At 36.1% G+C, this 72,089-nt stretch overlaps 2 protein-coding genes across 4 annotated transcripts in view; one reads left to right on the top strand and one right to left on the bottom strand.

Moving 5' to 3' along the window:
- The window catches only part of LOC145676185 (uncharacterized), a 15,384-nt gene extending 4,319 nt beyond the window's left edge, over positions 1 to 11,065 (top strand). Inside the window, exons 2-4 of the mRNA XM_081747093.1 lie at positions 1 to 139; positions 8,295 to 8,434; positions 10,979 to 11,065. The exon at positions 1 to 139 is cut by the window's left edge and continues 34 nt beyond it. Coding sequence (XP_081603219.1) covers positions 1 to 139; positions 8,295 to 8,393 — 238 coding nt within the window. The 3' untranslated portion in view covers positions 8,394 to 8,434; positions 10,979 to 11,065. The remainder of the gene's footprint in view (positions 140 to 8,294; positions 8,435 to 10,978) is intronic.
- Positions 11,066 to 19,616: 8,551 nt separating this feature from the next.
- Positions 19,617 to 54,488, bottom strand: LOC145675814 (uncharacterized). 3 transcript variants are annotated; one of them, XM_081746533.1, is made up of 3 exons: positions 54,166 to 54,488; positions 30,030 to 30,505; positions 19,617 to 21,828 (listed from the first exon to the last, which is right to left on the bottom strand). In XM_081746533.1, exons 2-3 carry the CDS (start codon positions 30,398 to 30,400, stop codon positions 19,728 to 19,730), a joined length of 2,472 nt encoding a protein of 823 aa, XP_081602659.1. In that variant the 5' UTR covers positions 30,401 to 30,505; positions 54,166 to 54,488; the 3' UTR covers positions 19,617 to 19,727. The 3 variants fall into 3 exon arrangements, with proteins under 3 accessions (XP_081602659.1, XP_081602661.1, XP_081602660.1); XM_081746535.1 differs by lacking the exon at positions 54,166 to 54,488 and adding an exon at positions 53,889 to 54,016; XM_081746534.1 differs by lacking the exon at positions 54,166 to 54,488 and adding an exon at positions 53,467 to 53,591.
- Positions 54,489 to 72,089: the final 17,601 nt, after the last annotated feature.

Genomic DNA, 72,089 nt, shown 5'->3' with positions numbered 1-72,089 from the left:
ACTAGCTAGTTGTCATGCCAGGAACAAAGTGCTGGAATGCAACATTAGGGATCTTAAGACGTCGAAAGAAGAAATGGAATGTAAGCTGAAGCAAGAAAGACAAGCTCTAAAAATAGAAAGGGATCATAATAAAGAAAAGGTGAGTGAACTATGTATGTTCAGATAACGTTCCATAGTTATACTCTTTATGCTAAACAAGATGGATGAACAATGAACTTAAATAATTAAGAAATTACATTTTGTACTCTCCCGCAGGGAATCGAACGTGAGACTACGTGCCCGAAATGCACACACACTAGTAACTAGATCAGCGGGCAGTACTATGTATTTTCAGATTACGATATTCATTTCTTCTTTTTGTATTAGAACAAGTTTAAGTTGCCAGTTAATTACGTTACACAGACACAGTTTATTCAACTGAGTGTGAAATTCGGGGGTGGAGGGACTGTAGGCACGGTATTAAATAGTAGATCTCTCAATGCACCTAGTTCGATCCTAGAGTATGTGAGTTCATGATGGACAACGTGATAAGCGTGAATTTTCTTTTCCCCTTCACAGATTCTTTTCACCAATTCTTTCATCAGTATCCCTAGTTCGATCCTAGAGTATGTGAGTTTATGATGGACAACCTGATGAGCGTGAGTTTTCTTTTCACCAATTCTTTCATCAATATCCCTAGTTCGATCCTAGGCTGTGTGAGTTTATGATGGACAACCTGATGAGCGTGAGTTTTCTTTTTCCCTTCACATTTTCTTTTCACCGATTCCTTCATCAATATCCCTTGTTCGATCCTAGGCTGTGTGAGTTTATGATGGACAACGTGATGAGCGTGAGTTTTCTTTTTCCCTCCACATTTTCTTTTCACCAATTCTTTCATCAGCATCCCTAGTTCGATCCTAGGCTGTGCGAGTTTGTGATGAACAACGTGATGAGCGTGAGCCGCAGCTTGAGGCGTGAGCGTGAGCTTTGGCTAAAAGTGTAATAATTGGTTTCTTTCTTTACCAAAGTTTTACATTTAATTCACATAATAATGCCGAATGAGCGTTAGCGAGTGGAGACGGGTTAGTGCCCCGCAGGGCACGTTGTTTTCTGTTTTTATTACAGCTAAATGGGAAAACGTTCCTGTGTTCTAGAAGATTGCTGCCTTCTTGGTTATCTCACTAACCGTTACAGTAAACAATATAACTTTCTCCACGTTTCTTTATATTAGTATATATCAGGGTTGGCAAAAACCATGGTTTTTATTGAAAAAAAAAACCGGTTTTTTGGTTTAAACCAGGTTTGTTTGGTTTAAATAATTTGCTCTATATATTCATATCATATATGGACAGAAATAAGTTTGTTTCATCTTGATGTTATTATGCAACAACCGGGTTATGCTGGAAGGGGTCGCATAAACTTAAAGCGGAATAAAAACCGCTTCTCGAATACATCCGAGAGAAATTGTCCTCCATTTGAACTCGGAACCAGGACTAATTGGCCACAAATGCGATACGTCTGCCGACTCACTCACGAAGGAATCCTGATAAAAATACGTTGAACTGATCTTTACATGCTTCTTGATATAATTGTCAAGAGTAATTTCGGAAGAGCAAAAAGATAAACAGTTGCACAAGTAAAACTATTATAGAGAATTACATATGGACAATTTCTAAGTACTACGGAGTACAGAACTAACTTAGTTCAAGTTAGTTGACGATGACTTTTATTGGTCCAAATTAAAGAAATACAACGACTTAATTTGCATATCAGTAAGAAAAGTGAATAAAAATACGAATTATTTGAGTCCACTTTGGCTCAGACTCATTTATATATAAATAGATACCAAAAATAGTTCTCATTTCACTAAATGCCTCTCGTGGGGTCTGTATGACCCCCCCCCACACACACACACACAAAGTACGGCATTTCGAAGAATTTTATCAATAGTAAACATTGAAACGAAACAATATTTAGAATTTTTCTTTGATTGCAATTACATAACAATAATAACAACTACAAAAAAATCACAAACATTTATAAACTTAAAAAAAAAAAAAGTTGCTTTTGTAGTATAATCTTTTTGAGTAATGAATGGGGAATTCAGGTCTGAATATAACACGAATAATATATGGGAGTGAAACGTGATAACCCACAAATGTGTGTTCATCAAGATTTTACAAACACTTACACTTTTACGAACATTTTTCGTTTTTTGGTTTAAACCAGTTGTTTTTTTGAAAAAACCAGCTGGTTTAAACCACCTTGGTTTAAACCAGCCAACCCTGGTATATATATAGGGTGTAAAAAAATTTAAAGCATCATACCTACAGAGGTGATTTGTCACATCAGAGCAAAGTAATAGTTCATATGGACCTGTGGTAAAAAGTCCATACTTTCGAAGCTATAGACTGTCGAAGACATAAGAAAATAAACTTTAAAAATCTATAGCTTCAGTGTGGGACCGTGCGCAGTCAAGGAAGACATCACTTAAGAACTAGTATGTGCCCTATTCAAATACCCATTTTTCAGAATTCTGCGGTGCTTGCGTATCAATGGACAATTTATGAGCACTTCAACTTTTCTGAGTATTCCTCAACTGGCTCTATAAAAATTAATGTGTAAGTGCCGCAAGATTCTGAAATACGAATATTTAGATAGGGCACGTACTAGCTCTTAAGTAATGTGTTGATTCGACTGGGATCGGTCTCACAGTAGTAGAACTCTGGACCTCTAAATTTCCTTTTCGCACGTTTTCGGCAGCCTGTAACTATAGACGTTTGACCACGGGTCCATATGAACTTTTTTTTTTCTTTTCGTGTGCAGAGTAAGAATTAAATGATAACTTAGCTGCTGATGGTCGAATTTCGGTTAAAACTACGCTAGAAGTCGTGTAGCGGAATAGTAACCGAGTAGTACTCAGTGATACTACACTTTGCCTTTTCCTGGATACTATAGTACGGAAGGTATAACGTCGTTGCTTTCCCGTGAAAAGTTGTAGTGACGTTTATGGGGAGTTGCCAGCTTGGTTACTCGTGGCTCGCTGAGCGCAGTGAATGGTGGCTGGTGATTTGCTATCCTCTTACCACACCCCCAGTGACGAGCAGGTCCAAGTGCGGGAAGCCAATGACGCTATACCTTCTGACCTTTAGTTACCAAGAAAATTGTCAAAAGGTGTTAACCAACTTACTTTGTTACATTAAGCAAAAGGAATAACAGCTGTACAGTTTTGCGGTAAAAATAACCGTCTCGTCTTTGTAATTGCTCATTGCACTTAATTATTGCCGGTACTTGGGCTGTTATAGACAATTAGTTATTTTAACCCCTCTTCCTTGGTTGCAGGACTCAGTTATTCAGGATAAATTAACACGTCTCATTTGATCTTTCTTTTCGAGTATCGAAATTCTTATATAATATTAAATTAGCTGCAGTATGGGATATTTCGATGTAAATTTTTCTGGTCACAGTATGAAACATCCTCAGGTATGCTAGTTGTCATTGTCGTGTATGCGATGCACTAACCAATTAAAGTAGTGTATACTAATTACGGCTCTCGATTAATTTAATCGTGTAATTGGCGTAATCATAAATATATTCATCTTTATTGAAAATTAGTTGCTATATAGATGTATATGTAGTATATAAGCGAATTTTAAAGAGAAATGTAGACATAGTAACTCCCACAGGATTTTTTACAGGGGGGAGTGGGCAAAATGACCGACATATAAGCAAAGACGCGGATACAAATACCTAGTACCACATAATATTTAATGTAAAAAACAATTATTACAACTCACTGCTAACTTCACTAACTGTTGTGTGTGAATAAAAAAATTTAGCATATTTTAATACTAATTAGGAAAATCCATTGTTAAAGCAAGTGCTCCCTGCAGCGGGCGGCTATGGTTACAGAATACAGTTTTAGTGTTATTGATACTTCGTAAGTGAAATCCTCATTTAGTTGGGCGAGGAATCTAGAATACAATAGAGCTATGATAAAGAAAAGAGTAAGTTTTTATATTTTAGGTATGTTTTGTATTTGTAACTTGTTCTTCTTTCCGAAAGTATATTCTCCTTTAGAAGAACTTAACTCTGTGCTTCAGAAGTGCAAAAGTACAACTCTTATGTAAATCAGGCGCAAATATATATGTATTGAAAATTGAAAGTAAAGATTACCATGAAAAGAAAGCAATGATAGAACGACAGTGCGAAAAATACGAACCAACCAGTGCTAGATAGCCACTGAAAAGCACGAATATTATTAACAGAATGAGCACAAGGGCGTAGCAGGATGAGCTTGGTGTGCTTCCGTATGGAGCGGGCATATCAGCGACGGTGGATATGCACGTAACCGAGGGTAGTGTAAAAATTTTATATCCCATACAACTATGCCTTACATCTAATAGAGCTTTACTTCACTCCTGTGATTCTGCATCATCACTTTACATAATGCCTTGAGTTCATAATAGCTTCCTTACGGAGTACTATGCATTACGTATTTCTACCTATGATAAATATTATAATAGATATAAGGTTCCGATATATAGTTACATGTAGATTGCTATTGCAAAATGAATCAACATATAAATAACATAAATAATGGTTTGCGCCTTCCATTTCAACTCAGCCAAAAAAAAGTACCATCACCATCTCAGATATTGTTGAAACTTTTTTTTATAGCAACTAGACATGTTTTTTAAATGACCCGTATTTTTTGTTGTCGGAAAAGATTTTCCCGCCAAGTAATGGGCCATCAAAACGGGAAGTACAATTTACGAATTTTAGAGGACGTGGAAAATGGTAAACTTCGTAGCCTCACCATTCAGCTATGGAGACAGATAGTTATAATTCTTGTTGTGGTATGTACACTTATGACAAAAATTATTGTCGCATGTCTATAAATATGTTGTAGGAATTTGATAACGAATTCGTCCGGTATTTCTTATAATGTTAGTATGTGTATAATCGGGAAAGACGATGAATGTGGCAAATTTCATGTCAAAAGAGCAGTAAATAAGAACAATAAAACGAAAATAAAACTTTCTTGTCCATTTAGCAACATTTTGTTTTACTCATTCTAATTTTCGTGTTTGTAATTCTTTTCTTCTGAAATTTATTACGAATATACATTTCCCGATTATACATGTAGTATCAGTATCAATAGTACCCTGCAAAATCATTATCAAATTATATTCTTACAAGAAGACAGTTATAGATATGCGACAATCATTTTGGACATGAGTGTACATAGGGATATAAATAAAATATATTTTATTATAGTTTGGTTTGCGCATGCGTATCTTTTGGTACATAAATTAACAAATGAACGTAAGTTTATCTCTAAAGTCGAAGTTTGCGTCGAGCACTTCCGGTTCGAATTTTAAAATTCTATTTTACGGTTGGTAAGACCTAGTTACGCGCTTCTCGAAAAAAAAATTGTATTGCTTGTGTGTGCAACCGTTTTGTCGCAAAAAAATTCGAGAAACCGTCAAATTTTCAAAAATCACCTTTCTCGAAATCACCATAATTTAAAATCCTGAAATGTTGTCAAATTGTTCAACTTTACATGAATAATAAACACCCCAAATAGCATTGTCGACCAATGCTTCATGAATGAACTACAGCCTCTTGAAGTTAGCGAAGTTTCATTAACTTCAATATCACCGTTGGCAACACTGAAAACAATGAAAGTGCAACAATTTGATGATGTTTGTGGTTCACATTCATTAAATAAAAAAAATGAAATGAAATCTTTGAGTTTTACGTCCCACGGTTATGCCGGTTAGGCTAAAGGAGACGGTGATTATGAGGGATGAGTGAAATGGTCGAATGAAGAAAGTGGGAGGAAACGGGAGAACCCCGAGAAAACCTACGAGCACGGTGTTTGTCCACCACAAAGCTCACTTGGCGGGGGCTGGGATCGAACCCGGGACCCCAGGCACCAGAGGTGAGCGCTCTACCACTGAGCGACCGCGCCCTCCTCATTAAATAAAGAACAAAGGATTTTCCTGGCTCCTTTTTATTATTTTGATCAAAAAGGCTCTCTCAAATAATAAGATGAGCCTCCCCCTACTCCGTTTTCTTAAACCGATGTAACCTGAGGTGTAAATTACGATTACGAAACAAAGTTTCACTGATTTTTTCCACTCTGAAGTAATTATTTGCTTACTTAGTGTCTTCTTCGCTAACAGCATGTAACCATGGCAGATGCTCCAATAGGTGTAGGTGCACTCACAACTCGTAGCACGTTGTCGATAGTCACAAAACACTTATATTCTCTTCTCTTATTCTCTTCTGGAAACCTGTACCCTGTTGAAGGTCCATGTGGAAACAAAGAAAAAATAATGAAATGAAATTTTGGGAGTTTTACGTCTTACGTTTATGCCGGTTAGGCTAAAGGAGACAGTGATTATGAGAAATGAGTGAAATGGTGGAATGAAGAAAGTGTGAGGAAACGGGAGAACCCCGAAAAACCCACCAGCACGGTGTTTGTCCACCAAAAAGTCCACACGACGCGAGCTGGGATCGAACCAAGGACCCCAAGCACCGGAGGTGAACGCTCTACCGCTGAGCCACCGCGCCTCCTGGAAACACAAAGAACACTGCAATTTCATGTAATATTTGATTTATTGATAATATTTCTGCTATCCATCACTGGTTATTATATATGTATGTAACAAAAGTTAATTTTTGCAAATTTCTTAAATCTACACTTTGAATTGCAGAAGCTCGATTTTTGGGAAAGCATGAAGTTAGTCCATGGTGACCCGTTACTGCCATAAAAGCCAAAGATGACTTCGGTAAATACCAGTTACCGGTCGCACACTTTCCCACTTTTTTTTTTTTAATTGTCGAATTCGGTTTTTGGCAACAAGACGAGAGTAACACCCGGAGTTGGTACTTGCACTATATTCTTGAATTTTTCTGCTGGTTTAATACTGTGAATCTGTTTTTCGTTTTCCCATGTTGCCACATTCTTATCCCCCCTCTCCCCAATACGTCGCAGAGACCCTTACCACGGCCGGTTTCACTGAAAAGCCACTGCTTTATCGGACCTGTCTGCGTCTTGGACATCTGAAAGCAATTTTTAAAGTGGAATGCAGCATTATCAGAAATCACTGAAACGGTTTATAAAATTGTAGACTCTTATTTTCACGTACTCGAACCTTTTTCTATAACGCATATTTTCGCTTTTCTTCGAGTATTTTTAGAATCTTATTCATGGCTATGAGTACGAGCCGAATCGTGTGTTTTGTCATCGCTTATTACGGCAAAACTGTCAGTTGTTTCATAATAATATATCACTCCCGTAAAGAAGGAGATTTGCTCGTTTCTCCAGTGATCACTCTGAACTTCCCTTTGCAGAATAACAGTCCAATTTAAGCGAAGTCCACATTCAGTAAAATAGAATTTTTATCTTGAAATTTTACACGGTGCTTTGCGGTAGCATTTTTATCACTTTCATTGTTTCAAACTGTGACTTCAAAGTTAACGAAAGTTCGCTAACTTAAAAAGGCTGTAGTTCATTCATGAAGCATTGGTCGAGAATGCTATTTGGTGTGTTTATTATTCATGTACAGTTGAACCATCTGGCAAAATTTAAGAATTTGAAATTTTGATGTTTTCGAGAAAATGACGATTTTTGAAAATTTGACGATTTCTCGAATTTTTTGCGATAAAACGGTTGCACACAGAAGCGATACTTTTTTTGGGGGGGGAGGGGAACCGGGTAACTATGTCTTACCAACCGTGAAAACAGAATTTAAAATTCGAACCGGAAGTGCTCGAAAAAAAGCATAAACTTCGACTTTTCACATAAACTTACGTTCATTTGTTAATTTATGTACTTAAAGATACGCATGCGCAAACCAAACTATAATAAAATATAGTTTATTCATATCCCTATGTGCATACCACAACAAGAATTATAACTCTACATGTCTCCATTGCTGAATTGTGAGGCTCCAAATTTGACCATTTTCCATGTTTTCTACAATTCATGAATTGTACTCCCAGTCCTTGATGGCCCATTACTTGGTGGGATTTTTTTTCGACAAAAAAAAAAACAAAAAAAAGGGGGACCTTAAAAACATGTCTAGTTCCTATTAAAAAAAAGTTTGAACAATATCTGAGATGGCGATGGTACAATTTTATTATTTATTTATTTATTTTTGCCTCAATTGGAACTCAGATATCTAATTTAAGTTAAAAACAATGTACGTTTCTCATTAATTTTTAGTTACAATAAAGATGTGACAAAATTTGTAAAATACTGTACATATTTTAATTTTTTGCATTTTCTTTTTCTATAATAGATTATTAAAACACATGGTACAAAACGTAAGAAATGTTTATTAAGTACTGACCTGTTCCGAGAGATCAGAAAAAATGATTACGAGCTGGTTTTGGAATGAACATAGCTGTTCTTTATGCTATGTATTGGGTAGTTCAGGAAGTGAGTATTTATTGAATGTTTTATTATTATTATTCGATGTGCCCATTAAACCATATAGTTGAGACTATTGTATTGATAGAAAGTTGAGACACTATAATATTAATAAATTTTCATAGAAATAGACACTAACTATACATTTAAATAGGAAGAATGGGTCAAATAGAATTTACTGTAGGCAGCCAGTGACCCCAAAATAAACAAACTTCTGTTCTTTATAATATATCGAACTTAAAGGAACGACATTGGTTGATTTGGCGCTTTTTTGATGCATTTCGAAGGAAAAAAGAGAAGCAGGACACGAGACAATGCTTCAAGAAGACGATCCGCCCAAGAAAAGAAGAAAATTCCCGACGAGAGCTCACATCGTCGTTCGGATTCCACGTTAATCAGCAGGTTCACGTTTTGTATAGCCTCGCTGTTCACGGGACGTTAAACTCAAAATCAACTGAACTGAAAGAAGAAAATATATTCAAGCTAATAAAAGAATTCGCCGTACAGAATTTTGAAACTGTTGACATTGCAGAATAATGCTGGATTTGGCCCATAATTCCGTCATGGAATGTTAATGTCATGGTAATTGTAACATAAGACAAAGCAAATTATTCAATAGGTATATTAGATTTCACTGTTGTTTCCTTTCCAATTATCTGTGTTGCAAATACGTAGTAATAAGCAGTAATGCAGTGTAATGAATTGGTATGAAGTTATGAATATCCTTTACGTTAGAGATATTGTAAAGATAACTTCACAGAAGTTTACTTTGGGGTGTTGTAGGATGCCTACAGCAAATTTTATTTTAGCCCAATATAGATTCATGCTGAAAAAAATTTCTGCAGGTCATTGTCTCCGATTTTCCTGAAATTAGGATATATCATTCTAAAAACAAAATAATTAGACCCATTTTGCTCTGCACTATACAATATATATATATATATATATATATTAGAATTAAATTAAGCATTTGTTGCAACTGAGACTTTCAGTGACTGTTTGCCATGGCATTTTAAAGAAAATGTGGATTCTTCTTAATTTTAGGTTGTGCAGTTATTTTTTTGAGTTTTAGTGATATTAATGCCTATTTTTAAGGCTTTTAGTACGTAATCATCCGGTTTCTATTTTTGAAGTACATTATAACCCATTTAAGTAGATTAACCTATTTAGATATACGGCTTTGCGTCCAAACGTCTCGCGCCCAAACGTCCTGCTCCGGTATCACAGGGTGGTATAGGAGCAGAGGGCTGGTGTTATTTATCACTAGCCTTTAAGATATATCTATAAGTGAGCATAGTGAGAAGGACCACATATACTTCTACCTTATTAATTTATACCGTATGGCGCTAAATTCGGTGTACAAAAGCAGAGGGGTGATTCCTGAGAGTAAAAAAAAACAATAAACATAGGGCGAAAACTCCATCGTTTATGTGTTATAGGCTGCTGAAATCATGAAAAAATGAACTTTAAAGGTTCATAGCTCCAAAACTATGGGACCTACCTTGGTCCGGTCAAGACTTCCCTATCCAAAAATGCGTGTTTCAAAATCCTGAGGTGCTTCAACAACAATGTTTATAGACGGAGTTTGACTACGGGCCTATGATATAAAGTACTCTCCAACTACCTCCATAAAAATTGTTGCGTGAGTAACTTAGGATTCTAAAACATGTATTTTTGGATAGAGCACGTATTATTCCTAAGTGAAGTTTTGACCCGACTTTGGTAGGTCCCATAGTTTTGGAGCTATGGACCTTTAGAATTGATTTTTTTATGTTTTCGGCAGCCTATAACACGTGAACGATGGGCTTCTCGCCCTAAGTTTATTGGAACTTTTTTGTTTGTTTTACTCCCAGGAAACACTCCTCTGCTTTTGTACGACGAATTTAGCGCCATACTGTAGGTATCGTTAAAAAAATGTAAATATTAAGCTAGGCTTAATCTGCACTTTTTAAAAAAAGTTTATATCTCTATTACTTTATGGCAGTCCAGCGGGCAAGCTCTGTGTCGGTTTTCTACATTATTTATTTACAAATACTGAACAAAAATTCAGAATAAATTAAATCTTTTAAAAGTTTTTTTCTTTTTAACTCTTTTTAAAGCGAGCTAATCTTCTTTAAGTCGAAGCAGGAAATATAAACCACCGAACGATTTCTGTGTATGAACTCTGTCAAACTCGTAACCCAGCTGAGTTACTTTCCTTCCTTCGCTCAGTAATACTCATGCATCTACAGTTTCCTTTTTCATCCTAAGTTAAGTTTATTGTGTTCTGTAATATCATTATTTTAAGTTTGGATCATAGTTTCAATTCTATATTGACACTATAACTTTATTCAGCGTACCAAATTTGAGTGATAGTTATTAAGATATTTAGTATATAACTTCCAAAAGTATAGGAAACAATGTTTTAGTATTTTGGATAGCCTGAGGTAAGATAAAAAAAAAACCGCATAAAACGCTTCGTTTGACTTAACCTTGACTCTAAGATATCTTTCGTTTTTAAATTTTGTCACACATGCTACAAATAGTAATTTTACAACAATTGGTTTATTTTAGGAGTCCACTGTGTTTGGAGGCTATCAACCGAGATGATTTCAAGGTACGCCGCACACAGGTACTACATAGACGGTACCAAATTTGACCGTAAGTAAGGATGAATCCCAAAAAAAGGAAGAAAGTGTTGTGACTCACTATCATCAGCCTCCCATCATTAGCGCGCGGCTTGCTCAATTTGCAGATTCGACGAAAAACGTTTTATATATAGAGAGTTTGGCATAGAGGCATTTAGTATAGGAAGCCCAAAGTTCATAGCGTCAACATAACACCAATTTAAAAATATAGACTGAAGATCTGATTAATTCTTATTGACTGTGATTTTATTTTTATTGGCGTAGCTCGTTTCGTGTGATGTGTATGGTACTCATTTAAGCTAATTTGCGGGTATATTATGCTTAGTTTTAATTTATGGCAGTTAAATCACACTTCAGATTCTAAAGTAATGTATAATATACCTATTTCGTATCGCTAAATACATTCTTAGATGAAGGTGACAGAGAACTTTTCAAGAAATAGTTTAACGTATTTTGTGTGTGTTGAGGGGAGGGGGGACGTAAGTAAACGCATGATTCTGCTGCTTGGTTTTCGGTGATTGGTACAGTCATCTTCTGAACAACAATACTAGGGTGTGGGGAAGAGTTTGTAAGGTGCAACTCTGTTCAAACTTTTCTTACAAAGTAAGTGTTTTTTTATGTTAAATAAAACTTGTTAAAATTGATACACTGATGAGGTGTATATACATTTCAAACAATTATAATGTATGGTATGCAATTAGTAGACTTAAATTAATATAGACTTTTTGTTTATGTATTCACATTAAATATATTGTGTACTACAAATGTATACTTAATGTAAAATTTAATAAATTATTACTGTAATTATTCTCAATAAATCTACAGGATTTTATTTTATGTATTGTCTTTTAAAGGTTCATTCCTTTATTTGGCTTTCGGTTTATGTAATTATAAGTAATGTAGGATGGTGGAATTTTGATCATTTTAAGGATAATTTCTCTATTATATACGATAACTCAAAGAAATAATCGATTGTATATCGCATTAAATATTTACATGATATAAAATAAGTTATTTTCCCCATTTACCATGTATAAATCTTACCACCAGTGGGGTTCTGTAGTATAGACACTGGTTGCCCAAGTACTTCAAAAGTTGTGGTATAGTCAATGCGGTCTGGTTGCCTGAGCACTGACTTCAGGAGTGGTAGAATGAATGACTATTCGGAAACAGTGAGTAGCCTACTGGTTAATGCATCGACAAGGTAAGTTGAAGTTACAGGTTCAAATCTTAGTCCAGTCTTGCATTTTCTTTCCATTTGTAATTAAGTACTTTAGCTTAGTAGACCTGATTTCTTTATACTCGAGTTATTTCATCATGACTTTCAACACAAGGACGACATGAACCACTCACATGTTGATAACTGGGATGTCTTCCTTGTGCTCTGTCATTTATTCTACGCACTACAATAGCTGTTTTAGTGTTGTGTAAAACATACAACAAAGAGCACAATTAAGACACCTCGACTGTGGACATCTGAGTGGTCCACGTCGTCATTGTGTTAAGATTCATGGTGCAATAAAATGGTTTCATGGTGATATGATCACGTTTTATAGTTTATTCTTTTTAAGAAAAACTCATTATATACACGTGTTTGTAAGTTTCGTATATTTTTAATACTTCTGTAAGAAACTGTACTATAGCATTTTTTTTTAGTTCTATCAAGAATATTTTTCACAAAATGCATGTGATTTGTTCCGATTGTTATTGTTCCTCCATATCATTTTTCAATGAATATTGGCATAGATATAGAATGTGTATCCGAGATAATTTAGTTTTCTCCACTTGTACTGCACAGTGCCCCCTGTGGTGTCGCCTTGTAATATTAAGGGATCCCGGGTACATGACAAAATATTTAGAAAATATTTTCTGTACATGATAGAAAATATTCAGAGAATATAAGTTAGACAAATCAAAAACATTTTCAAATTACTTTTCTTGGTGTTTTGTAGCAGTAGCAAAGGTTAAGAAAATATTAAACTAGTGTCAGACGAATTTGTGCTAACAAAGAAAATATTTACGATTTATTTTTCAAATAGCAATTGATATGTTATTGATTTGTTATTGTATGTAGTTTCAGAACGTACTTAAAGTATTTTCTATCATTTTCTGGTTTTCGCAGAGAAATATTTTAAATTCTTTCTGAATATTTTTCCGTCATTACTACCATAACACCGACAGTTCGAAATACATTTCTTTCTTCAACCTATAAGTTAGAATACTACAATTTATTTCAACAAATTTATGTGATGATAGAAGTTTCCGTGTGTTCTAAACCGGTTCCAACATACACAGACTTCTACCACTCCATCAATTTGTACAAATGAAATCCAGATATTTTAACTTACAAGAGTTGGAAAACTGTTCAGTATTGAAGAAAGAAATCTATTTCAAACTGTAGGTGTTATCGTGGTAATGACGAAAAAATATTCAGAAAGAATTTAAAATATTCTATGTGAAAACCAGAATTCGTTAGAAAGTATTTTAAGTACGTTCTGAAACTAAATACAATAACAAATCAAAAACATATCAATTGCTATTTGAAAAATGAATCGTAAATATTTTCTTTCTTAGCACAAATTCATATCTGAAACTAGTTTAATATTTTCTAAACATTTTTTACTGTTACAAAACACCAAGGAAAATAATTTGAAAATGTTTTTGATATGTCTACCTTATATTCTCTGAATATTTTCTGTCTTGTACAGAAAATATTCTCTAAATATTTTGTCATGTACAGAAAATATTCTCTAAATATTTTCTGTCATGCACAGAAAATGTTCAGTAAATATTTTCTGTGATGTACGGAAATTATTCACTAAATATTTTTTGTCATGTATAGAAAATATTTTTTGGTATGAGTGGAAAATATTTTAAAATTATTATTTTACAGAACATTAATTTTTGTTAAAAATGGATTAGAAATCTTCAGAAAACATTTCAACTAAGTACCCAATACATTGTAAAAATATTTAGAAAAAAATTTCTTTATTTTAGACAAATGATTTTCAGTGTTATTGGCAAATGAATTTAAAATATTCCATGCGAAACATTTTAAAAACCATTCCGTTAACATTGTATAAAACGTTTCAAATACATTTTCAGTAATGTGTGGAAATGGTACAGAAAACATTTTTTGGAAAACTTTTCTAACGGCGTATAAAATATTTCTACAACGTTTTTGAGTATATTGCGAAAATATTTTCAGTATTATTTAGAAAATGTTTTCAACAACATATGGAAAATATTTCCTTAAGGGAAGTAGGATACATTTTCTGAAGGAAAATGATGGTACGTTTTAGAAACGTTTTGAAAATATTTCATTGCTGTGTGGGATGCAGTGAAACAACTTTCTCCTACTGAGTAAAGAAGGTCCTAAGCTCCTCGTTACACCTGCAATCTGCACACCGCACTAAGATCATATGTATTCTCTGTGATTCAATACACTGCTGCCACAGTAGAAATGTCCTTTTCATTTGAACATGCCTTGTAAGTTTTAATCAGATGTAAATTTGTAAGTCTTAGGTACCAGTTTTTGTTTGATGAATGTGTGATCCTGCTATTTCAAAATGTTTATTTTTTCTTTCTAATTTGAATTCCCATTGTGGATGGACTTCTTAATTAGTAAATGCATATATTTATTTATTTATTTATTGGATAATTATTACGATTATTTCGTTTACTTAATATTAATTTATTTTATTGTTTTTATATTTTTTTCTTTGTTGTTTTGTTATCCCCTTTTGGGAAATAAACCTTTAAAAAAACTCAGCGGTTTACATATTTATCAATTATTATTTTTCTTAACAGTCTCAGCATGTAATTTATGGTAGGTTTATGTAAAATATATTTTATTTAAGATATTGTTAATGTGTGTTTCTAAGCTAGATATATATAAGTGATATGGACTATTTTAATTACATGATTATTTTATTCGAAAGGGATTCCGGTCTTGTTGAGGTAGGGATCTGCACTACATGGCAAATGGATTTGTATGGTCATAGTAATGAGAATCGGATTAAAAATTATTTTTTAATACTCTTCTTCTTTCATTTTTTATTTAACTTGCTCATCTTTACTGAGTCATAGTGTCTTTTTTGGAATTTAGGTTCTCGGAAACATTTTAAAGCCATTCTGTTAACATTGTATAAAACTTTTCAAACACATTTTGAGTAATGTTTGAAAATCGTACATAAAAAAATTGTTGGAAACTTTTTTGCGGTGTATAAAATATTTCTACGTTTTCAGAGTGTATTGCGAGCATATTTTCAGTATTATTTGGAAAATATTATCAAAAAGATACTGAATGTATTTCCTTAAGCGAAGTAGGATACATTTTCTGAAAGAAAATGTCGTTTTAGAAACATTTTGTAAATATATAGAAACGTTTTGCTGTGTGGTTATTGGCCAACATAAGTAAACTTTTAAGACTTCAAACTATTTCTCTTGGTAAAAGTTAACTACACTTGATGCAAAAATAAATTTTTCAGCAGTACAGTTTGATATGCTTTTGTGAAGTGCCTTTGTCACTAACCACTTTGATACACAGAGCAAACGTGGCTAACACTTTTATAAGTAACCATTTCCAATTAAAATTTTCTTTCGGCCAAAGATGCTTGCCTGACGTAGTGCAATTCAAAGTGCTTTCTCACCAAAACTTAAAAGTGGTTTCTCAAGACCTTTATAAAATAAATGGTTTTCTACATTCGATTTAATAGTTTGATCTTATTTATGGTAGAAAGCATTGTCTCATGATTGGACTTGCAGCTGCATGCAATTTGCGTGTTCGTTTATTTTTTGACACACTAATTTTCAACTTTACTTTAACTTTAGCCTCGTTAGAAGCACTACCATTGTAAATTTACTCTACAGTAACAGACACAAGTTTTCCTGTTTGTGTTGAAACTAATTCATTTTGCAAGTTTTTCGTCTTTCTGACAACAAGATGAGTATAAGGACCCATAGTGACGCAGAAGAAAGCCCTTCAAATTCCAGAAAGAGACATCACGCCATCCTAGTTTATGGATTTTAAGAACCTAATTTAGTGTTGTACACGTTTTCGAGTAAATACAACGATTTTTAAGATAAATAATATTGAAAAAGCTATTTTTAGTATTTATTAACAATAATTCCGCTTTTTGTCTTTATTCGCATTAACCGGGTGTAATGCCGAATTTCACAAAAACTCGTGAAAATATAAATGTGACTTCTGGTTCTGAAACGAAAATTTGATATTTCCTAAAACAAATACGTATTTTTAACGTTTCGCACCTATATCAGCAAATATATTACGTCTCTACCCATGGGAATTTAAACATTGTTTCTTCTGGAAAGCTTTTCCATACTCATTGCAAGTACATGAGTCCTCTGTATGATTATGCATATTGGACCTTAAAAGACCCCTGTGCTCAAAAGCTTTGTCACATAAATACTAGCGATGCGGTTTCTCCAATTTATGAGTAAGCGTATTGTACTACAATCTAGTTTTCTGAGTTATACATTTTCCTCCTTCAATAAAAAATAAATGCCACCTTTCCGGTATGAGTTTGCATATGGTACCTCAAATGGCCCCTGGTTTTAAAACTTTTGCCACGTTCAGTGCTATTACGTTATTTCACTCCTGTATGAGTAAGAAGGTGGGATTTGATGTAAAGTTTCATCTTAAATGCTTTGGCACATTAAGCGAATTTATGTTGCCTCTGCTGTGTAGGTAAGTATATACGAGCTTAAGTACTCTTCCTGGCAAAAGCCTAGCATCACTCGACGCACCAATGAGATCTATCTCCTCTTTAAGTAAAACATGTGATACTTTTAAAATTCCTGTTGCTAAAATCTTTCTAATACTCAGTGCATGAATGTAATTTCTGTCGTCTATTATTATGCACATGGAGCTTGCAGTGGCCATTGTGCTTAAGACCATTGCCGCACTGAGCGAAGAAATATTCTTTTTTCCTGGATGAGCATTCAGGACGTTAAAAAATCTCTGCTGATAAAAGGCTCTGCCACAGTCACTGCAAATGATTGACCCTTCGTTTGTATGACTTGCGATGCGTAGTTTTAAGGGGTGCCCTCTAGTGAATCCCTTTACATGTTGACCACAAATATGCTGTATTTCAGATGGTTAATAAGATTTTATTTTCCAATATATTCCTAATTGTGTTCTTTTCTATTACTAGGATAGACGTGTGAAGAATATGCTCTATTAGTAGGCACCTCAAATAAAACATTGACTGAAACTGTTTGTTCTTTAAGCTTTATGAATAAGCATGTATATTTTAAAACTACTTTTTCAATCAAAAATTTTGCCACACTTTGTGGAAATATGATTGCTTTCAACTGTTTCTACGATTAACCACGTGAACTACATCCTAGATTTTCAAGTAAGTCTTGCAACAATAAATGCAGCGAGTTGGGTGTCAACCAGTATGAAGAAACACAAGATTATTTAGAAGATTTCGTAATAAACGCTATACTATAATTAATGAAACGTCCTTTCGCCTGCACTAGTAGGGATGTGAGTTTTTTTAACGAACTGTCGTACAGAACGCTTCGCCAAAGAGAACACATGTCTATCTATGTACAAATAAATATGTTTCTTCGAAGTATCTTTATGAATAAAGATCTTCCCACAGTAAGTGCTATGATGTGAGTTTTCACTAGAATGTATAAATGTGTCATTCCTCAAATCGCCTTTAGCAATAAATGTTTTTTTACAGTGGAACCTAGAATATGATCTGTCCGAATAGACGTAAGACTTCAAACCTTCTGAATTACACTACAGTGTTCAGTATTTATACAGTAAATTTTTAAAAGAAAATATTTAAAAATATGTTTTTTACATTCGAAACTGCGTTTTCTTAGTATACTGAAAACAAAATATTCTTTGCTCTTATGTAGATAAAGTTTTTAACAATTGGTGCGTAAAAGGACGCCCAGGTTTACAAGTTATATGTTTCTTCTATCCAAACGAGCAAAATTATTCTTTACGTAACACATAGTAGATTTCGGATTACTAATGTTCATCACAATTACTTGATTAATAATACAATAAAGTAAGTCCGGGTGTAGTAAGATAAAATGTCCTCTTGAATTACCGTGCATTATTGGGGACGTTCTCTTTCTTCATCGACATTTTGAAATAAAAACAAATTTTTCACAACTGATAGTAATTATAAGAAAGGGGACAGTTTTGAAGGGCTACAGCCCGTTATTTCAAACCAAAATTACAAGATGGCATTTGTAGTAAAACCTTCGGAATATTGTGCGCAACTACTTCATCCTCTCCTATATGAAAAAAACTTATATCCTTTATATCACTTCTCTGTCACTTCTTCGCTAAACTTGAAAAAATGGTGACTTTCACATGCGAGCAAGGTGTTCCATTAAATAAGCATTTTGCCACACATAGTCTAAACATGTCATCATTCACCTGTATGAATACGCACGCGAACATTTCAGTTTCTTTTTCAAGCAATCGCCTTTTAAGAATAAGCACAGCGACGTGTCTTTTCGAATAATAGCCTTGCCGCAATAACTAAGATAATGTAAGATTTTTACTGTATGAATAAAAATGCAGACTATTAAATTACTTTTGTAATTGACAGGCATGCCACAAAAAGGGCTTAGATTAGATTTCACCTATATCAGTGAACATCTGGATATTTCACACATTGTGTCCCCATGGCAACTTAAGTTGCCACGGCAATTTTTCATTATAGCGCAGAAATTCATGGATTGATGTTGCAAGTTTTAACCAGGAAGTTACTTCGGAGTCTGTTTCGTCATAGCGTCGTAGCATTTTCTTTGTATGATGTATTGACGTAAAGTTAGCACTGTTTTTGGCTACAATGTGTTTTCAGGAGAAAGACTCAACTGGATTGATTTCAAAGACTCCAGAAGGAAGAATTGAAGGTTATTAAAAGAAGGATTAACTTGATTTAAATAGTTATGTTTTTGCAGTGTATTTTCTCCCTCAAAATTGTAACTTTCCAAAATGTTCCCTTATTTGAATATGAATGTGCCATTTGGCAACTTAAGTTGCCGGTCTAAAAAACAAGATAAAATAAATATTTTTTTTTTTTAAATATTTTAATTTCAATTTTAGAGTACTGTTGAGACCAAATAGGTTAAAAGAAACTTTTCAAAATACCACTGGGGAATTCTGGGCATTAATGGGTTAAGCAAGTTATGTTTGAAATTCTTTTGCTGCTTATAGTGCAACTAATGGACATTCAATTGTATAAGTATTTATAACACGTTGTACAGTGAAAAACATACTGCACTAAATGCTCTTTCACACACATTCGGACCAATAAACAACCTTTCTGAATCAAGGCCTTGTGCCATTATGTGTTGCAATGTGGCTCTTAATCCTATGAGTAAGTATGTGAGTCTTCAAATGAGTTTTCGTTGAGATCCGTTTGCCACATTGCGTAAAGTAAACGGACGTACACCTATATGAGTAATGATGTGATCCTTGAAATCATATTTTCCAGTAAACGTTTTTCACAATAACTGCAAGTATGTGGTTTTGCGACTGTATGAGTAATAGTTTTTTTCTTTAAAGTAGACATTCTTAAGAAAATTTTTTGCAAAGCATGTTGTCTTCCACCTAAAGAAGAAAGCAAGTAACATTTTAAAGTACCTTTCCTACTAAAAGCCTTTCCACAATAGGTTCAAGTAAGTGACCTATCCCCAGTATGAATAGACATATGATTCTTTAAGTCGTATCTTCTAAGAAATGCAATGCCACAATGAGGACAAGCATGTGGTTTGGCGCGTGTATGAGTAGTAGTGTGTTTCTTTAAATCAGACTTTGTAGAAAATTTCTTTTCACACACAGTGCAAGCATGCGGTTTCTCACCTGTATGAGTCAGCAAGTGACACTTCAAATTACCTCTCTGACTAAAAGCCTTTCCGCAATAGGTGCAGCTATGCAATCTTTCCCTTGTATGAGTAAGCAAGTGACATTTCAAAGTACCTTTCTGACTAAAACCTTTTCCACAATAAGTGCATGTATGCGGTCTTTCTCCTGTATGAGTAAGAAAGTGACATTTCAATCTACTTTTCGTACTAAAATTTTTTCCACAATAGCTGCATGTATGCGATCTTTCCCCTGTATGGGTAAACAAGTGACATTTCAAAGTACCTATATGACTAAAACTCTTTCCACAATAGTTGCAGGTATGCGATCTTTCCCCTGTATGAGTAACCAAGTGACATTTCAAAGCACCTTTCTGTCTAAAAGCCTTTCCACAATAGTTGCAGGCATGCGACCTTTCCCCTGTATGAGTAAGCATGTGACATTTCAATGTACTTTTCGTACTAAAAGCCTTTTCACAATAGGTGCAGGTATGCGATCTTTCCCCTGTATGGGTAAGCAAGTGACATTTCAAATTACCTCTCTCACTAAAAGCTTTTCCGCAATAAGTGCAGCTGTGTGATTTTTCCCCTGTATGAGTAACCAAGTGACATTTCAAAGTACCTTTCTGCCTAAAAGCCTTTCCACAATAAGTGCAGGTTAGTGGTCTTTCCCCAGTATGAGTAAGCAAGTGACATTTCAATCTACTGTTCGTAATAAAAGCCTTTTTACAATAGGTGCAGGTATGCGGTCTTTCCCCTGTATGAGTGAGTAAGTGACATTTCAAATTAGATTTCTGACTAAAAGCCCTTCCACAATAATTGCAGGTATGCGATCTTTCCCCTGTATGAGTAAGCAAGTGACACTTCAATGTACTTTTCATACTAAAAGCCTTTCCACAATAGATGCAGGGATGCGATCTCTCCCCTGTATGAGTAAGCATGTGACATTTCAAATTACCTTTCTGACTAAAACTTTTTCCACAATAAGTACAGGTATGCGGCCTTTCCCCTGTATGAGTAAGCATGTGACATTTCAATGTACTTTTCGTACTAAAAGCCTTTCCACAAGAGGTGCAGGTAAACGAACTTTCCCCTGTATGAGTCACCAAGTGACATTTCAAAGTACCTCTCTGACTAAAAGCCTTTCCGCAATAGGTGCAGCTATGCAATCTTTCCCTTGTATGAGTAAGCAAGTGACATTTCAAAGTACCTTTCTGACTAAAACCTTTTCCACAATAAGTGCAGGTATGCGGCCTTTCCCCTGTATGAGTAAGTAAGTGACATTTCAATGTACTTTTCGTACTAAAAGCTTTTCCACAATAGGCGCAGGTATACGAACTTTCCCCTGTATGAGTCACCAAGTGACATTTCAAAGTACCTCTCTGACTAAAAGCCTTTCCGCAATAGGTGCAGCTATGCAATCTTTGCCCTGTGTGAGTAAGCAAGTGACATTTCAATGTACCTTTCTGACTAAAAGCCTTTCTACAATAGCTGCAGGTATACGGTCTTTCCCCTGTATGAATAAATATGTGGGTCTTCAAATTAGCTTTAGAGGTAAACGTTTTGGAACACTGTGGGCAAGTAGTTGGACTTGCACCTTTATGTGTAACACTATGACTCTTTAATACACGTTTTGTAGTACACTTCTCTGCACATTTAATAGAAGTTTCGGTTGTTTCGACTGTATGTGTCACAGTTTCATTTACAAATATAGATTCTGCACTGTGCTCTGTCCCATCAATGGGATATCCGCGTAAGGAACATTTGGTATCATTTGGCACCTGAATTAATGAAGTGGAACAATGGCTACCAACTTCCACACTTGTATGGTTCACAGAAGTATGTAATGTCAATTCGAAATTTTGTTCAAGTGTTTGTGTATTTTTGTACCCACTCCAAGCCGCGCTATGCGATCTGAAATATGTAAAATATACTTTTATGTATGACTGAAAAATCAATTACTGAATAGGAGTCACCGACTGGATACCATTCTTCGTAACAAAAAACGAAAAAAATGGTGTTACAACAATGGTAAAAAGAATAGACTCATTGCTGGTTAATAAATTATTTGACTAATATAACAATTACACGATGATATCGAAATAATACACTGTGCCTTAATTACTAAGATGATCAGGGAAAATTATTTATGAAAGGAAACAAAACTATCAATTTGAGATTATTAGTTGGATACGTGCGATAAAAGTACATTTTCACTTTACCAACATGTCATTCTTAAATAACAGTATCTCAATTTCAGTAATGACGGAATAAAAGCACATGACGATTTTCATTCTATCATTATTACCCTGATTTCTGATGTAATCAAACGGCGTGAGTTTCCTCTGCTGAACCGATTACAATTTGCTACATAAACATTTCCAGCAGCAAATTGCCTTTAGTTTTCAAACTCTTAGAACCAAGAATGTGGAAGATAATTAACCGTACCACTGCTTACAAGGCTAAAATGTGCTAGTACGATAGTACCCATCAGATATCAGGCTTCATTAAGGAGATTCTGATGTTAATTTTTAACGATGACGCTATTTCTGAAAGCGTACTGGTCGGCAAATATTTCACGAACATAAAGATGTTCATCGTCGTAATGAAATCATCACGAGTAATCATGCATTTATTTTTGAGAAAATTGATAAAGAAGTTGCCTGTAGTTCCACTTCAGAATATGGTAGAGCCTGTCCCAGACATCTAATCACTGGAACTTGTGCTGTTTTCAGTGATAACCTTCATGTTTTTTGCCGCGTTCTGATCACGTTTGTCGGGAGACATGACGTCCCAATTATTAACCACTTTTGATTTCCGAATGAAAGAGCAAAATTGCAACAAATCTAAGGCGTAAAGCTAGAAATTTCTCTTACTTCCCAAAGAGGCTGACAATTGCAACAGGCGTTTGACGCCTGCGCCATGAATTGACCAGTGCTGAAGTGTCTTGTTTACTTTTAAAAAATTAACGGAGGTCCTGCTCAGTAACTGATCCGGAAGAAGCCTATAATTGTAACAGACACAATTATATTATTTTTGAATTAACGATACTCTTTGATCAGCTTGTCCATTTTCGTTCCATCACTGTGCCTAGTTTGACATGAATCATGGAGTATTAATCACATTGCAGAACTTCTCTCGTGATAATAAGCTTGGACTACTGCAACCCTTTAATCCTACAGGGTCAAACACTTTCCAACCTTAATGAATTTAAGCTCCGATCGTTCCAATCCAAAAGCCAAAAGTCGTACTACAAGCTACACATCCATTAAAGCAAGAATTGTGTCTAAGCAATTTCAAATGAATGAAATCTTAAGTTTTACGTCCCACTATTATGCCGGCTAGACTAAAGGAAAGGCTGATTATAACGAATGAAATATTGGAATGAAGAAAATGACAGGAAACGGGCGAACGCCGAGAAAACCCACGAACATGGTGTTTGTCCACCTCGAAGTCCACTTGGGAGGAGCTGGGATCGAACTCGGGACCCCACGCAACAGAGGTGAATGCTGTACTAGTGAGCCACCGCGGCCCCCTCTAATCAAATTGAGTGCTAATAAACTAGCGCGATATGTCTTAATATTATAGCTCTCTCTCCAGAAAATTTTAGTGTCGTTTAGCTCTCTCCGATCTACTACTGACAATTTCATTCATCTCAAAGGTATTTTTCATAAAGGCCTTCTTTCGCTTAAAGTGAGAAAGAAGAATTATGCACCAAGGACTGGACACATAGCGCAGAAATTAATTTAGTTCAGATTGCAATGCGATAGCACTCTATTATAAGAATTCTTTCAATTAACAGGATTTTTGCTTAAGGCATCGACGTACGTATTACAATATATGCATTAACTCCCAAAACAGTTACAAAGTATATTGTGCCTCTTTAAGTCACGCAAGGATTACGTTGAAGATATTGTCACGTGTAGCTGTTTCGCTACACGCTATCTTCGCTAATCGCAGGACGGCTTGAGCTTAAATAATTTTGCTTGCTGATCGTATTATGCATCTCTTTTTTAAATAAATACTCTTTCCTTCTTCAAAAAGTTTCCCTTTTCAACCAGACAATTATCTTGATGACACTGGCAACTTGTATGGTAATATGGCATGAACTCAAGGTATAATAATTCATCATGACTTATCGTAGACACTTAAGAAAACTCTTCGACATAAATGTGCTAGTAGTAATTGCATATTATCATGGAAGTATTCAAAGTGTAATATTTTTTATCCGATGCAAAAATACGGATCTATTGCTTAATAATTTGAACTTTCACTTCAGATGGAACAACTTATCAGAATTTCGAAAGCTACTGATACTTCGTACCATTTCTGGTCCTATGATTTCTGTTTAAATAAAAAAAAAGAACATCATGTTATTATTTACTTTACAAACTTTTCATAAATTACAGTTTATTATGTCCATTAAGTCTCTATCCCTGAAGCTCCACTCTGCGTTGTAACTATTTTCGACAGGCTTCATGGCTATATGAGATGTTTATAAACTATACGTCAGATGTCGGCATTCCGTTATGAGAGCCTTAACGCAGGTAAATTTTCGTAGCCGTCTGCATGCTTGACATATGTTTGAACTTGTCCAATATGAACGTTGAAGCCACAGAAATAATGGTCGATTACCATCATAAGCCATCCAGCAATAAAATAACAAGAAATGTATTGAAATATTAAGAAAGTTTTTTTAACTTTATTTTGTTGTGTACGAACGGCACCAGAAAGAAGTATTTTGTTAACTATTCTTTCGGCATGCGGAAAGAAAGCACGAAATTTTGCATGTACCTATGTTTTCGGTATTTCCTACCAAAATAAACGAAAATAACTTTGCTCACGAACACTCGCTTCAGCTAACACCATGTCATGTGCTTATCAGAATTGACCCGTAGAGCGTTAATAAAAGTATGGAAATGTTTTAGGAATATACATTCTCCTAGATATCATTTTGTTTAAATGAAATGAGCTACAGCAATATAACTATGCTTTTGTTGGCTTTTGGTTGCTGGAGGTTAATGGTGCATAGAGAGACGCTGCACTAGTACAAGCCCTTCCCCACATCTCGGTAATTATTTTTAGTGGGTGTGGTCTTCTGACAATCTGAATGGAACCACGTAAATGAAAATAAATTCATCTTTGTTAAACATATTAACATAATTGGCAATCGCCCTTCTATACCAATTTTAAAGCTTCTGGAACACCCACGGTACATCAAACATTTTCTCTCTCGCATCGAAATTTTGTAAGTTAGTCAAACATTTACTTTTAAACTATGTGTCATATATATCAGAGTATACGAAAAATTTTGGGGGGATACTGATACACTAGAAACAATTCACCACCACCTAATACTATTATACATATCTTGATAAACTTTTTCAATGTTCATATTTCATAATTTGTTCTTGCGATTAAAATGCTTCTGGTTTCCTGAAGTATGTTTTAGAGAATTCCCTTTACATGCTTGATTCGTATTGCTAATTAATTAGTTATATTCTTATTTTTTCTTTCTTTCTTGGTCTTACTTTATCAAGATCACTCCACGTGGTTTATGCAAACGTTATTTTGTATTTTATTCTGAACATATTTTGCTTTAATGCGTTTTAGAAAACTTCTTTTGATATATTAGAACTGTTAGCGATTGCTGACCAAGCCAAGAAGTAACGAAAAACCAAGAAGTTAAAGCTTCCCTTAAACGCCAATCAATCGACCAAAAATGGAATTATTCAAGCAAATAATCCATACATGAAAAAAAAGTCGAAACTACAGTAGTATGACACGTTATATCCACATTTGAACATTGTTTTATACCTACGTTTGATCATATACTGTTTCCAATTGGAAGTGATACCGAAAATGTATGATTGTTAACCCTTCCGGACTCAGGTGGCGAGAGACACACACAGGTGTGTCACTTCCTTAATCCGCTCCTGTGTTCACACTAATTAATATATCGGAATATTTTTGTTTTCCAATTCTGGTTGGACAGTTTACCATATAAGTTTCTTTCTTCTGAGTGTCGAATTTCCTTCTAAAATTTCAGCTCAAATTCACAAATCCGTGAATTTTCAAATTTTCTTTTATCTTTACCCTACATAAGGCACCATACAAACTTTCAATAGGATAATTAGGGAAAACAGACTTGAGGTTTACAGTAGACCATGTTCTGTAAATGGAAGGATATTTGTTATTCTTTTTTGCTACAATGAGATATTTTTAATGACATGCTTAGTTTATTAGATATAGTCATGATACTTCTAGGATATATTAGTGGTGTACCAAACTTTATTTTAAGAAACTACAGACGTGTATGGTAACAGAGTTTTCAATTGTTTGATTTTAGGAGTAAAAATCGGAAAATATCCTACTTTTCCTTCTATAATACCCTTCTTGTTAGCGACATTGGAACAAGCGTACCTGTACCTGAAAGCCTCGTTTCTGGTAAACACAATGCAGCATACAATGTTTCAATAGGACAATTAGGGAAGCTACAGCAGAAGTATAATTCTTGATTCTTGCTTCTAGGACGGAAAAAGTGTACAAATATCTTGCGTACAATGAGAGAGAGACTTTTCTTCCTCTTTTTATAAGGCAGCCAGCGACTTCAGATTTTCTATGTACCTTGTCACATACAAAAGATTTTTATAGGTGAATTCCACCATATGGGAACAGTGGTGGCAGTTACAAAAAATCTTGAAATTCGTTAGGGATTTTTGTAAATTTTCACTCCAATATTTTTCTCCCACTGGCAACACCACAATGAAAATTACACCAAAAAATAGCCACATTCCCCTTCTAAACCACATCAATCGGGTAAATAAAATTTGAGCAATAAGCCACTAACTGAAGTTGTAGGAAAACGCCGAAAATTAATTGGGTCCAAAAGGGATAACTTAATTTCACCAATGCACAGTGGGCAAAGAACTTCCAAACCTTGGCGAAAAGAGCAAGTCGTGTTTTAATTTTTATGGAACTTGGTATGCATAAGTATAGAATATTGCTCCGTACGAATTTGATACTAAAAGTGAAAATGGTGGACAAAAAATCAAATATATACATATATATATATATGTTTGTGTGTGGTGTGTGTAATATGAGTATACATATTTAAGAACAACCGGATGTGAAACTAGCAACAAGTGAAACCATACTTGCTATACACCATTATGCTTCGAAACGTCACAAACTATCGCAGCTACTTGGTATACACTATTATGCTTCGAAACGTCAGAAACTATCGCAGCCACTTTTTTCTACGACCTATATCACTTAACAGTTTGTGCTTTCTGTGCTGATTGTCTTCGTATTTCGGGTTACTCACCTGTTTCCCAGCTTGATTCTTTTTAGAATATGTTGTCTGATTTTCCGTGCTCCACGTTTTACATTCTCATTTCACAACGTAGAATTCACATTGCCCACCACTGTATTAGCCTCAAGGTTGAATGAAAAGGAAGTGGAAAAATACATACATAGGTATTTATATGGATATTTATTCAGAATCAAACTCAGTTCTTGTTGCACGCACGTGTGGCTTCAGGAGAGAAAGGACTTCCCGACGGTGCTTTCTTCTGTTTCGTTGAGACATGGCCTGTCGGAAGATGGAAGTTAGGAGATCAGGTGTCACAAACAGTCGGAACATAACATAATCCACTGCCTTTTCTTTGTAGCACTTACGTGTGTAATGCTCTTGGAACTGTTTAATGTGCTCTCGGTACTGCTGATGTACACTCATGTCCAAAATTATTGTCGCATGTCTATAAATATGTTGTCGTAGGAATTTAATTTGATAGAGAATTCGCCCGGTATTTCTTATAATGTTAGTATGTGTATAATCGGCGAAGACATGTATGTGGCAAATTTCATGTCAAAAGTGCAGTAAATAAAAACAATGAAATGAAAATAAATCTTTCTTGTCCATTTATCAACATTTCGTTTTTACTCATTCTAATTTTCGTATTTATAATTCTTTTCCTTTGAAATTTACCACAAATATACATTTCCCAATTATACACATAATATCAGTATTAAAAGTACCTGCAAAGTCATTATCAAATCATATTCACACAATGAGACAGTTATAGATAGGCGACAATCATTTTGGACATGAGTGTACTACCGAGCCTCTCAACTGATCATGGCATGTAGAATAACGGGTAATTTGCAATATACAATTACGGGATATCATTTGCAGAGTTTTCAGTCTGTCTCCCCCAATATCCAGTCCTGAAGATAACGCTTGTAGTAACACAGAGCACTTTTCGATGAATTTCGTGTGGGCCACATTATCGTAGCTACAGTTTCCGCAATGTGAAAAAACCTTCCAGCCATGTTGAATTCTTTTCTTGTGCCGCTCCCGCCCGGCTTTGGCTAATCAAGTATGATACCTAACTTAAGCGTTCAATTTATTTTATATGTCTGACTCAGTTTCCTTTACGCTTTTCTCATCTTCATTCCCAACTTGCCATATCTTTATATCTAGTCTTCAGGCCACATGAAGAAGCCACCCCAGGAACGTAATAAATACATATAATGTAAAAAGACTAAACCTGAAGGAGTCGGGATTTTTAGGCTTGTTGATGGAGGTCTTCTAACTATCCATATCTTTAGGTTTTGTGCCGCATAAATAACAAGTTTCTGTAGAATTTTGCGTGGTCATACCGATGTCGATTTGCGCCTAGCATCGTCAAATGCATCCTGTGTTGGACTTGAAACGCCATATATTCAACGTCAAACTCTTACCTAAATCGTACGACGTTGCAGAGTGTCTTTCAGATTGTGTCCAGAACTGAATAATATTGTCCGCTGCAGATGAACTTGCTAGATTTCTTCTAGTACTTTTGACTTCTCAAGTTCTTGTTCTCTGCACTTTATCGCGGCTGGGTAAACCAGAGTGTTTTAAATCTTGGCTCACTGAATTGCCTGTCTTTCTTCTCTTTAATCCTTCACTGCTTTCTACTAACTCTGCTTTGGGAGTTTGACTTTTGCCGAGGTGGATGGCTATGGTTCACTGTCACCCAAATTAATATCAGTACTCAGCCAGTTCGCACAATTTCTCTCTACCTTATCGTACTCGACATTGCATTTGACGAGGTTATGAAACATCGGATAGGAAAGGTGACTACTGCTTTTCGGTCATCACTAAATAACATCCCTCTACCTAATATTTCATCTTCCACGAAGCTCAGAAGCTGCTGCTTCTTCGCTTATCTGTTCTTTTCTGCATTCCTCAGAAAGTCAAATAGCTTTCCATTAGTTATTTTATGTGGTTTGCTTTGAAAAGATATCAAACTAGGTATTAATATGGTGTATTTTGGTAACAAAATTTCACACACCATCCACAGTAAATATGCACTTACAATCTAAACAGGCAAAAACGAGCAAAAATGGTTCATTGCTTCTGAAACATAAATAATTCAAGTACCACACTGCTAAAATCCCCATCTTGTATCCGCTTTTCCCGGATTACAAACCTACGAAACCATAAAAAAAAGTATTTTTCTTCGTGACTGACAACCTACTTTTCCATAAGTATCCATATGATCGACAAATTACATATAACACATACATATAATGTCAAAACTAGATATGTATCATTGAATTAAAATATACACATATAGATAAACAATAGTTACTCATCGGTATATATGATGCTAATGTCAGTAAAAATATCGCGAAATTAACCTTTCCTAACATAGAAAATACATACAATGTTTACAAAGTTTTGTTTTGGTTTTCACTCCTGATCAAAACAGTGAACATATGTCAGTAATACTGACAGCTGTATACGATTGGGAACTTCCTGGATGATATGCGTTGGGTGATAGACACTTTGACGAATTTTCATTTTTGAGGTTTTCGTCATGTTTTCGGGTTTCTTGGCCTACTGTGTAGTTCCAGTGGAACTTCAATGCGAAAAATATGCATATTAGACCTTTCTTTCGGATAAACCTGATATATAGGTCAGTGTCTGGAAAAATAAAGCTTATTAAGATTTATATTCAAGAAATAAATGTTAATATTTTACAAAGAATTATAACACACACACATATATATATATATATATATACAATATTTTCAGGATTTTCAAATTTGATACATTACGAAATTACCTTTGACTACAAAGTTCCTCTTTTCCGTCTTCAATTCTCTCAAATGACGATGAATCAGCTGATTTTACAGATGAGGCAAACCTATCAATTTTTAATTCGTCAACGAAATCGGTTAAATATGTGTTATCAACATTGATTTTTGGCTCAGGCTTCACTACGGGTAGTAATCCCGAAGTTGGAGATGTAACGTCCTGATGTGTTATCTGACTCTCATTTCCTACTACTGTCAGCTTGGCTTCTTTATTATCCGTGAATTGCTCACAATTTTCATCAACTGGATTTCCATTAAAACGTTTGCTTTCTTCAGCCACGTGCCCAGTTTCCGATAGCATAGAAATTAATTCACACGTAAGTTTATGTTCATCTTCCATCGTGACAATTCCAACATCTACTTGCTAACAATCACGTAAAGGGCATGAACCAATTAGAAGGTGATTCTGAATTAAATGATGTTTCCAAGTAAAAGTACTCGTTTCCTACAAAAATAATACAGAAAATATTTATCAAAAAGACTGAAAAGATAAAAAAAATAATAAGGAATCGAGAGTTGTATATACAATCAACGAAAAAAGAAAATTTCTTTCTGATATCTGCCAAACTTCGTGAAATTGGCATTAGTATTTAAGAATGAATGTGTAGTAGTATTAGAGGTATATTCACGCGCAATCTATCTAAGTGCGTATAGTTTGAATACGCTAGAATATACAGGGTTAGTCCGGGAAGTAATAGGACTGATTTTATTCCGCCATGACTGTACTTCGGAGCGTGCGCGCACCGACTGGATTTGGTAGAGGGCGTTCCTAGCTAACGAACGAGCGGCTGGTCAGTTGTCTCCGAGCACACTGAGAGTCAGGACAGGCTGTTTCTGTGAGTGGTGCAAGCCGAAAATGCAGCGTTCGTTAGAGCAGAGGTACGCGATTAAATTCTGTGTTAAGCTCGGTAAATCTGCGACACAGACGTTTGATATGATCAAGCAGGCTTACCCAGATGATGCTTTACCAAGAAGTGGTGTGTTTCGGTGGCACAAGGTCTTTAGGGAAGGCCCGGAAGAGGTCGCCGATGAAGACCGTGCTGCAAGACCTTCGACTTCGACAAACACCGACAATGTGACTCGTGTGCGCGAAGTTTTGAACTCAGATCGTCGACTAAGTATTCGTTTAATTGCGCAGATGTTAAATTTACCAAAAACTGTAGTACATGAAATTGTGACGGAGCATTTGAACATGCACAAGGTGTGCGCGTAGATTGTCCCAAAAGTGCTCACTGACGACCAGAAATTGCCGCGAGTGGAATTGTGCCAAGAAAATTTGAACATGTTAAAGTGACCCCCAATTTTTGAATAACGTAATCACAGGTGACGAATCATGGATCTTTGAGTATGATCCCGAGACAAAGAGGCAATCTTCCGAGTGGCACACGCCGGCGTCTCCTCGCTCAAAAAAGGGAAGAATGAGCAAATCCAAAGTGAAAACGATGTTCATTGTCTTTTTTGACATCAAGGGCATCGTCCACCATGAATTTGTTCCTCCTGGACAAACCGTCAACGCCAAGTTTTACGTGGAAGTACTCAAGAGACTCAAACGAAGGGTCAATCGGGTCCGACGAGACATCGGAGCCGACTGGAAGCTGCACCACGACAACGCCCCGGCTCACACCGCCTTTCTTGTGAACAGCTACCTGACCAAGGCCGGCATTCCAACGCTTCCGCAGCCGCCCTACAGCCCAGATGTGCCCCCCGGATTTCCTTTTGTTTCCTCGCCTGAAACGCCCGATGAAAGGCAAGCATTTTGAGACGACAGAGGGGATCCAAACAGCTTGCACCGCGGCTCTCAAGGCTATTCCGGAGAATGACTTCCGTGACGCCTTCAATGCTTGGAAATCGCGCTGGCAGCGCTGCATCGACGCAGAAGGAGTCTATTTTGAAAGTTTTTAAAGAATTGTAACGATTGACTCAATAAATGTTTTTAAATCGACTCAATCCTATTACTTTCCGGACAAACCCTGTACATTTATCCACAGTTATTAAAATACGTGTAACTCTGTGAGCAACGCTTTCGATGCTGCCCCTGTAAATTCACAACCCAGTCGACATGCTCGTTCACGCTTGAACGTGGCATTGCACCTGCAATCTAATAGTTTTACAACCCAAATTATAAATTCGACGCTAATCTCAGTCGATTGAGACATCTTAGTTTCCACCCCTTTTCACTCCACAGTATTATCGTCGTTTTTCATTCAGATTAAATATCATCACCTTTCGACCAACACAGGGTACTAATGGAAGCTAAACTTAGAGACTGGAATAGTATAGGGTAATCTGATAGATTTACAACCCGAAATATAAATTCGACACTAAGCTCAGTCAATTGAGACATTTTAATTTTCATCCCTTTTTCACTCCACATTAATATCGCCGATTTTAATTCCTATTAAATGCTAACACCTTCCTACCAACACAGGGTATTAATGGAAGCTAAACTTCAACTTAAATGGTATAGCGCTTGTCGAAAATCAATTTAGGCACCCCTAGAATTATGGATTCCATACTAATACCAGTTGTTTTGATTATTTTTTATCAAGTCACAATTTCTACCAACAAAGGGATACTAATGGCTTGAAAACAAATTTCTCCAGTAGTGTTGCTATTTATCTCGGTGATCTCGAAACTATTGACTCTACACTAATATCAATCATTTAAAATCACTGTATATATTACTCCCTTCCACTCTCCCTTATGTGCTAGGGAGTCTTACATCTATTACAAGCTGAACTCAAACTAAAAGGTCCTCCTAACTGCTCTTAATGAACCTGCAGACCCCGAAAGATGCGAATTCGAAACATTACTGTTTTTCAATTATTTCTACTTTTCGCAATTTCACAAATCCTTTCAGGGTGCTAATGGTGGCTTACCTGATATGGTATCTGTAGTACCACTCTATATCTAAGCGAGCCAAAACGGTCTTATTTTTAATCATTTTTATGTCTGCCTCCTCTCATCAGAATAGTTATGGTAACGCTTGAGGTTACTTTCTACTAAAATGGCATTACCACTGCTACCAGTTAACTTACCGACGCTGAAAACGTACGGTTCTACACTAATGTCGGTCGATTTCGATATATTGTCGTCACTGCGTAACCTCCTGGGCGCTAGTGGGTAGAGATAGGTACGTGACGAGCTAAAACTCGACTGAACTCGAATTCGAATCAAGTTTAGATTCGTTTCAAAGGTAATTTTCACGAGTAGAGTTCCGAGTCCAGTCGCTGTTTTTGAGTTCGTGTTTTGAGTCGAGTCGACTTGTATAAATAGCTCGCTCGTTCAGCTCGTTTTAACTCCTTTCAAATTATGACCTCATTAAACTGGGAAGTGACAGACATGAGAAATGTAACTAGTTTGTTGAGTACTTTTAGTCATCCTCACGAGAGGGAACAATTCTAACATCACGTCTTGTCTCAATAACGAAACGAAATGAAATGAAATCTTTAAGTTTTACGTCCCACGATTATGCCGGTTAGGCTAAAGGAGACGGTGATGATGAGAGATGAGTGAAATGGTGGAATGAAGAAAGTGGGAGGAAACGGGAGAACCCCGAGAAAACCCACGAACACGGTGTTTGTCCACCACAAAGTTTACTTGGCGTGGGCTGGCATCGAACCCGGGACCCCAAGCACCAGAGGTGAACGCTCTACCACTGAGCCACCGCACCCCCAATAACGAAACGACACAGAATTTTTTTTAAACGAGTCAGTTTGAAATGACGTGAGCACCAATATAAGTATACAGGGTGAACTTGAAAGGAGTGCCAAACTCTGGGACGTGACTCATGACTAGTGATGGGCAGTGGGAATATTCCCGGTGGGAAGGAATTTAAAAAATGGGAATATTCCCGGGTTTTCCCTGGCCTATAAATTCACGGGAAAAAATTTATTTTCGTTTGTTTACCTTATCTTCCAAATTATAAGAACCATATGACTAATTACTTTATTTTAATATATTATAATTTACTTCTAGGTTTAAAGAATTTGGAGGTTAAAAACTTTAAAATTCTTTGACTGTACTTTATATAAATAATAATATGATTTTTTTTAATTTCGATTTTCATTTGCACTAAAATGTAAGGTAATTGTAATAATAATACGAATATTGGCGGGCCAAAACTAGCAAAAAGTAGGATGATTTACGGAAGGAATGAGGTGATAGTGGTGTTCACGCACTCAAGAGACTATCGAACACAATTTTCTTTAGGACAGTACCGGTACGGGATTTATACAAACCGTAAAGGTAAATGGAAGTAATTTATGTGAGAAAAGAAAATGAACTGTTACTAACGAAAATAGAAAACAACGTGCCATGAGGGGCTCTAACCCGCCTTCATTCGCTAACGCTCGGCCTCCAGTGCTGTCTGAATTTAATGCTAGTAACGTAGTTTAACGTATGAAAATATAAAACTACCGCATCGGAATAGAATATCGCAAAACGTAGGTGCAAAAGCTGGGCCCCCAATGCTAAACAATAGCCAAAAGTAGCAAAGTACTAACTTACAAATGATGAAAAGGAACCATTTTCTAAAGTAACGTAGAATTATCTAGAAATAGAGATGAAGTACTATTAATAAATCCTGAACCATCGTTAATAATAGACGTCGGTCTGTCACCTCTCTCCGACTCGAATTTCTGAAGAGGTATTCGGACTTCTCTTACATGTGAATTAATGAATAAAATTTCGAGAAATAGGTAAGAAGAAAGGTCGTGTACGGCAATGTTACGTGCTCAATTATAAAGATAAATCAGTATCTTGCAAATTTTGTGAACATAAATTAGTATGCGCAAATTTTGATAAATTGGTGAGACATGTATCTTACGGCAGTTACCCAATCTAATTTGTTTATAACATTTAAAAATTTAATATTTTCATAATATCAGTAGTAGAGTCAAGTATAGAAAATCCACTTACTTATAAATTTAAACTGTTTAGCGGTGAAAAATATGTGAACTTATTATACCATTTTGTCCATATATTTACTTTCATAGAGCATATTGTAAGTAAATATACATTTATGCGTATTACCTAAACATAATAAAATATAATAAACCAACATAGTACCGTTCAGAATATACATTTTAAAGAATCCCCTGGAGACAAGTGTAATAATATACTGTGATAAAAAAAAACAAATTTAACTTCCAAATGTTAATATAGTAATAGAATGCACCTTTCTTTGTGATTGTTCATAAATTCCCGGAAAACTTCCCATTTTGGGAATCCTCCAAGGAATATTCCCGAAAAATATCTTCCCGGGAATTTACCCATCACTACTCATGACATCAAAAGCAGACCAAACGTCATCTTGCATATTGTCGAATTCCATGTAAGATTGACAGGGGTACAATCTTGGAATCGAAAATCGACTCGTGACAATTGGAACGGGACAGAATGATGTGCACATACTTCGAGAGGTGATTAAACCTTTTGGGATCTTGAGTTTTTGGGCTATTTTTTAGACTTTCAGTCAAGCAGCTACTGCATCGTCTCTATTTATGCTAGGATCATGGTTCATACCTCATTCTCGTCAGAATAGAGCTGGCTTTCAAATGGTACCACTTGCATGCTCATACCATATACTAGAAGCGGAGGGAAAAATGATGTCGAAGGGAAAATTTCGGAGGGAAATTTTTTTCTCTCGAAGTTTGGCCCCCCTGGAACGACCCTGTGTGAACGTAGCCATCTAAAAAAAATCTGAGAAATAGTACTTCGTATACTGAATGTGTGTGCCAAATTTCAAGTTTCTATCTTGAATACCAAGGACGAGAGAAATTTTATCAGGAATTCCCACCATGCCCCAAATTACCGTAAAACACCATGATCTCAGGTAAAAAATTTCCTGAGACATCCTTAATTAACCTAGGGTCATGTTTCGCCCATCATTCTCTTCACCTTAGAACTGCCTTTCAGGCGGTATGACTCACGTTTCTCCATCATGTATCTAAGGCGGGAAAATGAGGAAAACCGGGATTTTTTGGGTCTAAATATCCTTTTTTCAACTTTTAGCCCCCCCTGGACCCCCCTGTTTTAACGCAGAGATCTGAAAAAAATCTGGTAAATACTACTCGGTGGGCTGAATGTTTATGCACAATTCCAATTTTCCAGGTGCAAAAGTAAGCCCGCCAAAAAAATATACCGACAATGTCCCATATTCCCGTATACAGAGGGAAATTTTTAAACATTCCCTGATACATCCCTAATTACCCTAGGGTCATGTCTCGCCCATCATTCTCGTCTCGTGAGCATTACTATGCAAACTTACCACTAATTAAATCAAGTCTTCCGTATTTTCAAAAGCACTCAGGTTAAATCACCTTTATGTACATGCAAAACAATTTATGTTAATTTTAGTCCACTTGCCACGACGCACAGGACATTGCCATAATTCGAGCGTGTGAACGTACAGATAACGAACTGGTAAAACGAAGTGGCTGGCGTCGTTCTAGCTGCCGAAGATCTGGTTATCTAGTATTTCCATAGATGATCAGAAAAGTCACTTCAGTTCCAAATGACTGTACAATATATACTGTGCATATTAATAAATCAGGGAGAAACACTGAAAAGCTTCGTCGCTCACTCAAACGTTCTCACCACGAGCTAACCTTTCAGATATATATATATATGAAAACATTATGAAAGACTTCTATGTCCAATTGCGAGGGAACAAAAACTGTTTCCATCGAAGAAAGAACCAGTTGCGTCGCAGAATATAGTATAAATCGAAAAAATAATTACTGTCTTTACGAAATATTCAGAGCGTCTACAAAAAAATACATCTGTAGCCTGGTGGCACTTATAATCTACAGTTTAAGGTGGAATTCGAACCCAAAATCCCATACAGAAAAAGCTCACACGCTGTCACATCAGGGCTAAGATAATCACTGTTATATTTAAATATATCAGTGATTATCGCGAAATTTAGTAAGATTGTCGCAGAATTCATAAGATTTTCGGTAGTCAGATTGTCATCTTGTAACCAACACTTTTAACAATTAGCATGGACAACTCCAAATCATCACAATCGAAATATGTGTGTAGGACTGAAAAGAAAGAAGAAAAGCTTCGCATTGGAATGTTTTGACAGAATTCACATACATGAACATCCGTAGTTATTACATAATGTGGAAGTTATCAGATCATAATAACCCTAGTTGCTTTTGTCTTTCTTGAATGTTTGAACCATTTTCTTCGTGAAATTTTGTGTACACCACGGACTTCCCATATTAGTAGTTCACCCGTTAATTACATATGAATTTGATTGCACTTTTGAAATTCATGCACTAGACAAGCTACATTACTAAGAGATATGTTGCTTTGCAACCGAAATTAATGTATAAATACATGTCATAAGGCCTCTGTAGTGAAGAGGGAATATGAGAAGCTAATATTTATATATATCTATTTCAAGGTAGTGATTTATTGATCCGTTACTTTAATAATATTATTATAATAATCATTGAATCTCACGAAGATGTAATACATTTCCATTGCCTACTTGCAAAGAAGGTTATATGGAATTACTATACCTAGTTTCTGGATTACTGGATTCGAAGGGACAATTTGTTGAAATCCTGCCTACTTTAAGGGTACAGGAAATCTGAAAGTTCTGTATTTGTATGTGAACAATGCTACAAAGAAGTAGCTTAATATTGTAGGTACTCAAAAATTAAATAACTAAATAAAAATTAATCATTTTTAAGAGTCATTTTTAGCAAATGTCTTGAGAGGAAAGAAACTAAAGGCTTACCCTACTTAATTACGTGAGTATGAAGTATTGTCTGGGGTAATAACATGGAGCTATTTTTTCGTGGATTGCCTTCAACTGAAATTGAAATGCACTCACTTTTGGACTGCTTCGGTAATTCATTTTGCAATTAGGAACACAAGTAAAATGCACTTTTGCCTCCGAATTATATTTATAAGCACTTGCAATAACTATTTACTGTGTTTAACACCACAGACACAAAGCACAACTAAAAGAGCGCGTTCACTGTTTCACCACTCGCTTTTAGCTCACGTGAACAATTGTCACTCACTCGCCCTCAGAAGTCTGTCGCCTTTGTTTGTACCTACTCGTAGTGACGTCATGGCAGAATCTAAACAGCTCCATGGCCTTCTATTCAGAAGGGCGACACAAGAAACGGAACTCCACAGCATGAAAAGAGACTTGTGTCTTATTGATGTTACAAATCACCTCACGAAGTATATGCACATCTTTCTGTTTCGCTCCAATTACCATTATTCAAATCTCAATTACAAGTTAGCTCCCCTGTTTCTTGGACGACGCGGAATTCGACAATACGCAAAAATGACATTTGTTTTCTTTTGATGTCACGAATTACCTCCCGTATTTTGTGTACATTTTTCAGGTTCAGGTGAGCTTAAGCTGAAGCTCGTGTAATGATGTTAATCGCCTCGGTTTGGTCGAACTGAGCAAACAGCTCGGAAGGTTCGGTTGAAATGAGCCATCGACTAGGCTCAATTAAGCAGATGGTTTGAGCCGGCTCGGTTAGGATGAACCACGGTTAGACTACGCTTAGGCGAGCCATTGGCTCGAGCCCTCTTGGTTGAAACGGGTCTATTTGCTCGGGTCTATGGACTTCAACTGAGCCGACGGCTCGAGCCGTGTTGGTTTTTGAGAGCCAAAAGCTTGGTTCGGTTTTATCAGCTCACTTCTCGGTTTGGCTGGATAGTGAATGAGCTGCGAGTCAAGCCGCGCAAGCCGTTGACAACTTTAAACTTGGGCCGAGAAATTTCCAACATGTTTTGAATGCACCTCGCAATGTGTAACAATTTTTGTGCTCGAGGTCGAATGCTCTCTCCTTCGAAACTCACAAACAGAATATTCCACAAACCGTAAACGTCGCCAACATCTAGTGGCTCACGTGCCGGTAAATGTCGATCGTAAATATAGCGACATCTCGAAGGATTTCCGCTTGTGTGCCATTGGCGGCACAGTTTCGACGAAGTGTTGAAGCTACTATAGCATATCAGCGAGGACTTAACTTTGGTACGCGACCATTCGATTCGTCGAGGAGAATCGCGAAGGGACCAACATGAACTATCAGCATTCATGTGCATGCGGTCATTATTATATGCAGGGTCTTTCCGAAAAGTAGTAGGACTGATTTTTTAAAGGAAGGTATTCATAATTTTGTCACATTCACTTAATACGCACCTTCTGCATCAACACAGATTTTCCAGCCAATATGCAAATCACTGAAGACTCCCTGGAACGTAGAAACTGGAATATTGTTTAGCTCTCGTTATGTCATTTAAAATGGCTTTGACCGACCCGTGCATCCTTCCCTTCATGACCTTTTCTCTCGGAGGAAGAAGTCTGCAGGAGCGACATTTAGGCTTTAGAATGGCTGGGGAAGCTATGTGCTCCATATTTGGTCAGGAAGTCCATGACAACAAAGCTGGTGTTTCTCAACGCATTGTAATGAAGCTTCTATGGTTCAGCAACTGCTACACGGACGCAGGCGACTCGTTTTGTGTCTTCCAAGTAGAAGGCAGCATTCACAGTCTGACCAGTCGGTACAAACTTTCTGGTAACTACTTGTCTGCATTCAAAAAAAAAACTGTCATCAATTTCAGTTTCGAATTGCTCATGTGGGCTTTTTTCGGGACCACTTCGATAAGCAGTATTGATCATGACATGGTCTCACTCGCAAGTTTCACAGAGTTTGGCACAAAATTTCACAGCGTAACGCTGCTCTAACAAACGATTCATTGTGGAGATGACAAGGCACATTGTAAGGGGTTGACCTTATACTTGATCAACCCTCCGTGTACTCTTGGAAAAGATTGTCGATTTGTACGCTGGTAGCTAAGACTCCTTACCACCTAAGTATCACAATAACATTCCCCCCCTTCAGAACGTTTTGGCGGAAAAAAAAAATCAGTTCTACTACTTCCCGGACAAACTCTGTAATATTTATTTCCTGACGAATTGTTTCTAAACTGAGATTAAGGGGTCAAGAATAACCCTTGCCACTACACCATGAAGTGAAAAATATTAAGATGAGTGCGTATTATTGTATGAATTTAGATGGCAAACCTTGCCAATCATGAGAAAGTGAATATGGGGTAATTATATAATAAAGTAAATAGATCAGCGTTATTTTGCTATAAAATTGTATGGAGAACGCATTTTCAGTTGAATTCAGTTGATTTCAGTTTACCGGCCCTTTCAGCAGCGAGGCTATGAGACGTGGAATCGGAACATAAGTTCCCGGCGGGAAACAAACCCGGGTCTCCACGCTAAAGGCTTAGAGGACGCATTTTGCGATCCCAAAAGGTTATACTCGAATATTAAAGGAGTATTCTGAATCGCTAAATTAAAAAAAAAAAAAAAAAAACTGAAGGATTTTTCCCTCTACAAGTAAGCTTTTCTCATAACCTCCGTGGTGAAGTCGAAAGAACACGCGCCTAGTAATCGTAAGGTTGATAGTTCGCGCCCACCACATGGTATTTATATCTTAGAGGTCTAGTGCTCTTTAGACATACCAACATGTAAACAAACACGCATATAGGTGATTTAACATATTGTGGCGGAATAATTTTTGGTTGATTGGCATTTAGCCGCGTTTCTGGCGCTGGTGGGCCACAAGTGGTATCATTTCAAAACGAAAGTAGGACCACGGCGGATCTTCGCTGCTAGGCCTATAATTTTTGGTGAGAATTTGCTAGTTGACCATCACTGTTCCACCGACGCTTACGACATCGGGTCATGAAGGATGACCTTCTGTTCCAGACTTCATGACTACGGAAGTCACCTAGCTCTTAGTAATCCGATACAAACCGTCTATCTTTCATGTTTATACAGTGTTGTTATTATAATAATAATAATAGTAAATTGTAATAGTATCATTGATAATATAATAATTATATTGTCTATATAGGACACTTGGAACTACACACAGGATTTTGCTCGTTTTTCTTCAACACGACCCGAAACTTGACCCAAATTCGAGTTGTAGAAAATTTTTCGATCCGAATTCTAGAGAAGAGCTCAAAGATGTCTGTTTCGAGTAGAGTCGAGTTCCAACACAAAAATCGCTCGTGCCCATACGTACTAGTGGGAGTTTAAGCGAAGTCGAAAGTGACATTATTTGCCTAAACGACCCCGAAAACTATAGATTCGACACTAACATCAATCACTGCCTAGCAATATTTTATATGTATCCCTGTTCCTCTCGCCATAGCTAACTCTACAGTACTCTTTTCCAGACTGTAAGAGATATGATTAAAATCACTCTGGGCAGACATGATGTATGTTGTAACACAAATCTACACATAAATACATACACTTATATATATATATATATACATTTAAGAGAGAGAGAGAGAGAGAGCGACTCAGACATTACCAATTTCATATACAAAAGCATATCAGAGCATTGAACTCAATCCTTATGTGAAGAAATTCCGTTCTGGCTTGCTTTCAGTCTCTTTACGTGCCTTTGCGGTTAGTGAATTTCTTATGTAATATTTTCTAAATAGCTAATTTTCTTTTATTTTATTTATTTATTTTTTACTTTATTTATTTATTTTTGTCTTGAACCACGAACCGATTTTAAACATGCTCTACGTTTCTGACCACATTTAGAGAACGTAAATCACATGCTGTAATGCGAATATTGAGAAGTTAATTGCATATGAAAATAGCAGCTAATAAATAAACAACGTAACTTATTTATGCTATTACACGAATTTGTTAATTGTATTTGATATTCACATATCACATACCGACGTTCTGTCAATACCTCAGAGATTATATTTTAAACGTAATAATTACTTATGTTTTGAAATGATTAAATGAATATATATATACACACAGCTGATGTATTTTTATATAATTATTTTACAAAAATTTCATGCATTGAATATATAGAATATCATACAAAATTGAGAGCCGAATTGGAATTGAACTCTTGACCTCATGATTTGAACGGTCGATATTTACCACTGAGCTAACATGACCATTCTTGAGGAGCTCCTGCATACGAAATATAATTGAGTTCACAAGTAGTTTCGAAATATTGTATCATTAAGTATTTCAATCAATGTTACTTTTTTCTACGCTTAGTACCAATTCAACATCTCTTATTATATTTAACAGAAGAAATAAACACATTTGTCCATTTTTTCCCGATTGCTAAAGTTGGTTAGGAAGTTCGAAACAGTAGCTAAGTTTACAATTTTCCGCAGATACCCAAAATTGGACATTGAAAGTGTTCATCTCAAAACTTTCATCATCATACCGGTCAATCTCTTTGGAAAAAAATGAAATGAAATCTTTGAGTTTTACGTCCCACGGTTATGCCGGTTAGGCTAAAGGAGACGGTGATGATGAGTAATGAATGAAATGGTGGAATGAAGAAAGTGGAAGGAAAGGGGAGAACCCCGAGAAAACCCACGCACACGGTGTTTGTCCACCACAAAGTCAATCTCTTTGGAATATGGTACATGTTTTTATACGTGAAAAGTCAGTATAACAATTCATTCTTTAGACAGCCTTTCCTATGTGTTAATGTTGATTTAAGAAAATTGTTTTTAATATTATTATTATTATTATATTTCTTGCACCATTTTACCATTCTTTCCGCAAGTCGTTGACCAATTCATTCCCCACAATAGCCGTGCCGGGCAAATAACCAATCACATGTGAGTTACTAGCTTTCATCTATTGGTTCCTGGTCAAAGATCAGAGCACGGGGAACTATGGATAGACGTAAAGCCGTAATTACTTTATGAGAGTTGGAAGGCTATTCTGCAACTGCAGCTAGCAGGCGAGTACATATCCCGGCCGCTACAGGAAGGTGATAAATTCGGCAATTTGGTGCTTCAGGCCAGAATGGTAATTTACGATCTCCTGGTCGTTCTCATGTGTCTACGAGGTGGAATAAGCAAGATTAGTAAACGATGACAGGTTATACTCACTAAGGACGTCTAGACAGCTAAGAAAATCCTTCACTTTCCTCGTACTAAGCAGACAGCTCTGCAAATGTTTCGTCATGCTGGGTTACATGTCCGTGTTGCTGGCGTTTGCCCATGCGAATGTGTGTCGCAACTGGAATAAGTAGTTTTTTCAGATGAATCTATATTGAGAAAATCGAATGAGGGATGCTGTTTTGTGTACACAATATGACCCTGGATATGTGGCTGCATGGTATCGCAGTGGCCATGTATCTATTTTATGCTGGGGTTGGATTTCCAGTCGTGGTGCAGGGCAGCTTCAAGGAATTCAACGATATCTGGCGTACTTGGACATTATGAGTAGTATCATGGTGTCATCCGTACAAGTATTTCAGCCGGGCGGTGTAATTTATTTCCAGCCAGACAAGTCGCCAATACGTTCTTCACTTGTGGTTCAGGAATGGTTCGCAGGGCAACCTGAGATTGATTTAATTGCCTGGCCGCCTCGTGGAGCGGACCGCAATCCCATGGAAAATATGTGGGCAGAGGTGAAGCGTACTCTAAGAGACAGTTGGCTTGAGGCAAATCCACCAAGAACTCGAGATGACTTGTGGGACCTTATTTTAGAGGCATAGCTCGAAGTAAGGGAGGCGAGAGATTTGTAACCCATTTAACAGTTTCCATGTCCAGAAGAATGGAGCATGTAATAAATTCAGAAGGGTCTTGGACACAATATTAATGTCCCCACTTTAACTCCCGAAAACAGCCCTTTTCAGGGCTACCAAAACGTTTATGAAAATAGATTCAGAAGTAAACCTCGTATCCGATTTTTGTGCAATTCTACCTATAAAAAATTCCTGCAGGGTTTGAATTGGTAATCCCGTAAGGTAACATTCATAAGTCCTGAACTGCACAGCACCTAAACGGCATAAGTCCGAAAGATATAAGTACCAGATGTTAGGCCTTGTTCTGCATTTATAGATGAATTACATATAACATATTTCTAAGAACACATTTCTATACATTCTAAGAACTAATTACGTAAGAGGTTAAGTTACTATATTTTCAATTGCATGTTAAGTAACTATACATACAATACAGTTACTATATTTCGCAGTGTGTATCGATAGAGTTGATATGTATAAACAAGAAAAAGCAACAATTAACGCTAAATTACTAATGCAATATCCAACACAATACGTTTGCAGAAACCAATCCATAGTCATTTAGGAGCGTAGCCTGCAAACTTTTCTAGGAGAGCTTGTTTTCTTCATATTAAAAGCAATACAAAAGTGTATTCCCAAATTACGAAAGCTTCAAAAAGACAACGAATATATACATATTTCACACATACATAAATACAAATATTATTGTTATTATTACATTTCCAGTTTTTTACGTTTTCGAAATTTAGGTCTTCACTAGTCATGGGTAAATTCCCGGGATATATTTTTCGGAAACATTCCCTGGGAATATCCCCGGGAAGATTCCCAAAAAGGAAATTTTCCAGGAATTTATGTACAATCACAAAGAAAATTGCATTCTATTACTATATTATAATTTCAAAGTTAAATTCGTTTTTATATTACAGTTGTCCCAAGAGGAGTCCTTAAAATGTATATTCTGAACGACGTTATGTTGTTTTATTATTATTTTATTATATTTAGAGAGTACGTATAAATTGATATGTATTTACAATATGTTCTATGAAAGTAAATATGTTTCAAAAATAGTATAGCAAGTCCAAATATTTTTAAACCGCTAAACAATTTAAATTTTATATGTAAGTGGATTTTCTAAACTTGACTCTACTACTGATATTATAAACATATTAAATTTTTAAATGTCATTAACAAATTACATTGGGTAACTGCCAGAAGACACATGTCCCACCATTTTGTCAAAATTTGCGCATAAATATTTATGTTCAATATTTGCAACATACTGACTTATCATTAAAATTTTGCATTTAACAATACCACACACGACATTTCTTCCTGCCCATTTCTAGAAATTTCACGCGTTAGTTCACAGGTTAAAGAAGTCCGAGTACCTGTTGAGAAATTCGAGTTACAGAGAGAACACAGATCGACGGCTATTACTAACGGTGGTTCAGGGTTTATTAGTAGTATTTCATCTCTATTTCTACACAGTTCTACACTACTTTACATAATAGATCCTTTCCATCATTTGTAAATTAGTACTTTGCTACTTTTAGATATTTTTTAGCTTTGGGGGGCCAGATTTTGCACCTACTTTTTGCGATATTCTATTCCGATGCGGTTGTTTTATGGTTTTATATGTTGAATTACGTTACCTACATTAAATTCAAACAGCATTGCCAAGCAAGCGTAAGTGAGTGTAGGCGGGTTAGAGGGCCCGTTGTTTTCTATCTTCGTTACCAACAACTCACTTTATTTTCTCACATAAATCACTTCCACTTACCTTTCCAGTTTGTACAAAGTCCCTACTGCCCTAAAAAATTATGTTGGATACTATCTTGACTACATGAACACCAGTATCAATTCATTTCTTCCGTAAAAAATCCTACTTTTGCTAGTTTTGGCCCCCCAATAGTTAACAATTACTTTAATTTTTGTACAAATCGAAATGGATCTTTAAAATTAATGTTATTATTTATATAAAGTGCAGTGAAACCTTTTAAAGTTTTTTACCTCCAAATTCTTTAAAACCTAGAAGTAAATCATAATATATTAAAATAAAGTAATTAGTCATATGGTTCTTATAATTTGGAAGATAAAGTAAAGAAATGGAAATGAAATTCTTCCCGGGAATTTATAGGCCACGGAAAAAACCCGGGAATATTCCCATTTTTTAAATTCTTTCCCATTGGGAATATCCCCACTGCCCATCACTAGTCTTGACAGTACGTGAATTCAAAAATCACAGCTTGTAAGAAATGTACGAATAAGTTAGACATGAGATACCAGAAACTGTTAATGGAAGTAAACTTGTTTCACTGAGTTTATCTTCTGCACTCTTATATAAAAAAGATAACTTGAGTGACTTTCTGGGCATATTACTACAAGTGAGTAGAAAAATTTTAATTAAAAAAGATCATTTTCTTACTAAATTAGGATACAGGAAAGATTATATTCGAAATACGTATCGTAAAAGGAAGCGGCACTTTTTTAAAAGAGTAGTGCATCTCGCAAAACTCTGAAGCTAGTAAAATGATACTTGGCATATAAACCTTCCACTGAAAAAAAGACACAAAAAATCAACTCAAAAGGAAAAGAACAAAGGGTGAATTTTCTTTAATGTTTGAATTTCCCATTTCTTATTCTGAAAATATTTATAAAGTACGGAAGGATTTGCTTAAGTTGGATGCACGAAACTCGGTATCCGAAATCTTAGCTGAAAGTAACAAAATATATGTTTCAGAGTCTTGAAAATTACACTTCTAGAAGGGAAGAAGGGTTAATTTCTATCATATAAAAGGTTTCCCACAGCTTATGAGATTTGCGCAAAAAACTGTTTACCTTTAGATCTCGAATTTTCCAGTTAAGCAAACGAGAATACAAAGTGGATGATTAATTCGGTTCTTCTAATTATTTAAACATGCTGACATAGTTTCAATTTTTTCAAAGTGTCTTCTTTTACACTGTATCATAAATACTCTTAATTTGCTGTAATTATTAAACACGTTTAATAAACTCAAAAAACGCTCACCCTCATTTGATGGGACATGAGTTTATTTTGAATGTTATGCCATCGTTTGCCGTCCGTGGCATAACCATTTTAACTTCACGCACAATCAAGGATCAGGTCTTAAAAATAGAGCATATCTGAAATTTATTATTATTATTATTATTGTTACTGATAATAATACTAGTTAATTACAACGGTAAGTGCTATGATACTAACAATAAAACTAGTATTAATAATGGTAACGAGTAAAGGGTAGTCATGTTACAAGTATGGAAACTATTTCCTACAGAAAGAGTTCAATACACTAAATATGTGTAAAAATAATTTACTTCAAATCAGAACAAAGAACGTAAAATTTATCACGTATATAACTCAAACACCACATTAATTTAGTAAATACGAAGTCATGGGTGTGGAAATAGAAGAAAAACAGACATTATGAATGATCTGGGACTCACATTTGACAAGCAATTAAAATTATGTGACCATCCTAATGCTATCAGATAAAAAGCAAGAAAGGACAATAGCCTTTATCATTTATTATTTCAGAACTATAGACTATGTACTTATATATAAATTATTTGTAAGAACTAAGATAAAATCTGGTTTTGTAATATGAAAGAGTATTTCTAGGACGTTGGCTAACAGATTGATAGTATTCTTAGCGCGGATGCGATGGTAGCGCTACGAGATTTTTAGGTCTAGTACCGTTTACGACTTGTGTTGTTCAGGATTTGTGCCGACAAATAATTTTTAGGTCTGGTGTCGTTTAGGTTTTATGTCGTTTAGGACTTGTGGTGAATAGGATTTATGCCATGAAATGATTTTTAGGTCATGTGCCGTTTAGGTCTCATCTCGTATAGGACTCCTGCTGCGAAATGACTTTTAGGTCTTGTGATATTTAGGACTTGCGCCAGTGACACTTTGGCTTGCCACAAAAAATCAGTATACAAAAACATTTTGAACAACCTTCGTACAATTCTATCATTAAAAGTTCCTAATGATATAGGTAAATCTCATCTTAAAATAACTTCTTTCTTTTCCACTTCCGTCAGAAGTGTGAATAAAACTCTTCGGGACGTCCCGATGGGACCAGAATAAAGTGTGTTTTAAAATGAATTTTCCAGTGTTTTAATTATTATAAAACTATAATAGAATCACAGAAAGTGATAATTAATCGTATCCCAATTAATATGCTTAAAACAAGTGAGTATATATTAATTTATCTATTAATAGCATAATACCTCACTCTTCCTCTCCAACGTTGTGTGCTCCGCCGTTGGCGGAAGATGAGGAAGTGAAGGAGAGAAGAAAATAGTGACAGTGCAGAATTTGTATCCGAAGAACGAACATGTAGGTGGATATTGATGCACCATCAATTGGCGCTCAGTTCTATATACTTGGCTTCTTGCCCCCACCTTCGCATAAAACTCGTGGCTAACATCCCTGATGTCCATCAGCTTAAACTGTAATTAGCAACTATAATTATTTGACTGCGTTAACAATCGAAAAATATGTACTGTACTTGACAAGTTAATGACACAAATCCACTTTCAAATCGTTCTTCTGTTGAGGTATGTCCGCTAAGGAAGTAAAGTCTTACCGTATGTGTAATCGCTTTCAAATATCTAATTCATTAAAAAAAAATCTTTTTACCTATTCACACGTTTCCTTGGCAACCGAAATCTTTTAATTTTAAGCGCAATTGATATGCACAGATGGATGTAGAACAGAAAGAGAAACTAAGCATAAATTTGCAAAAAATAATGCCGTATTTAGTATTGGTAATATAGCATTAAAAACAATAAAAAGATATGAATAAAACGTGTATTTCAGATAAATAGCTATGTAGAAACGAAACTAAACACATACATTACAAACACACTAAAAAATTTTTTTTCAAAACTCGGCAAGAGTTTACTTTCTGCCGACCAGTGACTGGAACCGATTCTTGTGACCTAACTTAACCCGTGCAAAATGTCACTGATAAGCACAAAAGAAATTCTTATCCAAAAATTTTCCGGGCTACAAGAACCATTAAAAAAGAATATTCTTTATAATTCTAGAAATATAGGACTATGGTTCAAGAACGTAAATGACATTCTGTAATGAGAATGATGAGAAGGAACCTCAATATGACAAATAGCTGCAAATAAATAAACTACATAACTTATTGCTATTTCACGATTTTCATAATTTGTTTGACATTTCCATATATAATACCGACGACCTGTGAACATAAATCAAATGTTATATTTTAAACATAATAATTACTTACGGAATGATTATATGGGTATACATATACATCTGATTTATTTTGTTGTAATTATTTTATATAATTTTCATACATTGAGAAAAATAGAATTTCATACAATTTTTGACACAAACGAGATTCGAACTGATGATTTTACGATTTGACATGTCGCTTTTTAACACTGTGCTAACACGACGACTCTGCCCACGTTCCTTCCAAAGAAATATAACTGAAGTTCCTTTGTTATTTGTTGCAAATTCTGTGGCTTTTTCTTTTTACTACGGATGGGAGAAGTTTGTTCTCTGTCTTCCTTTTCATCGGAAAGGTTCCTTTACATATCTAAATGTTCTTTTACGTATGGAAAGCTACATGACCAACAACCATGTGCAGACATTAATACATGGTTTCAAAGTATTGTATAATTCAATATTTCAATCAATGTTGCTTTTTTTTACACTTAATGAGAAGTATTATTATATTTCACATAAACTAAAAGCACATCTGAAAAATTTTTCTCGATTGCAAAGGTTGGCTTGCCGGTTCGAAATTGGTTTACGTTTTTCGAAATTACCCGAAATTGCAATTACAAAATTTTTCCTCAAAACAGCAATAAAGATTGGGGTCATTCATTATGAAACAGCGTGTACATTTTAATTTGTATTAACTATTTTTAACAAGTTGCTAAATAAATAATAGTTTACAACTGCAACTTCTCATCTCCCGTGCACATCGATACTTCTTACTGTTGTAGTACCTACAGAGATGATTCAATATCATGTACAACTGCTAATAGAACACACAAAAACCCAGATTTTCTTGTGTTCACACTCCAACATGGAGTGTGAATTCTCGTGATGCCGGTTTGTTGTGTTTTCTATTTCCAGTTGTACATGATACAGAATCATTTCTGTAGGTAGTACAAGCGTAAGAAGTATCCACGTGCACGGGACATGCGATATGTGTTTTCAATTCCCCCCACACATAGTCATACATTAAGTACAAGAGCATATTATTAATCTTCCCATACGATATAGAAACATATATTCCTACAAGAACACCGTCAGTACGAGCGAATTTCAAGAATGCAATAAAAAAGAGAGGAGGTACAAGGGTAATATTATTTTTTCGAATACGGTATAGAAAAACACAAATTGAGTTCAAGGGCAAATTTTAGAAATGCAACGAAAAAGAGAATAAGGACCAGGAAGCATTCATTTTCACATTTCGTAAGACGGGCTTACTTTCCACAAAATATGAAGATTTTCATAATCCTCTGTCGGCAAAACCATGAACAGCAAAGAGGAAGTTTCAACTGCCACCGTAAGACAAAACATCTAACTGTATTTTGGCTATAATACTTGTAGTTAACATCAGTTCTAATTACCGTGAGGGTTCGTTGTTATAGAGGTATGGAAAGCAGTCACTATAAAGGCCATCAAAATTTGAAAGATATCACGTACAAGAATTTCCGTCAAAGTAAGTCAGTTTCGTTGAATACTACTGTGTATAATGAAACTTTGATGCAATAGTCGAAATTTGAATGTGAGACGGTTTAAAGTCTTAAAAAAAAAAGTAAAACTGCAAGAAGGCGGTTCCAGCCTCTAATCGCAGTTACCTTGCACAAGTCCATAATAAATCTTAAATAGGAAATTATTACTTCTGGAACCTCCTGCATTCTAAATTTAGGTAGATGTCGAAATGAAATCCTTGTTAAGAAATAAATTATGAACAGTGGTGGATTCAGAAGAGTAGTTTGAGAGGGGCTTCACTCACAGTCTTTGATCTTTTTTTTTTTTTTAATTTATTTTAGAAATAACTAGGCTTTAGGGAGGGCTTGCAACTTATACGCATAGGAATGACTAGCATTACATTTAAAAAAAAAAAAAAAAAAACATTCAATTTGGGTGAAGTGGACTTCAAGCTGAAAGTCCCATATCTCGTAAATCTTCCAATAATTATGGTTGGGATGATATTCTTGGACATAAGGAATAACTAAAGCAAATTGGTTCACAGGGACTTTTTTTGGTCTGTTCCTGAATTGCCATTTGTGTGGGACATATGCTAAACTATTAGAGTATGTCTCCTGTGCCGGTACCAGTAAACACTTAATTTTCTTCAGAAATATTGGTAATTCATACTAAGTACCGATACCAGTACCCTCATTCTAACATCAATATTTGTAAACTGTATGCAGTTTCGTGTAGAAAGTAAAATGTATAAATACTGAAGGGAAAACATTGCACAGAAACGTTATATTCATACCTTAACTTTATAATCATACATATGAATATATTCATACTTCTCCGCAACAAGGGAAGTTTGTCTCGTATACTCTATCTGAAAAAATTTCCGGAAATTCGGATTTTATTACGTCTCTTTAGTCAAAATCATCTTCGTTAATAGCATTTTACTATTGAACTACTTACATTTAATTTTATTGCATCACTTATAAATATTGGTTGATTTTACTTGTTTCAACTGAAATAGTAAGCTATAAAGTTATTTATATATATATATATATATATATATATATATATATATATATATATTTAAAGAAAGGGCTCCCACTTTACTTGCTTGTTCTTAACATCTACAGATACCTTCGCATAGAAAAATGAAATGGAATCTTTCAGTTTTATACCCAACGCTTACTCCTGTTAGGCTAAAGCAGACAGTGATTATGAGAAATGAATGAAATGGTGGAATGAAGTGGGAGGAAACGGAAGAACCCCGAGAAAACCACGAACACGATGTTGTCCACACGGAACGAGCTGTGATCGAACAAGGGACCCCAAGCACCGGAGGTTAACGCTCTACCACTGAGCCAGCGACCCCACACCTCCGCATAAATCTTGTGGCTAACACCGCTGATATCCATCAGCGTAAACTGTAATTAGCCACTATAATTATTTGACTGCGTTAACAATCGAAAAATATATCGATTGTACTGTACTGTCCTGTCCTTGACACGTTAATGACACAAATCCACTTTTATATCATTCTTCTGTCGAGGTATGCCTAGTGATGGCCAGTGGCAATATTCCCGGTGAGAAGGAATTTAAAAATGGGAATATTCCCGGTTTTTTTTCCCTGGCTTATAAATTCCCGGAAAGGAATTTATTTCCATTTCTTTACTTTATCTTCCAAATTATAAGAACCATATAACTAATTACTTTATTTTAATATATTATGATTTACTTCTAGGTTTTAAAGAATATGGAGGTTAAAAAATTTTAAATTATTTGACGGTACTTTATATAACTACTAATATGATTTTTTAAAGTTCCATTTCCATTTGCACTAAAAAGTAAGGTAATTGTTTAGTATTGCGGGGCCAAAACTACCAAAAAGTAGGATGATTTACGGAAGAAATGAGCTGATAGTGATGTTCAAGTAGTCAAGAAAGTATCGAACACATTTTTTTAAGGCAGTAGGGGATTTATACAAAACGGAGAGGTAAGTGGAAGTGATTTGTGTGAGAAAACAAAGTGAATTGTTGGTAACGAAGATAGAAACAACGTGCCATGCGGGGCTCTAACCCGCCTTCATTCGCTAACGCTCGCTCTGCAATGCTGTCTGAATTTACTATTTTTAACGTAATTTAACGTATGAAAACATAAAACAACCGCATCGGAATAGAATATCGCAAAAGAGTAGGTGCAAAAGCTGGCCTCCAATGCTAAAGAACAGCCAAGATTAGCAAAGTACTAATTTACAAATGATGAAAAGGATCCATTTTGTAAAGTAATTTAGAATAATGTAGAAATAGAGAAGAAGTGCTATTAATAAACCCTGAACCACCATTAGTAATAGACGTCGGTCTGTCTCCTCTCTCTGACTCGAATTTCTGAACACGTACTCGGACTTCTCTTACATGTGAAGTAACGTGTAGAATTTCGAGAAAAAGGTAGAATGAAAGGTCCTGTACGGCAATGTTACGTGCTAAAATTTAAAGATAAGTAAGCATCTTGCAAATTTTGTGAACATAAATATGTATGCGCAAATGTTGATAAATTGGTGAGACATGTATCTTCTAGCATTTACCCAATCTAATTGGTTTATAACATTTATAAATTTAATGTGTTTATGATATCAGTAATAGAGTCAAGTTGAGCAAATCCACTTACATATAAATTTAAACTGTTACTATATAATTTACTATATATTTTTCACACATATTTAATTGATAGAACATATTGTAAATAAATATATATTTATGGGTACTCTCTAAATATAATAAAGTGTTAATAAAGTAACATAGTACCGTTCAGAATGTACATTTTAAAGAATCCTCTGTGGACAACAGTAATAATATGCTGTGATATAAAAATTAATTCAACTTTGAAATCATAATATAATAATAGAAAGCAATTTTCTTACTGATTGTACATAAATTCCCATTTTGGGAATCTTCCCGGGAATATTCCCGAAAAATATCTTCCCGGGAATTTACCCATCACTAGGTATGCCAGCTACGGAAGTACAGTCTTTCCACATGTGTAATCTCTTTCAAATATCCAATTCATTAAAAAAAATCATCTTTTTACCTATTCAGACGTTTCGTTGGCAACCGAAATCTTTAAATTTGAAACACAATTGGTGTGCACAGATCAATGTAGAACAGAAAGGGAAACTGAACATACAATTTGAAAACAAAAAAAAAAGCCGTATTTAGTATTGTTAATGTAGCATTAAAAACAATATAAAGATATGAATAAAAAGTGTATTTCAGATAAATAACTATGTAGAAACGAAACTAAACACACACACATACATACGCACTAACGTTTCTTTTTTTTTTTTTTATTCGGCAAGAGTTTACTTTCTGCCGACCAGTGACTGGAACCGATTCATCTGACCTAACCTAACCCACGCAAAATGTCACTCATAAGCACAAAAGGAATTCTTATCCAAAAATATTCCGGGGTTCAAGAATCATTAAAAAAAGAATATCCAAGACGTACGGTACCTAATATCACTTTTTTACTTTTCCTTTAATAATCCTCTTCCTTTACTTTTTCTTTTTAAATATTACTATATTTGTATTCCCAGTAAATTCTAAATTAACGAAAGCATCTTTGCAAACAAATTATAAAGAAATAATGCAACTGAACTTAGGTGCTTTATTCTGAAATATGTGTTTCACGCAAATGCAACATAAAATTTGCATTCTTATTTTCTACTTTGTTAAATATAAGTCGAAATCTACAGGACGAAATGAATCAACGAAAAATTTGGGGAGTTACCTGGAAAGTCTCTAAGTGTATAGCGTTATATTACATGATATTTCATATCGTTGAGTGATCCTATGAAATTATTCTCGTTTAGAGCATCCTCTATTTCGTTGAGAATTTTGTAAGATACGTGGTGATTTGTGCGACAGTATAGCCATGCATTAACTAGGTAGAAAACAAAACGACTTTCTGATTTTTACTGAATGTATCAACTCAGTCGATTAATTTCTTTCGATTCTGTTCAATAATTCATCCAAAATTGTATTCTTCTTCACTTTTTTGCTCTTCTTTTGTCGTTTCGAAATCGTGCCGCAATTTAAAACAGTGACGCCATCACGTGCAGTGATGCCAATTCCTTCAGAGCCGTTTTCCCTTCACAAGCTTCAGAATTTCCCTTTTCTGGACAAAATTTCCCTTCATCCAAACCGTTCAAGCACTGTATTTAGTAAACGTATTTTTAATAGTTTTCGCTTCCACCCCCTCACCGCAATCTTATAACCACATACAAGCAGATACCTGACAGCCTTCCTCTGAGCTTACGCAGAATTTGAACTTGATTTATTGTTTAGGTATCTAAGGCGTCGCGATAGAGGAGGGGAAAGGATATGGAAAGGTGTAGCACGGACCTATGTTAAAGGTGTAGTCTCTGCATTTGCCTGGTGTGACTGAGGAAAAACCCTATAAATATCTCGGTCAGGATGGACAACCTAAATAAATCATAAAAAATATAAAATAAATATTATGTAAATTTAATTTTTATCCTAGATATCATGATAGATTTTAATATTAATGTAACGTAAGGTACAAAGAAAATATTAAGTATATATTTGGTATGTACTTACTTAAGAACAGCACTCCCATATTTACTGAAAAGAATACGAACAGTTACAAAGAAAACTCTAGCTGCTACTGTCTTTGGCTGTACACGAGGAATGTTCGTAAGCACAATACAAACTAAATCAAAGTTTAGAGATGCGGAATTCTTAAGAATTTATAATTCTGTGCGCACAGTCACCAGAAAATTTGTAAACTTACACAAACACACATACACTAATGACCCAGTATTTGCCCATATTGAAGAGAGGTTCAAATTTCCCTGCAATATTGAGAGATTATAAGCAATTTCCGTTTTTCCCTTTTCTCCAAAATGTACTCAAAATTTCCCTGCGCCAAGGGAAATTTCCCTTCAATTGGCATCACTGATCACGTGTGAAAAATCCCATGCTGAGGGAATGTTCAACATTGAATGGGATAGAGGGAATTTTCGTCTAAGTTGCCAAAACATATGAGAATTTTCATTATATTATGCAGTCGCCCCTTGTCGGTCTGAGAGCTCAGATGGTGCGCTTTTAAGTAACGTAATTGGGGATGTCAGAACCGACAAGTTGCGCCCAGGATTTTACATACATTGAACTTAACAGTACGTAAGGCACGGGATCAGACCTGGGTTGGATTTAAATAAATTCAAAGGTATGTAAAAGATAACAGATTGTGATGTCGATGGGGTTGAAAGGGTTGAGAAAGGAGCGACTTTTAGTACAGGTTAACCTACTTGCACTTACTTGTAGATTTGGATGTTGCCTTCTTGACGATTCTTCCGGTGGGCTGACGTCCGTCCATCTCTCTATTTGGCTGGCTGGTCGTCCGAGTATTCGAAGGTTAAGAGTTAGTGACACGCGGACAGGAAAACCAACTTTACGAAGACCGCAAGTTTAGTCAGGGTCGAAACTTCTTTTCAGAAAACAATTCATCGTCGTTAACAGTTATGTAACGTTAGGTGAAACAAAGGTGCTCTTTAGGACAGAGCAAGGCTAAATTAGTCGGAAGTTTCAAAATGAAGTTCGCGGTCTACATCTTAACTCGTTTCTAATTCCATGTCAACTGTCCCTTCCAAAAGTCTCTCAATCGTTTTTGTTCAGCGTCCCTTCCGGGTTCATATCCTAGGTCAATAACTATGTTTTCCGTCTTGATGAAAATGTGCGTGCTTGTAGGTTAACCAAGAAAAGGTGATGATAGGAATGCGGACGGGGAAGCAATCTGTTGTTTTTATTAATTAAGAAATTACAAGTAAGAAAGAAATAACAGACAGCAATAAGATTTCCTAGTACAAAAGGCAAATGAACTTAGAAAAAAAAAGTCGAAAAAGTGATTTAACATTAAATGAATGATTATCCTTTTCACTGTAATGTTTCTTCAAATAAAATGTCGCATAGTTCAAAATAAAATATTTTGTTATCTGTCTAAATACACATATCCTCACATCCCCCCCTGAAATCGGAGACAACATTTCGGAGACAAACAAAAAAAATCACTTTTTAATTTTTCTATTTTAAAAAAAGTAGCATCTTTGTAGTTCCGTTCATTCTTCATGATAAAGACACAGTAGCAAATATAGTCTGGAAAGAAATCATATGGTGAGAAATGATGAGTACAGCACAAATTTTATCAACACTAACACATTTGATAGTATAACAGTCAATACCAAATTACGTAAACGCAGCAACGTTGATGTTGTGTAAAGAGCATCACTAAGTTCAAAATATAGGTGGAAATCACAGGTTCAATGTCCTTACACATCACACAAGTGGAAAGTTCATTCAGTACAACTACATTATAAGAGTAGGGTAGACAGGTATATAATAGTAACACCACAAAAATTAGGGAATACAGTCAATGACTGCCTGAAAAACGTAATATATGAGAGTAGGGACGATAATTGGATAAAATAAAGGAATGAATAAAATCGACGAAAAATCAGGGGAAAAATGCAAAAGTAATAACTAAACCATAATCGATATGTATATATCTATATATAGTAAATAAAAACTCCAATTCCAATAAAATTGTAACACTATAATCAAATTAATCATTACGCGGTAGAAGCAAAATTAATCTAGCTACCCATAGAAAGAACAGATAACATAAAAGAATGTTGATTTCAGGTTTTAGAAAAAACGAATTGTGTAACGGTGACGGTGACGGTGGAGGGCATTAGTGGTTAAAATATGAAACAAAAATTTAATAACCTCCCGTTATCCGGAATCTCGCGCACGCTCCGAAAACAGTGTATCAAGAAATAGTGAACTCAAATAAGAATACCAATATTAATACTAGAACACTCTTGGGTCCTAATCGACAACTTACCATTCGAGCCTTCAATATAAATCTACACACTGATGTTATTCACGAAGTTGTAAGACGTAGCATGGACGTAGAGAAGTAGTAATCGCATGACTTGGCCGAACTTTTTGGCCCCTGGGTCCCTGCCTCAGGACCCATGGTTCCTGGCCCAGGGTCAATGACCTAGGGGTACCTAGGACCACCCCCTAAAATTTGGCAGGGGTACATAGGACCACCCCCCAGGACCCATGGTCCCTGGCCCGTGTCAATGACCTAGGGGTACTTAGGACCTCCCCTCTAGATTTTGGCAGGGTACATAGGACCACCCCTTAAATTTTGGAAATTGCCAAATCTAAAAATTTGGTATGGTAGCCTAGGACCATAGTAGGATATGTACCTCTATCAGTATTGGGTGTCTATGTCGTTCCCTTTCATGAGTAAAAAATTGCCAAAAATTCAAATTTCGGGTTTTTTTTTTTTTGACCTAATTTATCCCCTTTGATGAGGTATTATTACCCTATATGGTTATATGTGCATATACAGGGATTGATTACCTTTCATAAGACATGGGTATATTGCTGCACCCCTTGAAATTTTTGGGAGGTGTACCTTGGCCCACCCCTTCAATTTTGGAAATTGCCCAATTTAAACATTGGGTATTATAGTACAGGACCCTAATATGTATTATGATAAATTTGGGTGGTCCACCTCGTTCCCTTCTAGGGGTACAAAATTGCCAAAATATAAACGTAAGCAATACGTAGTACCACGTGTTTGGTTTTTGGTCGATTTTATCCCCTTTGATGAGGTTATTATCCTATATATATATAGTTATATGGTCATGTATAGGGGTCCATTACCTTTCATAAGATATGGGTATATTTGTGCACCCCGGGAGGGGTACTTTTGGCCCACCCCTTAAATTTTGGAAATTGCTCATTTTATATATTTGGTATTATAGTACGGGACCCTAACATGTATTATAATAAATTTGGGTGGTCCACTTCGTTCCCTTTTAGGGGTACAAAATTGCCAAATTTTAGTACAACCACGTGTTTGGGTTTTGGTTATTTTATTCCCTTGGATGAGGTCCTATTACCTTATATGGGTGTATACAGGTGTTTATTTTCCTATTGTAAGACGTAGGTACATTTGTGCACCCCGGCAGGGATGCCTTGGCCCACCCCTTAAATTTTTTGGAAATTGCCCAATTTAAACATTTGGTATAATAGTATAGAACCCTAATATAGATCACTATAAATTTTTCGGTGGTCTATCTCGTTTCCCTTTTAGGGGTATAAAACTGCCAAAATATAAACGTAAGCATTACGTTGTACCACGTGTTTGGTTTTTTTTTTTGACCTAATTCATTTCCTTGGATGAGATCCTATTACCTTATATGGTTGGGGGGCGCGGTGGCTCAGTGGTAGAGCGTTCACCTCTGGTGCTTGGGGTCCCGGGTTCGATCCCAGCCCCGCCAAGTGAACTTTGTGGTGGACAAACACCGTGCTCGTGGGTTTTCTCGGGGTTCTCCCGTTTCCTCCCACTTTCTTCATTCCACCATTTTCATTCATCTCTCATTATCACCGTCTCCTTTAGCCTCACCGGCATAACCGTGGGACGTAAAACTTAAAGATTTCATTTTTTTTTACCTTATATGGTTATATGGCCATGTATAGGAGTCCATTCCCTATTATGAAACATAAGTACATATGTGCACCCCCCGGGAATGGTACCTTGGCCCGCCCCCTTAAGTTTTAGAAATTGCCAAATCTAAACATTTGGTATCATAGTACTGGACCCTAATATATATTACTACAAAATTTGGGTGGTCCACCTCGTTCCCTTTTAGGGTGCATTTTGTTCCGCTTTAGGAGTGAACCTTGCAATCGTCCCGAGTTTGATTCTTGGAAATGTTGAATTTAACGTCCCCGCGAAAACGGTGAGAGATGATAGGACGAAACATGAACTTACTTGACTGAGGATTGAAGCAGTGACCTCATACAGTAGAGACAAGCGCTGAGCCATCGTACACGTGTGTTGATTACTATGCAATAGTCCCGAGTTTGATTCTTGGTGCTAGTTTCAGGAAATGTTAACGTCCCACTTGAAACGATGATGAGAAATGAGAAAACATCATAAACTTACTTGCTTGCGGATTGAAGCAGAGAACTCACACATCAGAAAAAAAAAACGCTGAGCCACCGTACTCCATTCAGTGCGAGCAGTTTTGCGTATGAAAAGAACATGAACAGATTATGTTACATTACTACACATTTCTGCTTGTTGTTACGCATAGAAGCTTGTTATTGTGAAATTGCAGAATCTGCTTTTACTACATCAGCATTTTTTCTCAGCTGACGGACTTTTAAAGCTCAACTTTACCTTTATGTCAAAGACAGTTTCGTAACATATCGATGAGTGTTACATTTTTTCAATCAAGTTTAAGGAAAATGAATCACATTTTAGATGTGTTAATTTGAATGTCGTAAGAAACTAACGAGTCAACGGTATGATGTCATGATCAAAAAATTGCGATACTAGATGTCGTAACGATTGATGTGTAAGGAGAAAAAACATGAATAATGTCACAACCAATCAGATTGCTTCTTACATCACGTTTCGGTTCATGATGAAAGCTGTGTTTTCATTGGTTCTCCGTGATGCCATTGATTCATTTTCCTCGTTTCTGATTGGCTGATAGTGTTGTCACTTTATAGTTGAACACGTTTTAGACCTAAATAAATTTCTTAATTTCATTTTCAAATCCTACTTCCACGAAGATCGTGAATGAACGTAGGTGTACCTCTAGTGACAGCGTGACTTTACTCCGTTCCTTGAATTTGAGGTAAGTATCGACTGCGTTTTCTTAACATCAATGGAGTGTTTTTTTGCATGAGGATAACATTGTTATCATTGTTTTATTTAACACGAAATATTTAGAAAATGGAAGAATAACTTGACCGGGGATCGAATTAGGAATCCCACACATTAGAAGTAAGCACAAGAAATTTGTTGATTTTGGTTTAGCGTCCCTTCAGTAGTGGGGTGCTAGGAATACAGCTTAATGTTGAATCTGAGCGCATACTGGGTGTTGAACCCGGGCCACATCCCACACATTAGAAGTAAGCACGAGAAATTTGTTGATTTTGGTTTTAGCGTCCCTTCAGTAGTGGGGGGCTAGGAATACAGCTTAATGTTGAATCTGATCGCATACTGGGTGTTGAACCCGGGCCAGAGGTGCGTAACGCTAACCACTTAGCTCAGTTTCTGATAGTAAACAAAGAAACTACGCACGAATTTGTTCCCTACAACGTGAGACGTGGACCTACAGTTTAATGTGGGATCTGATCTCCCGCCGAGAAACGAATTCGAGTCTTTCTTGCCTTAGCTCGAGAAAAGCAAGCGCATGAGATTTTGTTTTCGTTTCATGTTCGTCATACGTTTTAAAGTTCAGTGTCAGAGGAAAAAATGCTTACTACAATGATTCTTTCAGCACAGTTAGAAAAACAATTTCATTCATTCTTTTTATCACTACAGAAACTTAGGTCATTTACATGTTGATGTTGGTCCGGGTTTGACGACAATAAAACGTTTCAGTAGTAGAACTATTTGAGATATGATCATTCTTTTAGGATTGATCGTGTAGTCATTTTGATAATGTAGTGATCTCTGAATTCAATTTTAATTCGTGCTTTTTTTCTCTCTCGTTTTAGATATTTGTTTTCTTTGCCTATTCCTTTTTTGCTTACCTTACCTTTTTTCCCTATTTGAATATGGCTACTACTGGCTTTACTGTCTTGCGAGAAATCAATAGACATTATCGGCGTTTTAATCTTGAAGGACGAATGCTGGAAATTCAAATTAATGCTCCGACCAGTGGCACCGATATTGTGGAGTGGGTTCAGACCTCCTTTCAACAGATGTTGGATTACTTATTGGAAAACGTCGACGAATCATCGATGGTTGGATTATCGATTTTATCCCACGATGAGAAGAACAAACCGTTTTATCTATCTTTCCGGCATGCAAGTAATTTGACACTGGAGACTTTATGGGCATCCTTTGATCGCATCCTTCAAAGTAACGATAGTTTTCTCATGAACGAACCGTTCATTGTCCATTTTCATCATGTGGATGTGCCCCGTGGATTTGGATTGTTGCGTCGAGGTCTTTTATCAAACGACGAATTATTAAAACGCAAGAAAGGCATTCTACGAGTAAAAAACACCGACAAGAAATGTTTAGCGTATGCAATTGTGATTGCTATTGGCCTAAAGAAATATAAGGATACAAATAAGAAACTGTACAGACAATACCAGGACCAGAGCAAGTGTGTTGTTATTCCAGCCGTACATGAACTTTTGTCCAGATCATCAGTGAATTTAGAGCATGGGGGATCTGTGGAAGAATTACGACAATTGCAACGCTACTTGACAAATTATAAACTTACCGTGTACACCAGCTTTTCCGGAGAAGATATTCTGTATGAAGGACCGGGTGGCGAAGACAAGATTCCAATCAATTTAATGTGCATCAATTCTCATTATGACATCATCACGTCATTAACGTCTGTTTTTTCTACCAACTACTATTGTGCTGCATGCCACAAAAAATATGATCATCGTAATGCACACGTCAAGAACTGTTCGGCCATGTGCGAGAAATGTTTGCAGAAACCGCCATGCAGTAAGACCAATACGGAGAAGCAGTGCCTAGAATGCAATCGTGAATTTTATGGTGAAACATGCTATACAAATCATCTGACTGTACCATATCATAAAGGCCAACCAATATGCAAGATGGTGAAACAGTGTGCCAAATGTCTACGCATTTATTCGTTTGTCCATACAGGGGAAAGAAAACATGATTGTACTGATTATTTTTGTAATGTGTGCCATAAACATGTTACGTCTACCCACCAATGCTACATGAAGCCTGATACGACTCAATTAAAACCTGGAGTTCCATCAGTGTTACATGCCAAGAAAGCTATGATTGTCTTCTATGATATCGAAGCCACACAGGATACTTTCTTCGATGAAGACACGTTCATTCATAAGCCCAATTTACTGGTGGCCCAACAAGTATGTTACAACTGTGTTCAAGATGAGGATATACATCATCCGTGTGAAGTTTGTGGACAGCGAGAACATATTTTTCAAGATGATCCGATCAATGCCTTTCTTGCGTATTTACGTCAACCACGACCCAGCATCAAACTTATTGTATCTTTGGCACATAACTGTAAGGGATATGATGGTCATTTTATTCTTAAATCTTTAGTGGAAGAACATGAATTGAAACCTACTTTGATCTTGAACGGAGCAAAAATTTTAAGCATGAAAGTGAATCACTTATCGTTTATTGACTCCTTAAATTTCATGCCAATGGCTTTAAGTAAATTATCCAAGGCATTTCATTTACCCGCGACCAAAGGATATTTTCCACACTTTTTTAATACTGCTGCAAATCAAACGTATGTGGGAAAATTACCGGACATCCATTATTATGGTGCAGATGAAATGAAAGTGGATGAACGAGAGAAATTCATGACATGGTACAACGAACACCAGAACGATACGTTTATTTTCCAAGAAGAATTGGTGAACTATTGTGTCCAGGACGTCAACGTACTTCGAATGGCTTGTATATCTTTCATGACCACTTTTGAACAAGAAACTCACGTCAATCCTTTCCTGGAGACTATCACTTTGGCGAGTGCGTGCAATTTAGTATTTCGACGAAATTTCTTAAAACCTAATACTATTAGCATTCTCCCTGCACGTGGATATCGTCACAGAAACAATCAGTCACGGATTGCTTTGCAGTGGCTTGCCTACATGGAAGAAAAAGAGGGTCATTCAATTCAACATGCTGCGAGAGGAAAAGAAGTTTATGTTGCTGGTTTTCATCTGGACGGTTACTACAAAGATCCTGATACTAAAGAGGAACACGTGTATGAATTTGAAGGGTGCAGATTCCACGGCTGTCCTCTATGTGTCCCTACAGGCCGTGATCAACCCATTTATGAGAACTCCGAAGAAACGATGAACTATCGCTACGAGAGAACACAGCGTAAAATGAAGTTATTACGATCCATGGGATATAAAATACATGAAATGTGGGAATGTGAATTTCGTCAAGTGTTAAAATCCAATCCAGCATTGGCCTCTTCTTTAAGCACACATCCTTATACTAATAAGACACCATTAAATCCAAGAGACAGCTTCTATGGTGGCCGTGTTAATGCCATTAAATTGTATCACGTCGCAAATGAAAATGAAGGCGAAGAAATAAAATTCTTGGATATCGTCTCCCTGTATCCTTATGTCAATAAATGTGGACGGTATCCAATAGGGCATCCACGAATATATCTACAGGGAGATCCAGAAATGCCCGACATTCAAGATGTCAACGGATTGGTCAAGTTGAAGATTTTGCCTAGCAGAAATGTGTTTCATCCAGTGCTGCCATTTCGTTCAAATAAGAAGTTGTTGTTTCCACTTTGTGCTACCTGTGCCACAGCATTAAATCAAGATTCTGAATGTACACATTCGGACAGTGAACGAAGTCTAACAGGAACATGGGTGTCCTATGAAATTCAAAAAGCCATTGAACTTGGGTATCAAGTCATTGAAATTTACGAAATTTGGGATTACGACATCACCGTATATGATCCAGAAACCAAGACTGGCGGATTATTCAGCGAATACATTAATACATTTTTGAAATCTAAGCTGGAAGCTTCTGGATGGCCTGCCAATTGCGTCACCGAAGAAGAAAAGCAGCAGTATATTCAAGTGGTACAACAACGGGAAGGCATAACTTTAGATGCAGCAAATATAATGACAAATTCAGCACGTCGTAGTCTTGCAAAACTCTGTTTGAATGCCTTCTGGGGACGACTCGCTATAAGAGACAATTTCAGCCAAACGACCATCATTAACGACCCCAAAGAACTGTATCAAAAATTAACTGCTCCAGATATAAAAGTCAACCAAATTTTACCTGTTAACGATTCGATGTTATACCTTTATTGGCAGTATGAAGATGATGTTCCAGTACAAAATCACAATGCTAATGTTGTCCTTGGAGCATTTACAACGTGTCAAGCTCGTCTGGAACTCTACAAATATTTAGAACTGCTGCAAGAAAGAGTACTATATTTCGATACAGATTCCGTGATATTCACGCAGCGACCATCACAGCCCACAATAGAACCAGAAGTATTTCTTGGTTCAATGTCAAATGAACTTGAATCAATTGGACCAAAAGCATACATTAAAAAATTCGTGTCTGGTGGCCCAAAACAGTACGCCTTGGAAATCTACAACCCCGACACGAAATCAACCAGTTATGTATGCAAAATTCGTGGATTCACACTCAATTATACTGCAAGTCAAAAGTTAAATTTCAATAGTCTGGAGCAAATGATCATAAATCAATCGAGTGAAAAAATCTCCATTAGCACGCCGCACAAAATTTACAGAACCCACGATCATCATCTTGTCACAAAACCTGAAGAAAAGAAGTACAGTTTCAACTATAAAAAACGCCGATTAATACCAGACACATACGAGACATTGCCCTATGGGTATAAAAAAGCCAGAACAGAATAACAGCCATATTTTCCCCTAATCCCACCAACATCACCTCCCAAAGACGGGGCAAAGAATCAACGCAACACGGGACATGCTTCAACAAGGCCACAGCGAAGACAAAAACTCAGATGACATCACCTTGCAGAAACCCGTGGAGAAAAAAAAAAGGAATTCAGGTACGTCACATTTGCGTTTCTTTTCTCACCTCACTCTCTCTTGATCAGTTAGTTCGATGTTAATAATCTGTTTTTCTTCTTTCACAGGAAACAAAATAAATATTACAATGTATATTCATATGTTTTATTTTCTCTTTACAGAATTTGTACCCGTCACGGACACGTCTTCCTTTGAAGAAAAAAAATTCTGTATTCATTTTCACATGCTAAAAATAAATGTACAAAAACATGCTTCTGTGTTTTATTTCCTGTACTGCGATTTCAATTTCTTTTTTCTGAATCAGTTTACCGGTAAAATAAATCAATGTTTTGCGGGAAAAAAAAATCAAACTAAATTTTTGTTTCAGAAAATTTTTTGTGTACGAAAAAAAAACTGATTCAGAAAATTTTTGTGTACGAAAAAAAAATGTTTTCAGAAAAATTTTTTGTGTACGAAAACAAAATTCTGTTTCAGAAAATTTTTTGTGTGTACAAAACAAAAACTGTTTCAGAAAAATTTTTATGTACAAACAAAATTCTGTTTCAGAAAAAATTTTTGTGTGCAAAACAAAATTCTGTTTTCGTCACGAAACTGCTCCGACTAAATGAATCGATTCATTCTGATAGTGTTGGCAACACTGGAAAAATTTCGGTAAGTATCGCTCAGACCCTGAGTTACAGCGAACACAACTAGATTCGAACCAGCAACCTTACATGTCTGATTCATCTCTAAATACAGCCAACTAAACAATAAGATTATGTGTATACGTCAATGCTAGCACTGAGTCAACAAGGGTTTCTTCAAGGTCAAAGTTGCACACGAAGTAAAAAGATGACAACACAGATCTTCTATCTTTCTATATGAAACATAAACCTAGTATAAACTGCTCGCACTGAAATGTGTAATGTAACATAATCTGTTCGTCTTCTTTTCATACGCGAAACTGTTCGCACTGAATGGAGTACGACGGCTCAGCGCTTCAATCCACAACGAAGTAAGTTCATGTTTCCTCCTATCATTTTTCATCATCGTTTCAAGGGGACGTTAAACTCAACATTTCTTAAACTAACACAAAAATCGAACTCGGGACCATGACATAGTAATCAAAAAACTGAACTTCTCAATGGGCCATAGTGGCTCAAATATGTGAGTTCTCTGCTTCAATCCGCAAGCAAGTAAGTTTATGATGTTTTCTCATTTCTCATCATCGTTTCAAGTGGGACGTTAACATTTCCTGAAACTAGCACCAAGAATCAAACTCGGGACTATTGCATAGTAATCAACACACGTGTACGATGGCTCAGCGCTTGTCTCTACTGTATGAGGTCACTGCTTCAATCCTCAGTCAAGTAAGTTCATGTTTCGTCCTATCATCTCTCACCGTTTTCGCGGGGACGTTAAATTCAACATTTCCAAGAATCAAACTCGGGGCGATTGCAAGGTTCACTCCTAAAGCGGAACAAAATGCACCCTAAAAGGGAACGAGGTGGACCACCCAAATTTTGTAGTAATATATATTAGGGTCCAGTACTATGATACCAAATGTTTAGATTTGGCAATTTCTAAAACTTAAGGGGGCGGGCCAAGGTACCATTCCCGGGGGGTGCACATATGTACTTATGTTTCATAATAGGGAATGGACTCCTATACATGGCCATATAACCATATAAGGTAAAAAAAATGAAATCTTTAAGTTTTACGTCCCACGGTTATGCCGGTGAGGCTAAAGGAGACGGTGATAATGAGAGATGAATGAAAATGGTGGAATGAAGAAAGTGGGAGGAAACGGGAGAACCCCGAGAAAACCCACGAGCACGGTGTTTGTCCACCACAAAGTTCACTTGGCGGGGCTGGGATCGAACCCGGGACCCCAAGCACCAGAGGTGAACGCTCTACCACTGAGCCACCGCGCCCCCCAACCATATAAGGTAATAGGATCTCATCCAAGGAAATGAATTAGGTCAAAAAAAAAAACCAAACACGTGGTACAACGTAATGCTTACGTTTATATTTTGGCAGTTTTATACCCCTAAAAGGGAAACGAGATAGACCACCGAAAAATTTATAGTGATCTATATTAGGGTTCTATACTATTATACCAAATGTTTAAATTGGGCAATTTCCAAAAAATTTAAGGGGTGGGCCAAGGCATCCCTGCCGGGGTGCACAAATGTACCTACGTCTTACAATAGGAAAATAAACACCTGTATACACCCATATAAGGTAATAGGACCTCATCCAAGGGAATAAAATAACCAAAACCCAAACACGTGGTTGTACTAAAATTTGGCAATTTTGTACCCCTAAAAGGGAACGAAGTGGACCACCCAAATTTATTATAATACATGTTAGGGTCCCGTACTATAATACCAAATATATAAAATGAGCAATTTCCAAAATTTAAGGGGTGGGCCAAAAGTACCCCTCCCGGGGTGCACAAATATACCCATATCTTATGAAAGGTAATGGACCCCTATACATGACCATATAACTATATATATATAGGATAATAACCTCATCAAAGGGGATAAAATCGACCAAAAACCAAACACGTGGTACTACGTATTGCTTACGTTTATATTTTGGCAATTTTGTACCCCTAGAAGGGAACAAGGTGGACCACCCAAATTTATCATAATACATATTAGGGTCCTGTACTATAATACCCAATGTTTAAATTGGGCAATTTCCAAAATTGAAGGGGTGGGCCAAGGTACACCTCCCAAAAATTTCAAGGGGTGCAGCAATATACCCATGTCTTATGAAAGGTAATCAATCCCTGTATATGCACATATAACCATATAGGGTAATAATACCTCATCAAAGGGGATAAATTAGGTCAAAAAAAAACCCGAAATTTGAATTTTTGGCAATTTTTTACTCATGAAAGGGAACGACATAGACACCCAATACTGATAGAGGTACATACTATGGTCCTAGGCTACCATACCAAATTTTTAGATTTGGCAATTTCCAAAATTTAAGGGGTGGTCCTATGTACCCTGCCAAAATCTAGAGGGGAGGTCCTAAGTACCCCTAGGTCATTGACACGGGCCAGGGACCATGGGTCCTGGGGGGTGGTCCTATGTACCCCTGCCAAATTTTAGGGGGTGGTCCTAGGTACCCCTAGGTCATTGACCCTGGGCCAGGGACCATGGGTCCTGAGGCAGGGACCCAGGGGCCAAAAAGTTCGGCCAAGTCATGCGATTACTACTAGAGAGATGATGCAATCTAGACTCAGAATTCTCAGAATACAATTGCGAAAACTTGCTATATAAACCATATGTGTTTATTTACTATATTTGTTTCTATAATACCACATTCTATCACAAAAAAGTATTCATATACACAACAGATAATGCTCACCACAAACGAACAATATTTTGACTAAACAGTCGCTTCAATAATGATTTGATAACGTCACTGATTTTAATTATTGATACCGTTCAACATAAAACTGAGATTGACAAGTAATTAAAGGAAACACGATATTTAGAACAATAAAACACACAAAATACTATATACAACAAAAATAATAATAATATATGCAATAAGGTTTCTCTACTACACTAAGATAAGTCTTCAGAATAAATGAAAGTCCAGACGACAGTAGCAAATTGTGTTATTTTATAAGTCCAGAAAGAATTGTTTTAGAGAAGCTTGATCTCTTATTTATCTTTATATTTATTATTTATTTATTATTTTTAATTATTTCCTTTTTACGGATGCACTGAACTATTATATTATACTTGCCACTTTGGTATAATTGTTTCTATCTTCAGTTCTGTCTTTGCCTGAACAGTTGATTCATTAGTGTAATACTGCTTTACATACAAAGTGACTAACTAAATGACGCTTGATGGTCGCGACTGGCAAACTTTTATTTACATTGAATTCAATTTAGTACTGATACTTCAAACATTCTTCACAGATAAATAGGTTAGTTAGCACAGTTTCCTGAAATAATGCATTTATGTAACGATGTTATATTACTACTGTAGTAGTTAGATATTTTTATAGCTATAAATTGAAGTTATGCTATTATATAGACCTATATCAAATATAGATTGATTTTCTTTCAAGCGCTTTTTCTGGATATATGTTCCAAATTTGAGTTCAAGGCTAAAAGGATTCAATGCAAAGAAATGCGTTCATATTGTGCACTCATTATATACATGACGTTTTATATTTACTAATCCTCCAGAGTGTATACAAGTTATTAAGTTCTACTAATATTGACTGGCGCAAGAAACTTTATATTTACTTTTCGTAGCACTGATATGCAGTATCCAATAAAATAGGTCATGAATGAAGTATTTGAAATGAATATTATTATATCAACTTATTAAATAATGTATCAATATTTTAGATTTACTTTTTATATGTGCATATGTTTTTACAGTCACATGAAAAGAATTCTATAAGGTTACGAGTGCAAAGCATGCTTTAATGTGTCGTATACCGTATACACATATCACTTGTTTCAATCCTTCTCGTTGACATTAATACGTGAATTCACGTTAAATTCAATTGCTCAAATCTTCCTTCATTTACTATGACGCATGCAAACAAAGTATAATACAAGTGTTGTAAATATGACGACCTTCGATAGTGACATGCGAAGTTTACTTGCAGTGTTTTGCTTCTTCACGAATAGAGCCTACAGCTTACTTGTTATTTTCGTGCAAATTCCGCTTTCTTACTTTGACCGGCAGGTGAAAGTACATGTTTACGTTTTATTGTTCTTCATATGCTTCTCACTGGATTATTACAACACTTAAACTTATTTTCCGCTGCATTTCTCTTCTTCTCTATCTACCTGCAAACTGCTCCTCACACTGCTGCTGTTGGTGCAATGTTGCCAGTGAAGTTTTGACAACAGTTGTGTCCAGAAGATGACTGAGCGGAGCGCTCAGTCACACCGCTCGAAGTGAGCGAAACGCAAAACTCGCGAAAACAACGGGTGCACAAATGCTGATGGGGCAGCGTGTCCTGTCACATATGGCGTCCGAATAGGTTGATCCCTGCGCCGTCACTAAGCATTCACAAATTAACTTTCACTTAGTTCCACAGATACTAACAAGAACAAGATAATACACAAACAAATGAAACCTGGAAAATATACTTATATACATATATACACAATATTTCGAAAAATGTACAGCCCACAATCTATTCGCAGTATTCATCAGGCAAGTCCTTCAAAAGTTGACTGGCACAACTCTCTTCTGCCTTCTTCCGCCATTTCCAGTATTCTTCCTTAGTGGGTTTCCACAATATACACTGATGTTCGGATCGGTGTCCTATCGATTTCCCATTGTTCGGATCAATCAGCTCCACAACCTTAAGACTTAGCTTACAAACACATAAGCACGGTCCTGAGTACAGATCGAACATCTTTTTTATCTGCTGTGCTGCTGCATCACTGATGGGATGTGCCCTGAGGAATATAAGATCGCCTACATTAGCATGCCGATCCGATGTCATTTTTTCGTTGGTACGTTTATTCTTCTTCGCCATCTGAGACTTCTTACGGTGTGCAATCATAATTAGCCGGTTATACCACGAATTCCCGTCTTCATTAGTCTCCTCTTGGAACAGTCGTTTCATCACAGGCGTTACATCCTTCACGTTTAGATGTGCTTGGACTGGAGCAACGTTCAGATTCTCCAAAACAGTATAATTTAGTAACATAACGATATTCCACAAATGCTTACTCCAATCCACATGTTGTCCACCACAATAAAACCTCCAAAGCCTATTCATTTCTCTATGCATCCTCTCCACGGGATTTGCTTGAGGATGGTATGGTGTGGTGTGATAAACTTTAACTCCTTTACTAGCCATTGATCCTAGGAACTTACTAGATACAAAACATGGACCTTTGTCACATATAATGGCGTCCGGAATACCTAGATGCATAAAATACAAATCCAGACACCTCAGAAATGCAGCAGTTGTAGCTCATCTCATTGGATACGCTACTAGATGCCTGGTAAACACATCCATGCACGTGCATCCATATGCCATGTTTGACTTGCTGGTTGGAAGCTTCCCTACCACATCAACTGATAGTAACTCTCGAGCTCTCGATACGGTGACCGACTGTAACTTCCTTGAGAGAGGATGAGGATCAGGTTTGTTTCTCATACACAATACACAATTGCGGATGTATTGTCGCACATCAGTATACATATCTTCCCAAACGAAATTTTGTAGAAGCATCGTATGTGTCTTCGCATAGCTAAAATGACCCCTGCCATCATGGTAACATCTCAGTACTCTCTTTATTAAACTTTTGGGTACAACTATCCTCCATTTATCTTTCAAATGGAAATCACGTTTTAACAGCACACCTTGTTGGATCTTATAATACAGCCGTACTGATTTACCCCAACTTATTTCTGGCACATTGGTCTGATCTTGCTCCAGAGCATCAATATACTTCATTAACTGTGGATCTTCACTCTGGTATTGCTTCCAATCTTTACTGGTCATATTTGCTAAATCTCCTGGAAGGACAGGAAAATTTAAAATTTTAACAATTCTAGGTGATTGGCATACAGTAATACGAGACAAAGTATCCGCTGCTACATTCGTTACTCCAGGTATGTATTGGATTTCCAACTCCACACCTTGCATTTCAATACACCACCGATATAGCCTGGTATTCCAATATTTTATGGTCTTAAAATACACTAAAGCTTGATGGTCAGTTTGTACGATTGCGTGATGCCCGATCAATAGATTACGCCATTATCTTATAGCTTTCACAACACCCAACATCTCTATCTCAGTAATGGTATAGCGAGATTCGCAAGGCTTAAGTATGTGTCCAGTGAAACCAATAACTCGTTTCCCATCTTCATAATCTTGTGTCAAAATAGCAGCAGTCCCAATAGTTCAGCCGTCGACTATGATAATGAAGTCTCTTGACATATCTAAATGCACCAAAAGTATGTTTTTACAGATCTCATGTTTTATTTCCTCGAAACAGTTCGTATGTTCAGCAACCAGGTCCATTTCTTCCCTTGTTTAAGCAGCTGGTATAATGGT

The sequence above is a fragment of the Thermobia domestica genome, chromosome 18, assembly GCF_964235325.1.
Source record: "Thermobia domestica chromosome 18, izTheDome1.hap1.1, whole genome shotgun sequence".
NCBI lineage: Eukaryota > Metazoa > Arthropoda > Insecta > Zygentoma > Lepismatidae > Thermobia > Thermobia domestica.
This window is presented reverse-complemented; position numbering and strand designations above follow the sequence as displayed.

Coding starts and splice junctions, on each gene's coding strand:
- LOC145675814 (XM_081746533.1), bottom strand. CDS start 30,400: ATGGAAGATGAACATAAACTTACGTGTGAATTAATTTCTATGCTATCG. Junction 21,829..30,029: donor GAGGAACTTTGTAGTCAAAG/GTAATTTCGTAA, acceptor TACATATTTCAG/ATCGCATAGCGCGGCTTGGA.